Consider the following 72,089-nt stretch of genomic DNA (forward strand, 5'->3'; position numbering starts at 1 on the left):
ATCCACAGCACCACTCCAGTTACTCGCCCATTTTCTATTGTAGCTCCTCTGACAGCTGGAGTGTTAGGCATTGATGCCTTCTTCCATCTCTAGTGATGACCGACACATAGCATGACATGTTGACCAAGTTTTTGAAGCTTAAGCCTCCATTCTTCCATGGTTCTGAGAGAGAGGACACGTATGAGTTCATCCTTGACTGTTATGAAAGGTTGCACAAGCTGGTTATAGTTCACCAGCAAGGGATTGAGTTTATGACTTTCTATCTGCAGGGTGAAGCCAAGCAATGATGGAAGGCCTATGAGGAGTGTCGCTTACCAGTTTTTCCCATTCTTACTTGGGTCCAATTCCATGATCTGTTTTTGGAAAAATATATGCCCCAGACCTTAAGAGATAGCATGAAGGATGAGTTAATGGCCTTAGAACAGGGTGGTATGACTACGGCTGCATATCTGGCCAAGTTTCATGCATTGTCCAAGTATGCTACTCAATTGGTGACTACAAAGGAAGAGAGGATTCGGTTTTTTGTGAAAGGACTGAATCTCGAGTTGCAGGTACTATTTTTCTATATGAACACTTAAGCTAAAAATTTCAACAAAGTGACAGACTTCGTCAAGAAGGTAGAAGAAGTACAACATGATGGGAATGTCAAGATTTTGGCTAAAAGCCCAAAAATACAGGTAACTTCTAGGGATCTTATTCTAGAAGGTCAGGCAGGCCGGCGATTGCAACCCGCCTAACCCAGTTAGCAATGCTCTCTTCTACAGAGAGTTTTTCAGGTACTCCACAGAAAAATCTGGCCAAGGAGCGACAAGGAGCATCTTTTATGCCAAAAATTAGGTCATCCTTTGAGCGCAACTATTTCAATTATGGAGATCCAGGACATATAAAGAGAGAGTGCCTCCACCCTTGCGGGACTAATTTAGTGCCGTAATAGACCAGAGTAGTGGTACCAATGGGTAGAGGTGGTAATGGTAGAAGACATCCACAAGGTGGGCAAGAAGAAAATATGAGAGGTAGTGGAGGCTGAGGTAATGGTAATGCAAGTCCAGGAGCAGCGCAGCCAGGTAGGGAGGTGGCCTATCAAGATGACAGGGCTCATTTTTATGCCTTTTTGGGCAAGATCAAGGTTGAGGCGTCTGATGCGATGATGACAGGTACTATTCTTGTCTATGACCAGATAGTTATTATGTTAGTTGATCTGGGTTCTACTTATTCATATATGCCAATACAGTTTGCCTTGGGTTTTAATGCAGTTTTTGATGTACTTGATGCCTCAATCTATGTTTCTACCCCTATTGGAGAGTTTGTTATAGTCACCTATGTATACTATATATCCTATTATATTAGTGAGTCTCTGAACTTAGGTTGACTTAGTTATTCTAGACATGATTGATTTTGATGTGATCTTAGGCATGAATTGATTTTCTCCCTATTATGATGTGCTTAATTTTAATACTAAAACTGTGACTCTAGAGATACCTAGTAGGAAACAGTTAGAGTGGGAAGGGGTGTACAAGTCTAAGCCAGCTAAGGTCATATCATTTTTTGGGGGGATAGAAAAATGGTGAGGCAGGGTTGTTTGGCATATTTGGCTCATATTTGGGATGTTAATGTCGAGTCTCCTTCTGTTGATTCTATTTAGATGGTGTCTGAGTTTAAAAAAGTATTTCCTACTGACTTTCCTAGTATGCCTCCTGATAAAGATATAGATTTCTGTATTGATTTGGAGTCGGACACTCGTCCAATCTCTATTCTTCACTACCACATGGCTTTGGCGGAGTTGAGAGAGCTTAAACCTCAAATCCAAGAACTTCTTGATAATGTTATCATCTATCCTATAGGATCCCCAGAGGGTTCTATGGTCTTGTCTACTAAGAAAAATGATGGTAGCATGAGTGTATGTATAGACTATCGACAACTGAATAGGGTCACCATTCAAAATAAGTACATGTTGCCTTGCGTAGATGACTTTATTGATCAGTTGCAAGGTGTGTCGATCTTATCAAAAGTTGATCTAAGGTCCGGGTACCATGAATTGAATATTAGACCTGAGGATATGCCCAAAATAGCTTTTAGAACCAGGTATGGCCATTATGAGTTTTTGGTGATGTCGTTTGGGCTAACTAATTCACCTGTAGCCTTTATGAGTTTGATGAATGGGATGTTCAATCCATTCTTAGATTCATCGTGATCATGTTTATAGATGATATTCTGGTGTACTCGAAGAGTAAAAAAGAGTATGCAGACCACCTTCATATTATTCTGGGTGTCCTAGGGAAATAGAAACTATATGCAAAATTCAAGTGTAAATTCTAGCTATCTTTGGTTGCCTTTTTGGATCATAAGGTTTTGAAAGAATGGTAATGGTAGATCCACAAGATTGAAGCGGTCAAGAACTTGAGCCGACCTAGCTCTGTGATCGAAGTCAGGAGTTTTTTGGGACTCGTCAGTTACTATCACTAGTTTGTGAAAAACTGTACTTCCATCGCTACCCATTTAACAAGGATGACTCAGAAGGAGTACCATTTGAGTGGACCGATAAATGTGAAGAGAGTTTCCAAAAGCTCAAGACTCTCTTGACCATGACACGTATCCTGACCCTACCAATTGAAGGTAAAGATTTCATTATTTATTGTGATGCTTCACATTCAGGTTTGAGGGTTTTGTTGATGTATGATAAGAATTTTATAGCTTATGCATCGCGGAAGTTGAAGGTTCACGAGAGAAACTACTTAACTCATGACTTGGAGTTTGCAACGATAGTGTTTTCTCTAAAACTCTAGAGGTATTATCTATATGGTATCAAGTGTGAAGTGCTTACTGATCACCGCAGTCTACAATATGTGTTCACCAAGAAAGATTTGAACCTGAGGAAGCAAAGATGGATGGAGTTTCTCAAGGATTATGATGTCACCATCCAGTATCATCCAGGTAAGGATAATGTAGTAGCAGACGCATTAAGGTGGAGACAGTATGCATGGGCAATCTAGCCTATTTGGGAGCCTGTAAGTGGCTCCTACCTTAGAGAGATTCAAGCCTTGGAGGCTTAATTCATAAGGCTAGGCATCCAGAAAAGGGTGGGGTATTGGCCAGTGTTGATCTAAGGCCGACCTTTATTGAAGAAATTAAGGCCAAGCAGTTTGAGGATGTAAACTTGAATGATATTAGAGAAAAGGTCTTGTTAGGCAAGTCCCAAGATGCAGTCCTTGATGCAGGTGGGGTGCTCAACTTTAGGGGAAGGATTTATGTTCCTCAGGTAGATGGTTTAATTTAGAAATATTGTCTGAATCTCATAGTTTGCGGTTCTCTATTCGTTCTAGAGTGACCAAGATGTATCAAGATTTAAAGCAGTTGTATTGGTGGCCGAGCATGAAGAAATACATAGTCGAATATATGGCTAAGTGCCAGAATTGTCAGTAGATAAAATATGAGCACTAAAGGCATGCAGGATTTCTTCCGAGAATGTCTATTCCTAAATGGAAGTGGGAAAGAATTGTCATAGATTTTATAGTGGTTCTTTCCAAGACCTTGGGAAAATATGATTCTATTTGGGTTGTAATTGATCGGTTGATGAAGTCAGCCCATTTTATTTCGATTAGAGTGGAATACAATGCACAACAGTTGGCAAAAATATATGTGAAAGAGATAATAAGGTTGCACGGGGTGCCTATTTCTATCATCTCTAACAATGGTACACAGTTCACCTCTAAGTTTTAGGGAAGGTTGCATGAGGAGGTAGGCACTCATCTCACCTTCAGCACATCCTTTTATCCACAAACTGATGGGTAGTCAGAGAGGACTATTCAGGTGGTGGAAGATATGTTGAGAGCATATATGATTGACTCTGGAGGACATTGGGATAAATATTTGCCTTTGTGTGAGTTCTCCTATAACAATATCTATCACTCCCAACATTGAGATGACACCATTTGAATCCCTTTATGGGAGGGGATGTAGGTCTCTCATAGGGTGGTTTGAGGTTGGAGATGTAAAGCCCTTGGGGGTTGACTTGGTAAGAGATGCTCAGGATAAGGTAAGGAACATCCAAGCTAAGCTTCTAGCAGCTCAGAGTCATTAAAAAGAGTATGTTGACCGAAAGGTAAGGGACATGACATTTCAAGCTGGTGAGCAAGTGCTTATAAAGGTGTCACCTATAAAGAGAGTAATGAGATTTGGTAAAAAAGACAAGCTCAGTCCCCACTATATTAGACCCTTTGAGATTCTTAGTTGTGTAGGGTCAGTGCTTAGAGGTTGGCTTTATCATCTATCTTGTCTAGGGTCCATCCAGTGTTCCATATGTCTATGCTGATGAATTATCATAAAGATGGAGATTATATCATTAAGTGGGACTCAGTTTTATTAAACAAAGGTCTTCAGTATGAGAAAGAACCAGTGGTAATCCTAGATCGTGATGTCCAAAAGTTAAGGACCAAAGAAATTAAGTCCATGAAAATTCAATGGAAGTATCGACTAGTAGAGGAAGCTACTTGGAAAATCAAAAAGGACATGTGAGACAAGTATCCCCAGCTATTCATCAAAATAGGTATTCCTCTATCTCTGTCTTAGCCCCGTTCTTCCTAGTTGATCACTCGGGGATGAGTAATAGGTAAATTGGTATCTATTGTAATGGAATGTTTCCATCATTATGGATAAGCCAATAAGGAAGGAAACTATCACGCCCCGAGAGGGTACCCTAGACGCGATCGGCACACGAAGACCATTGTTGGTCCCCAAGACATTCTATTGATTGGTTCTAGCTCCAAAGAACATATACATGGAGCGAACCACTTGGTCCAATCACACATCCATTCACTATTAATCAATCAACAAAAAGTTTAAAATAATGAAATAATTTGGCGGGCAATCCAAATCAATGATCTAACTCAAGAAAGAAAGGCCATGGGCCAACAAATCAAACTTCAATCTTTGTCATTAAAATAGTTTGACAAGAATAATTCAAGGAAAGAGAATACTCAATCGACCCATCACTATCTAGTCAATGAAGCCTCTATCACTACTATATAATTGGTGTCAATGACATGTTCATGGCTACCTCAAATCAGAATGAAAAGGACTAAACTCAACGCAAGAATAACATAAGTGGTGTCCTCCGAATGTAGGGGAGGACTCACCAATAAGCTGAGTGTAAATGGATCCTCAATGGTGCGCCTATTGACGATCTCTTAAACCTGTCTCTGCATCATGAAATGATGCAGGTCTAAATGGACGTCAGTACATGGAATGTACGAGTATGTAATATGGCAGAATGAAACATACCTCAGGGAAGAATAACATTGGTTCAAATATCTCAAATCAGAAAATAAGAGAGACTCAATCAAAGTGTCATAAGTCTAAAGTAAGAATACATTTTTAGACAAAGACCAACCATATACCATACAATCCAATTCAATCATGTACAATACAGTTCAATCAAATCATTTATAATTCGATCCCATCCAATCATGTACAATCCGATCCAATCCAATCACATACCATTCTATTCAATCCAATCACATATCATTCTTTTCAACCCAATCACATATCATCTAATCCAATTCAATCCAATCGTACACTATCCAATCACATATCATCCAATCCAATCATATGCAATCAACTCCACCATAAAGTCAAAGGACTCAATAGATATGCAAATTAAATTATGTAATGTTATATAATCCAACTCAAATATCAACAAGCTCAATCAAACCAATCAAATCATGCACAATCCATTCAATTTGGGAGTTTCTCTAACCGACAACAATCCCACCACCTCTAAGTAGGTGATGCATAATGAGCCACGTCGTTGCCACATCCGTCCATACCTTTCCAGGGCATGAACGAATCAACCAATCATGGATTCCATTGATCAGTCAAGTCCTATCATTTCAGAACAATAAAATGGAAAACATTCGACTTTAACGGTTCGATCCCATGGGAAACATTCGACTTTAACGGTCTAATCCCTTCCTACGTTGACGGTGTAGTTTATGGAATTCGAGTATGGACTATACTCTTACCCAATTCGATGCTCGATACTCCTCTCAAGACTCAATATGCACATATCTATCAAGTGAGTAAAATATTCAAAATACTCATTTAGTCTCTTAGGACTTAGTTTCAAATCAACTGATTTAGTCTCATTGGACTCTCTTCAAAACTCAATCCATCTGGTCTCATTGGACCTTCTTTCACAATCAATCTAATTTCAATCATCAAACTCTTCTTTCTAAATTCGATACCATCTCAACTCAATGAATGCAAAAAATATTAGATGCATTTAAAACATAATTTCAACTCCTCAACTCAAACTCAAAATAGATATTTTTATATAAAAATACTCAACTCGTTTATACTCAAAATACTCATATTCAAAAATAATTAAAATACTTTTCAAACTCAACTCATGCTTAAACTCTTTTTAAATCATAGATAAAAATAATTACTCTTTAAACTCAAAATAGTGTATAAATAGTTTATGCAAAAATGTTCACAATTCATTTATTTAAAACCCCTTCTCAAAATATCATTTATTTTCAAAATATTCATAAGACTCTAATCAAATCAAATTATGCAAATCACATATCACATTAGACTCCAATCCATTTCATCACACAACATCCTCAAACATCTACTCAAAATCCTTATTTAATTCTATGTTCAATTTATAGAGACAAAAGGACATTCTAACTCTACCAAGGTTTCGTTCCTTTTTATGCCTTTCACATTCATAACTACCCTAATTCATTCTTTTCATCCCAACCAATGTATACACATAAAACCATCAATCTCAACCTCAAGACAATTATGACAAAAGAAATCTCATCTTGGGTTCATGTAAATGAATACATTAATCCATACTCTCAACAAAACTCAACTCAAGAACACCATCAATACATTTAAATTTATATACAAAGATTCATTTGTAGTCAATAATTTAAATATAACTATTTATTAATTCAAGTCATGAAAATCATCAATCAATTAATAGTAAAAGAAAATCTTTCTATAATTTTGGGGAAAATTCAAGAAAACCTCCATGGGAGGTTCAAGCTTTTCACCATTTTCATCCAACACATCTATGGGGCATATGGAAGAACACAATCCATATTTTAGGTTAGTCTTACATACCTTAGAGTAGATTTTAAAGAAACCTTATTATTGGATCTTCAATGGAAAGCTTGAAACCTTGAGCTTTTGAGGGCAAAGCTTGTTGGAGATGTTTGGGAGAGAAAAGGGGATGAAGATTAGGGTTTTTGGAAGGTGAGGAGACTGAAAAATGATCCCAAACGTTCCAAGGTAGGGTATATATGTTTGGGAAAAATGTCCAAGTTGCCCCTCTTCAAAATCTGGAAAACTGGGCAAAAATTCTACTGGCGCTATAGTGGCGCATCGCGCCACTGCAGCGCCAAGCCAAAATGGGCTTAAAACCCTGCACACCTAATAATGGCGCATCGCGCCAAGGACCAAACTACTGAGGCTGTTTTCTGGCACTATAGTGGCGCCGGGCACCACTGGAGCGCCAAGCCTAAATTTCCTGCAGTTAGAGTCCAGGCCTGAAATTCCTGCAGTACTAGTCTGTAGTAAAAGGGTCATAACTTTTGACTCCGAACTCCAAAAATTACAATCTTAGTGGTGTTGGAAAGAATACCCAAAGACCTTTAAATTGGTAGGTCGTGGGCCACCCAGTTCGTTATATTCAAGGAGATATGGTCGTTGTAAGTTGAACCTTATATGAACTAATTCAGAAACTTAGTCGAGACTAATTCTTTATACTCAACTTGGTGTTAGAGATGTCTTATGACCCTAAACCACAAGTAATACCCTTCAAATACTTAGGAATTAATCATAACTCATATATAAAATTACAAGTCCTTCGATCGAGTCTATGCACACGTGAAGAAATATTCGAGTCTTTGCGAAAACAATTCTGGGGTGTTACATTATCTCCCCCTTGGGATCATTCATCCTCGAATAAAGATTAAGAAAAGCTGGACTCGAGGAATGAATAACAATAGAGACTCATTCAAATCAACCAACCAACCAAATCAAGCAATCTAGACAATTGGCTAGAAAACTGGGAAGGGGTAGAATTTCGGGTAGTGACTTAGAAATTTTGAGTTTAGGCCAGACTTGGACAAAATCTGAGTCAGGTGAGATATAGAATAATTTGGGAATAGATAGGGGTAGAATTGTTATTTTAACTAGTTAATTTGATATCCAAGATGATACGGAGCATGTACGGCTTTACAAAATCGTATTCGGGAGAGTAGAACTCCCAAAATTGAACTTGGTGCGCTGCATAGATGTTAGAACGTCATGGGATAAGGGCGTGTTGCAAAAGGGAGGGACCTTGGGACTCAACACAGAGTTTCTGTTTTTGTTCATCCCACCAGGGTGGGGTTCTAGAGAAGGATGGTCCCGTTGTGGCGGAATAGTCGCAAATAAAATCGGTAAAAAGTCCCAAAACCATTTGTAGTCATCCCATTTTATTCTTAAGAGACGAGAAGCGACCTAAGGTAATTTCTTATATTTTTCCACCATATTTTATGCTCAATATAAGTTAATTACTCCCTTAACTTGTATTTTGATTCTTAGAACTTAGAATCTTGGTTAATCATCATTGGAGGGGAGGTTGGCCTGAAACTAATGGTGGGAAAGCCGTAATTGGGCGTTAGGATCATGGGTTTGGAAAAAGTTAGGGAAATTGTTATAATCCAGATAGAGTAAACCATTTTATTGATTCTTTGCATTATGTGTGGCTATTTTTAGACCAAGAACAAACAGAGAGAATTTGAAAAGGGAAAGCTCCAGCAGTTTAGAGTTCCAAAGGCTGGGTTTCGAGGTAGGTGATGGTTTGTCTTCTCATATATGTTATATGTGCTTGATAATTGCTCCATTGTATGCATATATGTATGTAAATATGGAAAGACTAAATGAGCCATGCGAAATGACTGTTATTGTCTATGGCTTGCAATGAACCTATTCTTGATAGATATGACTGTTGAACTATTCAATGTATTTGTGATTGATTGTATATGACTGAATCGGATATCATATTCTGACACATAACTGGATCAGGTGTCATGTTCCGACACGTAATTAGATCAGATGTCATGTTCTGACACAACCTTGGATTGAGTGTTACTTTCTGACACACTAACAGGTGAATGTAGGTTCCATGAGAGGACCCTTCTTGAATATGTTTTGAGACTAAGACTGTTAACTTGTATATATGTATAGGTACTTTTCATGAAATGGTAATTGGTAAGGTGTTCTATATATGTGTGTGTTATTATGTTGTAGTTAGTTGACCATATCTCATTTACTGGAATAGCCATGTGATCCTACCAGTATACCATTATTTTGTTTACTGATATTGCACTTGTTGCTTCCATGTTGAGTATAGTGCATCTTCAGGCGGTTGTTGAAAGACCTTGCATAGAAGACCATTAATTTCTCAGAGTTCAAGGGTGAACCAGTTCTTTCAGGCTATCATGGGCTCATCTCTATCTTCGTCCTTCCTTCGGGACTCGGACTTTAAAACTTTGTTATTTTTATGACTTCAGGGTTGCATCCCCTTTCTTTAGACTTGTTATTGGAAGGTTTGGTACATTGACTTTCAGGCCTTAGGCGTTAATTTCCGCATATTTTGGGTTGATTGATTAGATTTTTCTGAATTTATGGGAACTCAGCCTTATTTCGTCAATTAAACCTTCTTCCGTAACTTTAAATGCCTTGTCTCTTATAAATATGTTGAATTTTGGCTTCCATCAGAGGGTTAGTGTGGGTGTCAATCACGATGGGTCAGGATCATGATAGAGGAGAGAGGAGAAAGAAAAGATAAATTTATTATAAAATCCTAAATATCTACAAATTATAATTCTTTTTAAACTATAGCTGTATATAAAAAATAATATCACATATTTACCTTCCATTTTAATTTTTTCTTAGTAAAATAAATGAATTACTATTTTTTTCTGAATGTCAAATGTAGAGGGTAAAGTGTAAGTTGACTCGAGTTGATAGTCTTAGGGAAACTTTCAAAAACAAACAAACATTAGGCATTAAGTAGGACTCCTTACCTACAGTTTCACTAATTACAATTCGCATTACACTTTGGTTTGCTATGTATTTATATTTTTTTACAAATTTCAGAGAAAAAATACAAAATCAAACTGATTTATATCAAAATGAATATATATTAGGAGGAGAGGGCGAGTGAGATCGAGAGAGGCAGAAGATTGAGGATAAATACATATCGTATTCATTGTATCACGAAAACAAAAATATAAAATACAAATACAGTTAAATATAAATTTAGTTTTTCGCATATTTCAAATACAATCAATATAAAATAAAAATCTTTTACCTATATTTGATTAGATACAATTATTACATGCAGAGATGATGAATGCATATTGTATTTGCATGAATATAAATATAGTTGATACAAAATACAAGTATTATTTTTTGAATATAATTGATATAAAATATAAATTTCTCACATATATTTAATTGAATACAATTAATACATAATATATTTAAATGCATTTCTTCTTATTGGCAGAGAGAAGAGGGGGGGGGGGCAGTGGGAAAAGAGGCTAGGGAGGGAGGAGAGAAACATTATAGAAAAACATATAGTAATTAATTGTTATTTTTTAAAATTATAATTGTGTTACATATGTTAGACAATTTTAGGATGGAAAACCTTGGAGTAACTGGTAAAGTTGCTGACATGTGACCAGGAGGTCACGGGTTCAAGCCTTGAAAATAGCCTCTGGCAGAAATACAAGATAAGGCTGCGAGCAATAGACCTTTCTGGTCGGGCCCTTTCCCGGACTGCCCTTATTATGTTAGACATTTTTAGGCAGTTCCATAATTTTTTCTATATCTTATAGTGGTCCACACATATGGCCCCCCATCGGATTTTGGTCAGCACGCGTAAAGGACATCCCGCTGCCTTTTCCCACGGTGAAAATTCAAGCAATTCTGTGTCATTTCCATTAGTACTAGTACTAGTATAAAATTATTTTTAAAGTGGTATTAATTAAATAATTATAAATTATCTTATTAAGTGTAAAATAAATATACCTGATAAATATTATTAATATTGATAAATTTCCTTGGAGTAACTGGTAAAGTTGCTGCCATGTGACCAGGAGGTCACGGGTTCAAGCCTTGGAAACAGCCTCTGGCAGAAATGCAAGGTAAGGCTGCGTACAATAGACCCTTGTGGTCGGGCCCTTCCCCGGACCCTGCGCATAGCGGGAGCTTAAGTGCACCGGGCTGCCCTTTTTTTTATTGATAAATTTAAGTGGTATTGATTAAATAATTTTTAAAATTTTGTTCTAAAATAATAATAATATATATATATATATATATGGTAGTAAATTATTTCATTTTTTTCGCAAATCTATGTGAAGAGGTCCATTTCGATGTCCATAATTAAAGTATTTTTATTCATCAAAAATTGATTTTTTACTCAAAATAGTTATAAAATTTACATAAATATTAGCAACATTCAAAATTATAAAGCTATAATTAAAGAATATATGAATTTAAAACTAACAGCCAAAACTAAAGCGGGTCTCATAGTTTCGGAAAAATAGTACACTAACTAAAATATAATAAACTTAAAACATAATTAACATTTTTTGAAAATGCCGTTGTCGGAGCAGGCACGTCCATAGAAATGTGCATGCTTCAGCTTCCAAACTCCCTCTTATATAATAAGAGAATATATAATAAAAAGAAATTTATTTGTATAAAGTAATAAGAATTTTTAATTTACAAAACATATACGAAATGCTCAAGACTTGAATATTTCGCCCAAAATTTTGTGTATAAAAATTGTATGAAATATGTATCTCTCGTCCAAAACTTAGAATTTCGTTAACATTACTCGTGTATGAAAACTGTATAAAATCGATATGAGATATGTATATCTCGCTCAAGACTTAAAATTTAGATTATTTTTTATGTATAAAATTGATATGAAGTATGTATATAAGTGTATAAATTTTATATATAGTTCATATTAGATTTTTGAAAATTTAATCGAACTAAAATAACATTGTATACAACTTTCATAATATTCAGAAAAATTTAATTTAACTATAACAACATACAAAACTTATAATACCATTTGCATACAATTATCATACAACTTAAACACTATTCATAGGTTTTGAAGAGAAAAAGGAGGGAAGAGCCCTTTAATTTGGGTGATCTACGAGAATGACTTACAAGTTGAGTGGTCCTAAATTTTTGATCTTATTTGCTTTATGAATTAAATATAAAGGTCAACAAATTTACTTCTCGACCTGGAAGGTTTATCCATAAAGCAAACAAGAGTCAAAAATCCAAAATCACTCATTTTCAAAATTATTACATGTAATTTCCTGTTTTAGGTTTGGAAAGTAATTTCAAATCCAAATGCATTTTTTTTCTTTTTCGTATAAAGATATTAACGGACTATAAAAAGCTCAGGCCTTTAGTGTTCAAATCAAATAAATCTTCTTAAGATGCCCTAATGGGTTGCTAGGCTAGTTAAAATTTTGGGCTAGTTTTTTGGTCAACAGTTGTAGAAAGTATACAATGACTATATATTATGATATACTCTAAAAGCTAAATATAGATTAGTTATATATTGTGATACACTCAAAAAGTTGAATATAGTTTAACTATATATGAAATATACACTAACTATACATGATGTATATACTGACTATTCAATTCCAACAACTTAAAATCTCCTCTAAACAGTCCCAAAATTTAGATATAAAATCATCTCAATATTTGGAGTCTTTTAATATATAATTTGTTCGAAACGATTCAAGTTTGCTGTACGTCTTATTTCAAAGAAGTAGGAGAAGGAGAAGAGGAAGACCGAACAAGATGCATAACCGTATGGCCCATTTTTTAGGGGGAAAAAAGGGCCGAATGACCATTTTAGATAAATTTAAAATTTGGGGTAAAAGGATGATAAATAAAATTTATGGACTGACATTTTGCATAATTTGTCCTAAAATCTTTTTTTTATTTTTTGCAACTAGAGCCTTAAGCGTCTTTGCATTGACATCTCTCACACAATGTATTTTGGAAAACTTACATAGGATATACTATATTAAAAAATATATATTTATAATTTATAGTAATAATATTTTTTTTACTAGACACTTATAATACATTTTTAATACATATTATCAAGAAGAATTAGTAAAACACATATAATACAAATTTTATTCATGGATAATACATTTATCACACTTTAATATACTTATAACACATTGTATCAATTTCTTACCAAACAAGCACAGTATATTGTAAAACACTTATAATACATTTATATTACATGAATAATCTACTTTTAATACATAACAGATTTATCATAGTATTATTATATATTACTTTAGATGATAATAAATGAAAAATATTATTAAAATCAATAATTATTTATTAAAAATTTCTCACCCAAATAATTTTTTCATGTTTTTTCCTCTCTTTTCTGATTATTTTCATACCAAAATTGAATTAAATTTGCAACTCGCTCTCTGACAAATAGTTTTTCTAACTGGTTAGGCCCTAAACATGTCTAGGCCCAATTTATTTGGGCTCATTATTGGGTCACCAGTTCAGCCCTGTTAAAATTATGGTAATTTTACACAAATTCCATAATGTTAAAAACTAATTACATTTTATCCCTACTATTTTCTAAATTACATAAAAAAAAAATCTTAAAATTTAGAATTTTGGATACATCACTCAATGTCTCGATATATCGCGTTCCGATACATTACTTTTGTTGATACATGACACATTTGTCCCAGTACATTGCTCAACGTCCTGATATATCGCATTCCAATATATTACCCTTTGTTAATATAAGACACACCTGTCCTGATACATCGGATAAGAGTGATGTATCCGAGAATAGGAGAGAACAAAGATTTTATAATTTTTTTTCAAATAATAGGAAATTTTAGAAAATATAATAAAAATAAGTTGTGTATTTAAGTAATTTTTCCTAAAATAAAGTGGAACTTACGGCGTATTTCTTATTTCAATATTCCACTAAGGGCTTTTAAATCATTGCAACTGTATAGAAGGTTTGTTTGCTCCACTTCTAACTAAAACCAATTTGATAACAACTATAGTAAAATATATTCAACCAATAAATTCATCAATTCCATTATATAATATGAAAAATAGTGATTCAACTTAATCTCGATATGTTTCTTTCAAATTGGACATCGAACATGAATCAAATAGGCAGCTTCAAACTCATTTTGGGACTCATCTTTGTTTCAAACAAGTCTAATCTAAGAAACCTTAGTCCAATTCTTATAAAAGAGTGCAATTAATAAGAAAGATTCCATTGAGATCATTCACTAACCATAATGGTCTCACACGATGTTAGCAATATACATATAATATAATACATATCCCCTTTACTATATTATATTGTAGAAAAAAGATACGAAATGTATACGACTGCTTATAATATAGTATAATATAATTAATTTTTTGAATTGGTTTGTTTTTTTTTTTTTTTTTTTTTTTTTTTTTTGGGAACAGACCATACACGAGGCTCCCACCTCTCATGCGCGGCCAGGGGTTGAGCCGCTCACCCCCAAGCTGTATTATACATAAAAATAGAAAGATACACGGAGGGGGGCATAAACCTAACCTCCAATCCTATGGTGGTTCATAAGCCGATATTCCTAATAAGGTCAATCAGCTCATCCCCGATACAAGCACACAAAAAAGGGTCCTAGAAACTATGCACCTAAAGGAGAGGACTCCTCTCGATACAAAGAAACTAGAAAAACATAAATAAGGGAGACTCTCCCTTTACATAGTAAAGGAAAAATCTAAATATAAAAGGAGATAATCTTCATAAAAGCTATATATACAACAAAATTTTAGCGTAAACAAAAATCATCAAAGAACATGGCTAAAATTATAACATGGGGAATCACAAACACTGCAATTGAGTGATCAATCCAAGGATGCAAAACAAAGTAGTAGATCATGGAGGCTTCTTAATCCGTTTGGTCTTCCTCCGCCTAAAGCTAGGTAGGCCGATTCTATCTAGCATGTAGTATCCTCGAATACCACGAGGTAGCTGCTGGAGGGTAGTGTAGTGGCCTGGAATGGTAAGAGTGTGACTGTGCTTGGAGAGAGCATCCGCAGTGAAGTTTGCCTCCCTGTATACATGTTTGCAAGCAAAGAAGGCAAATAATTTGGTAATATCAACAAGGTCATGAGTTACCTGGTGAAGGCTCCACGGAGGTTTCATCTGGTGACTGATCCATTTAGTGAGCAACTCCGAGTCAACTTCTAGGATAACATGATGGAAGCCCTGTTGAATGCACCATCTAAGCCCATAAGTAGCCGCCTCTAGTTCATCTTGATTGTTGGTTCCCTCCCCTAGTGGTATGGCGTAAGCGAAGAGGAAATTACCCATGTGATCTCTTACAATGCCACCCCCCCCCAATAGCCCCCGGATTACCCAACGCACTACCGTCAGTATTTAGCTTAACGAAACCGAGTTGTGGCTTAATCCATGAGACTTGGGTAATCTTCATCTCATGACTACACTTATCTATGTAGGAGATAGTGTGGATCCAGTTCGAAGGCCAATGGATATAGGGGTATGCGATTCTAAGAAGATTAGAGATGTCCTTGAAAACTGCAAATTTCACTCTCGCCAAGCTAGAACTCTTCCCCCCGTATTTGCTCGCGCATCTATTCTTCCACAAATTCCAACATATAAATATTGGGGTGGAGTGAAGGATAAGTTTGTGAGCTTCTGTGCGGTACTTGCGAAGCCACCAGCTCATAATAAGGGGTTTGAGGGGCGTGACTTCATGTCTGATGCCTAGGGAATCTGAGAAGTAACGCCAAATATTCCTAGCAAATTGGCCCGTGCTGAAAATGTGTTCTATGGTGTCCGGACCTGGGCTGTGGCAGCAAGAACATGGAGTGGAAACATGGCCGAATGCAACGATCTTTTCCTCCGTGGGCAGCTTGCCTCTAAAAGCCCTCCACAGCAAAAAAGAGCATTTAAAGGGTATGTTTTTGTGCCAAGTGTAGTGGTCGGAGAGTGTCTTGGTCTTGTGTTTCCTCACAAGCTTCCATGCCGAAGAGCACGTGAAGCTTCCATTGGTATTCAGCTTCCAAATGGCCTGATCCGGTTTGTTTTCTTGCGTCTGTAGTGTGGTAGAAGTTATGAGAGTAATGAGCTGTGGTGGAGCCAACTGATTTAGCATGTTGATGTTCCACTGCCCATCTATAAGAAAATCAGCCACCCTAGCATTGTTCGCTCTTCCCAGCTCATGTCTATAGTTTGCTAATGGTCCGACACCTAGCCAGTCGTCCCACCAGAAACAACACGAACCCGAGTGTAGCCTCCATTGAATGTGAGGTTCGGCAGTGTGTTTGTTGTGCATCATATGTTTCCACACACGCGACTGCCCAGAATGGAATTTTTTGGTGATGGGGTTGGCTCTCTGACAGTATTTGGCTCTAAGGAAATCACCCCACAGCGTCTGTTTAGCTCTAAATATCCACCACTGCTTGAACTGGAGAGATTTGCAGACATCTGTAGTTCTCTTCAACCCAATACCTCCTTCATCATAAGGATAGCACAAATTTTTCCATGAAGACCAATGGTATTTTTTCTTATTATCTTTCCACCCCCAGAAAAAATCAGCGGTAACTCTCTCAATCTGCTTGAGAGTAGTACTAGGAGGAGTAATGGCTGAAAGGAGGTGAATGGGAAGCGACTGAAGTACATATCTCACAAGTGTAGCTCTACCGCCGTAGCTGAGGATTTTGGAATGCCACCCTCTAATTCTATTGACAACCTTAGAAACCATGTTCGTGTAGTACATGACTCTCTGCCTACCAATGTAGAGAGGGCATCCTAAGTAGGTGATGGGACTATGCTTTTGAGTGAAATCTGTAACCTGTTTCACCATATCCACATTGTCTTGGAGCGCATTGGAATGCATCATGAAGTGGCTCTTATTCTTGTTTATAATTTGCCCCGATGTCTGCTCATATAGGGTCAAGGTCTTCATGATAATCTGAAGAGTTTCCCTCCTTCCGGAGGTAAAGATGATAACGTCATCCGCAAAACTCAAATGATTAATCTGTGGGCCTCTTTTCGCCATATGGAAACCCTGGTAGAAGTGGTAGCTATGAAGACTATTCAGCATTCGGGACAGCACCTCCGCTCCTAAAATGAATAAGGCGGGAGAAAGAGGGTCACCCTATTTTAGCCCTCTGGTGGAGTGGAAAAAACCATGTCTAGACCCATTAACGAGAACGGAGTACCAGTTATTAGACATGATTCGCCAAATCATATCAATAAAGGTCTCACCGAAGCCCATTCTTCTCAGTACCAGACAAGTATAGGACCAGGAGACTCTATCATATGCTTTGGCCATGTCTAACTTGATAACCACATTCTCGCCAATAACAGGCTTCCGGATATCGTGGATAATCTCTTGTGCTAGCATGATATTTTCTGAGATGCTTCTTCCTTTTACAAACCCGGACTGATTAGGAGAAATAAGACCGGGGAGAATGGGAGAGAGCCTGAGGCAAATGAGTTTTGATATTATCTTATTAGTAAAGTTACTGAGACTAATGGGTCTATAGTCAGAGAGCGTGTTGGGGTGATCTACCTTTGGGAGCAAGACTAAACATGCATGAGAAAAAAACTTAGGCATAGCATGGCCACAGAAGAAAGAGTTAACCACTACAACATCTCTCCTTTTGATTTTTTTTTAAAATTAATTTCATCACTCTTAGTTACTTCGTATCTAATAGTAAATAAAATTAATGATTATCGACAAAATATATTTCAATATATAAATTAGAAAGAGAAAAAGGTGATATTGTTAAAATTTGAACTTTAATTGTGCAGAAAAAGAAAAATTATTACTCTCTCTATCTCATACTAACTGAATTTTTAGGAGGGTTTTTCGTAGTGCAAACTAAGTGAATTGTTCAAAGTTCAAAATAAATGTTTGAACTTTTTTTCATTCTTATCCTTTATTTATATTTTCTAGGTGATAAGTGTAAGAGAATTAATTGCTCATGATTATACTTTGAATTATTTTTATTTTCAAGAATAGTTTGATAATTACTAAAAGGGTAAGCAGAAAGTAATGTTTAATTTATGTCCTAATATTTTTTCTGAATAAGTGTACATTACCTCACAAATTCAGTTAATTTGAAATATAGGGAGTATTATAGTTGCATTAATAGCATCCAACTATTCCCACCGTTCATTTTTAGTTGTCACGATAAAATTTTGCACAACCCTTAAAAAAATATTAATTATGAGTATTGTTTGGTTAATACATCCCTTATTTATTCTTTAATCATTATCTATTTATGTGTCTCTTAATTCTAGAATAATTAATGCTCAGGATAAAATTAAAAAAATAATAATTTATTTTCTCTTAATTATTTAAATTTATACTTATTTTAAAATAAAATATTTTTAATATAAATGATAACTAAAAACGGAGGAAGGAGGGAGTAATTAAATTAAAATGGGAGCCTATAATATGATAAATTGATAGTGTAATAAAAGTAAGGGGAGAGTCTCGATCACGTGACTTATGTGAAAGAGGAGCCTAAGTGCGGTGAATAAAATGAGAGAGGATGCCCCACGTGCTCTCACGTTGCTGGATGCTTAAGCTAAGTAGCAAAGCAAGAAAGAAAAAGGTCAAAAGAGTGTAAACAAAAAAACAAAGGAAAATGAAAAGATACTTTAATTATATGCCACGTGTCATTGACCACCGTCAGTTATGGCTTTGGATATGAACCAAAGTGAGTCACATGGTGAGCTGACACACTCTTCACCTCTGTCACGTGCCCTTAGGACCCTTACTATAGTCGAATATTTTCGTAGTATATTTTTATTTGTTCACTTTAATTATTTTACGTATTTTATAAAATAATAATTGATTGTATTTGATTATAATATTTATATTAATTGATATTTAATATTAAGTTATTTAAAAAATAAATAATTAATTTTAAGAATAAAATATAAGAATAATTCTTTTTTTAATATTTTACGAGTAAAAAATTTAAATATTATACTATTTATTTATTTATAATAATTTAAAGAGATAAAGTATTCTGAAAATAGCAAACATGCACACTCTGCTGTGTATCTCCTTGGTGACCTACAAGTTAAGCAACATCCAGGTACCTTCCCCTTTTTAGTCACTCTTTACTCTTTTTTTTTTTTTTGGGAAAAAATAATAATTCAAACACTAAAGCACTACTATTAGATTTAGTTATGAATCTTTCCCTTCAATGTATATTATTGTCAATTTGACTTCATAATTCAATACTTTATTTTCTTAGTAGTAATATTATTGAACAGGCATCAACTATATTGATGATAGTGAGAAAAAGTGATAAGTTAGTTATCCTTGTTCCAGGCAATAAATTGAATAACCTATGAAAGCATTAACACCTTATCCTCTCTCTTACATACATCTTGGGATCAACACTATTGTCTAATTGTAAAAAACTTCATGTTGGTACCATCACCAAGTGTACTCTCTATTAAAAACATCACCTATAAACCGAATGGTATTAGTGAATTGAGTTTAAATGTAATAGTAGTTGTTTTGGAATTAACTTATATATGTATTAAATTTTGTGTAAGTAATATTAAGTTTGATAATATATTTTTTTTATGTATAAAATTTAGCACATCTAAAATATGATGTTTGATTTGTAATTTTAAAAATCGCATAACTAATACATGTATAAGTTATAAAAAAATATTGTATTATTTTATACATAATAGAGTATGTAATCATTAATAAATAAATAACTAAATCGTGCATAACCAAATACCAATTCTTACATATATAAAATAATGCATAAAATTTCTATTGATCACTGCTTTTAAGTAGTCTATTTGATATGTATCTTATTTAATCTCAGAATATTTTATTCACTATTATTATATATAATAAAATAATATCTTAAAATATCTCAATCATAATATGTAGTACTTTTTTTTAAATTTAGTTTTAGTTAATGTCTATGTCTTTTAACTTTGGGTGCACACAAGTATGTATTTAAATTTGTATAAAGTTGAACAAGTAGTAACATACATATTACGTGACATGATATATGTAGGACGTCACATAGAATGTCGTGTAGGACATAAATTGTCACGTAGGAAACCAAGTAAGACATATGTGTCTATTTATTCAACTTTTTATAAATTTAATTAAACTATTTGTGCACATTCAAACTTAAAAAACATAAATAATAAATAAAACTAAATTAAAAAATATAATTATATGCTATACTTATCTCAATTAGTAAAATATTTTATCTGTTTCATCCCACTAACCAAATAGTAAAAACCATGACCCGTCATCACAAATCAACCATATACGGGTTCCATCCCATAAGAGTCCACTTCTGAAATTGATCATGAGGGTAATTACTAACCCACTTTGTACAACAATTATAACTGCACGTACCAACACCTGCAAAATCAAGTACATTTTGTTTCTCAAGCAATGTCTAAATTACAAAGAAAAATGTCAAAAAAGTAAAATAAAATAAATTAAAGCAGGAGTAATCTCGGAAATGAGTAATGAAAATATTTCCTTCGTTTAAAAAAATGATCTATTTTGACTTGACACATAATTTTAAAAAATAAATAAATAACTTATAATTCTAAATTAAAATTATGTCAGATGTATCAAATTACTCTTTAATCTTGTGGCCTTGAAAATATTACGCGAAAAGTTGAAATTAAAGTATTACAAAAAAAAATGAATCATTATTTTATAAACATACTAAAAAAAAATAGATAATTCTACGGAGGAGTATATCAATTTGGGTAGTTAAACTGTTAACTGAGAGAATAGGTAATTAGTACATTAATTAAACAGACAAATGAGAGTTAAAATTCAACTCCAAAGGAACCGATCTAGCAGGTTTGTCGCTGCAACTCGTGCCACTAGTGTCCAAAGCTTTACAGACCGATTCCTCCGCCATTTAATTTTTTAAATTTATATCATAGGGATTCGTGTATAAAAATATAATTAGTTTTCAGTTTTTTTCTAAAATATCTCTGAAAATATCCTTTATTTTATTTCAATCCCCTAATTAAATCATTTCTATTTTGGTTCTGCCCCTAACTAGTTTTATCATCTTGTTCAGACTCTTCCACTAAACAGCACGACGATTACAGCTAGGCTTAATGAAAATCAAAGGCAACTCAATATAATCACTGACCAAAATAATAAATTTAATAATACATATCATATATATTTTAAATAAAATTTGTATATATTTATTTTTTCAAAATTTACTCTCTTAATTTTTTCTTATATGCAAAAGTATAAAGTTACTTTTTAAAAATTAATTTATTCAAATATTTCTCTTCAGACAAATAAAAATAATTATTTAGAAAAAGTTAAATTTAAAACATACTCCATATAAAATCGGCATGCATAGGGAAAAAAAAAGAGAACAAATGTATATGGACAAGAAAAAAAAAATCAAAAATCAACAGGGTAGTTATAATATGTACTAATTAATGAGAGATAAAAATTCAACATTATTTGCTCACTCGTTAAATAACCCAAACTAAACTCTAGAAAATTGACATTTTAATTATGATAATTATAAAAATATATATTAAATAGAGTTAATATCATTTTAAGTCTTTTTAATTTTCCTTTATAGTGAAATATGAATCATTAAATCTTTTTTTTTCATATTATCAAGTTTTTATTTTAATATCTCAAGTTATAATTAAATTTCAATTCTTCAGCAAAAGTTTTTTTTATAATCACTAGAAAAATACTATTTTATGTATTACAAAGTTAAAATTTAATATTTAGAAAAGTTCATTATTTTATTATATAGTAATGACATTAGGAATGCATAAACTTCTCCTTGTTTGTTGTAAAATTTAAGTGTAGAGTTAAATGTCAGTAAAACTTTGTTTGATATTTTAGAACTTTGAATTAAACTACTTAAAACTTTCTATCCACCCATGAAAATTTTGAGAGCAAGAATTAAGGTATTATATTATAACAAATGGCTAACATTTCATTAATTTGAAAAAAGTTTTTTTCAAATTATATAATAAGATATTGACTTTTGAAATATAAAGCTATAAATTATAAACAGATATGAATGACTAGTTCTATATTTTGAAACCTAAAAGAAAGATATTCGTTGTTGTACCCGTGATCCACCAATGATGAAAATAAATTGTCCAAAATTTTCCAATGTGAAGATCTTCTTTACAATAGTGTTTTTCCATTTTGTATTTATATATTTTTTTCCAAACATTGAATATCAAACATTTTTTTTTCCAAATCTTTGTCCAATTAAGAGAAGATTCATTACATGTTCTAATTAACCAAAATAGTTGTGGCAAATATGTATAAATATTAAATAATATAATTATGTTAAGAAATTTAATGTAAATGTATATAAATATTAAATTTAAAACTCAATTATAATCACTTTAAATTATTAATTTATAAATTTTTTTAAAAAAATTAAAATCCTAATCTCCGCTTCAAAATTGGACTAATTTGCATGTTAATGATTATAAGATTGATCACGTATACCCCATATCCCATGAGACATCTTCGTACAAGAGAAACGGATTTGGTGGTGAAGGAGCAAAAGCTGACCTAGTTGTTAAGTAAAGACCATGGCCACACTCTCATTTTCATTATTCATTTTCACACAATACTATATGCCCTCACGTGTGGTCCACCAATGGAACATGATCCAACACTCCATCCCTTAAATATTACTCTTACCGTTTTAATTTGTGTGGTTGATTTTGTGACACTAAGTTTAAAAAGAGTTTTATATTTTATAATTTTAATTTAAAGAAATATAGAAATCAAAATGTCAATTAATTTTACAAGTTTTTATTTGTTAGGTAGATAATAATAAGATAAATAAATTAAAACGGATCAAATAATTATTTAATTAATATCACTCAAAAGGACTATAATGTAAATTCACTACCAAATTTACCGTCTTTTTTTTCCCTTCTATTTGGTATAAAGACACTTTAAAAATTGTTATTCAATGTAAAGAAATTACCAAATACCTACATTTTTTTAAAGCCATAATTTTCCCTGATCAACATCCAAAATTTCAGCTGTTTGCTTGTCCCCTTCAAACGCAAATAAACCCCCCTCTCATTTCTCTTCTTCTTCCACCTCTCTCTCCTCCAAAACTTCACTTCTCACAACTATCTTTTCTCTCCAAATATTTCCCTCTCACACCAAAAACACACACTCCTTTCACACATTACTCCTTTATCTCTTTTTGAATAAGTTCTAATGGAAACACCTGAATTCTTCCAAGCAAGTTACTATAACACCGAATTCACCTCTGAAAAGCACCTTTCCGATGCCAAAAATGGTGAGCATTTCGTAGTTGATGACCTTTTGGACTTGCCTAACGATGACGGAATGGTCACGGATGGCACGTTGGACCTTACGGTCACCGGAAATTCCACGGATTGTTCCATTGTCGTTAATTCATGCAACTCCTCATTGTCCGGAAGCAATCACCACCCACAATTACTTGGCTGTCGGAATTTCCCCGACGGACACTTGTCCAGTGAATTCGCCGTTCCGGTAACTACAATTTTCATGCACCTATAAAAATAAATTCATAATTTCTTAACGTGCATTTATTTTTAGTTTTAATTTGTCATTTCCTTGTAAATAAAAGCGGTGAGAAAAAGTAGTCACTATACAGGGAACTTTAATGCTTTAATTTTGAGGAATTTTGTTTAATAGCTTTTGTTTTCTTCTAGAAAAGAGAAATATTTACTTTTCTTGTTTGATTGCTGAATACAAAGATAAAGAAAATTCACCCTACAATTTTGTTTCCACTAAAATTAACTTAACGTGAAAAATAATTATTTTAATATTTCTTGTATTTGCAATTCGAATTGGTGTCGATTGTCCCGAAATTATGAGACCACTAGTTCAAGAGGCCATATATAATTCGAACCATTACAACAAGAATAACAACATATTCAGTGTAATACGCAGACCTTATCCCTATTTAGGGGATAGAAAAATTATTTTCGATCAAATTATTATTATTTTTTTTGAAAAATATATGTTACTAATCAAATTGTTGTTTTTTCAAAAACAGTACGAAGATATGGCTGAGCTGGAATGGCTATCAAATTTTGTGGAAGAATCATTCTCAAGTAACGAGTTGCATAAAATGCAGATGGTGCAAGGAATGAGGACTCGAACTGATTCTGAGATTCACCAATTCATTCCTGACCCGAACCGAGCATCCGCAACATCTAGCACAATCTTCAAGACAGAAATACCCGTCCCAGCCAAAGCACGTAGCAAGCGGTCGCGAATGGCTCCAGGAAACTGGGCCTCTCGCTTGCTAGTCGTGTCTCCCAACACTATGACCCCGGTTTCCTCGATGGACACGACATCAATGCAAGACATGTCATCGTCATCAGAGTCCGGGATGATAATCTCGAGCTCTGGGAAGAAGACGGTGAAGTCTTCTTCTACTTCGAAAAAGAAAGAGAGTACTATCCATCATGTATCAAGTAACAATATGGGTAGCAATAGTGAAGGAAGGAAGTGTCTTCATTGTGCTACCGATAAGACACCGCAATGGAGGACAGGACCATTGGGTCCAAAAACACTTTGCAATGCTTGTGGTGTAAGGTACAAGTCTGGACGACTCGTCCCTGAATATCGACCTGCTGCTAGCCCGACTTTTATGCTCACTAAACACTCCAATTCTCACCGAAAAGTGCTTGAGATTCGGAGACAAAAGGAAGTAACTCAGGTTGAACACCAACACCAACACCAATTCCTTCCTCAGAACATGATGTTCGATGTATCCAATGCCGATGATTACTTGATTCATCAACATATTGGGCCAGATTTTCGGCAGTTAATCTAGTGATCATCAATGGTACCGGTGTAGGGCTTTGCTTTCTCATATTGAGTTTTGAATTTTCTAATTTTTTTTTTACTAGGACTAGATTCCTAACTTATCGAATTTTGTAGCTTTGTCATAGAAATGAAAAGACAAAATTAAAGGAAAGGAAAGGTGAGAGACTAAAAGTGAAAAAAAGAATGAGCAATACAAGTAGAAGGTGTAGGGTCTAGTGTCCTAAGTTCATGTTCCTTTTGCCAAAAACTTGGCAATTTTTCCTGATATACAAACCTGCTTTAGATCTCTGGTTATTATACATTTTTCTCTTATTTTTGTTCTAGTTTAATTTATAATGCCTAATATAATTCTTCATTGCTTTATTTTCTATTAGGTAATTAGGCAACAAGTAAAATGAGGGGGGGGGGGGGGGGAAATAAAAAGAAACATATATAGTTATGAATTATGATCTTAACTTGCACAGTTGCATGGGAAATGACTTCTAAAATGCATGGTCTGTTAAGTGCAAAAAAACGTCAAATTGTAGGTTTTGAACTTTCTGTTCTCCGTATATATTTAGTTAATTCAACTAGAATTTATTTGGTTTTTCATTGTAATTACAGTTGTTGCAAAAGTAATTTCTTTTTTTTTGCGAATCGTTTGGTAAGTGAAGGTAATATATAATCATATAATCCTATCTGTTTTAACGAGTCAAGTGAGGTTAGATACTCATAATTGATTTAGTAAACGTATTGCATTTTATCCTAATTTAAATGCAATACATTAGGAGTGTGTTCAGTAGGAAGGAAAATGTTTTGTTGGAGAAAATGATGTTTTAGAAATATATTTTGGAAACTAAGTGATTTTCTTACTTATTTTATGTTTTGGTTAGTAAGAAAAAATGTTGTTCCAAGAGCATTTATGTATAATTCAGACAAATACTCAGACCCCTTTCTCAACCTCGATCGGGGATTTGACTCCCGACCACAATTTGGGACCTAACTCTTGATTCTAACCCCGACCTGAGACCCGATTTCTAAACCTGATCCTGAGACTCAACTCTCGACCCTAATTCGGGACTTGATCTTGACCAGACACAATGATCTGACTCTCGACCTCAACCTAGGTCCCGAATCTCAACCGCACCTGAGATCTGATTCTTGACCGTAATCCTGACCTAAGACCTGATTTTCGACCCTGACCCGAGCCTCCACTCATGATCCCAACACCGATCTTGATTCCGAGACTCGACTCTCAATCCCAATATTAACCCGAGACCTAACTCTCGATCTCGATTCCTACACAGGACCAACTCGACTCTAGACCCCAAACCGGGACCCAACCTCAACCCCAACAAGTAGTGAGGTTGAAAGAGAGTTGTGAAAAATATTTTTCTTACTTTATGTAGGTCAGTCATTTAATTTTTTCTATTATAAATTGAAAGAAAATAAGTTTATTTTAAAAAATATTTTTCAAAATATTTAAGCGAACTAAACATGAGAAAATTAAAAAATATTTTGTTTTCCTCATACCAATTAGTCAATTACACCCTAAAAGAGTTCGTTTTTTTCTTTCATTGGGATGGTAAAAACATGAATTTCAGCAAAGAGGAAGTAGAATTAAGAAGTTGGTGTAGTAGTAAGTATTAGAAATCCAAGACATGAATGTGATGAATGAAGTTCACAGAGAATGTTAGAGGAAAAGCACATCCCAAGTTCATATATATATCAATGTTATAATTTAACCCATATATAGATTGGAGGTTCATCCTCTTTTTTCATATCGTTATCTGTTCCACTACTGCTTTGCTTTTTCATCAGAAAATCCGTTTAACATATCTTTTCTGCACAGAATTCAATACTCACTCCATCCCCAACCTCAGCCCAAGAGACATGAGTAGTTAAATTAAAGAAGTTTGGAAAAAAAATAATACTATACGTAATAAAATAATTAGGCGGACGTGCCTACTTTCATGCACACCATGTGAAATTCTTTAATTAACTGTTTCTTAAATAAGTAAATGATAAAAACGAGAGAAAGAAGCCTGATTATCCCCAAGGACCTAGCACCACGTTGTGACGAGACAAGGTAATGTTGAGATAAGTTTTGGGAATTCAGCCACTGTGAATGAGTCCGACATATTTATGTTACCATTACATAACTGAAGTAAATATTCAATTAATGGAACTTGCTTCCCAGGGTTTAGCTATAAAAGACACTCATTTTACTTATGTCACGATCCGGAATCGGGTGTGATGACACTCGCCTAACCCATCAAGACGAGTCAGCCTAAGAGTCTAGACAATTCAAAGTATTCGGATATAAAAGCGGAAATGTAAAGTCTAACATGATATAAATAAGGATAAGCGGAAAATAGATTCTAAACTACCGAAGACTTGGTGTCACATGTACAAGTCACTATTTCAACAGAAATAAAAAAGATACAAGTATATATGTCTCAGTTTTCAAGTAGAACAAAACATAATTAAAGTAATGGACGACGAGAGTCTGCCGAAGAGGACAAACTGCTACCTCTCAAGCATCTAGAACCTCGGCCTAATCAAGGAAGTACTAAGTGCGGGAGGTGACAGACTCAGATCCTATATAAATATAGAAGCCAGGGGTGAGCACCAACAATACGGTACTCAGCAAAATAGAAACTAAACCCTAAATAAAGCAATGCGGAACACGAGCACTCTTGACAACCCAACCACAATCCTCCACAACTACACACCTGTACTTAGACAACCTAATCTATACAGTTTATATAACAATTGCACTAGAATACTAGACAGTCCACAAATAGAAAGTACAAATACTATCTCACCACTATACTCAGGCAAATACAGAAAATCTCAAATCATAATCAATCATACGAAGAAATGGATGCAAATGCAATGTCAAATATTGTGATGCATGTCTGTTCTATGATACATATCCACTGATCACCTCAGATCGAAATCCATGAGGGCCTCACATAGACCATGTATCCGCTGGAAATAGCTTTGGCTAATATCTGCCCGAAGAGACCTCGTCCATAACATTCGTCGGAAGAGACCTCGACCGTCGGAAGAAACCTCGGGGTTCATTTGTTGGTAGCTTGGAGGATTAAAAGCATGACTCTTGCTTTCCAATTGGCTGTTTTTGCAAAAATTCGATCAAAAGAAAAGTATCATTTCTCTTTCTGCTTTTTGATTTTATATTTTCCCCCTTGTTAGATTAAAAGTTTTGAGCGTGAGCTAACACTCATATAGTGGCAAGGACCCGCAACTCTCGAAGTGGCCATCGACCGAAGGAGGTGTTGACTCTGCTGTCGGGCTTTCAAATCACCTCAATCAGTAGAAACCTTGGCCCCAATATCCAGTACCTCACTCATATCATTTATCAGCTATCACATATATAATATATGCACAAATAATGAGTAAAACGGGATAAATATTCACATAAGATACCATATAATTCACAATCACACAATAGACCAATGTCCCGTAGTTCACAACACTTAGACAATTAACCCTATCCAAATTTCCACTATCACCCTTCAACTCATATAATTCAATCAAATCTAATGACACAACACGCCCTAATCCCCTCACATAGGAAAATACAAGGATCAACATACTTAACAAAGGTTAGAATTCTACTTGCCTTAGCCAAAAAATCACGAACAATTCAAAATTACTGCCTTTTCTCTTCAACGATACTCCAAATCACTACAATCTAAGGAAATATAGACTCACAATTATATTTTGAATCTATTGACACTAAAATCAAGAAATTTGGGTGAAAAGGATAAAAATGGTCAAAAATCTCATATAGAAAATTAAACTTAGAATCTGGTTATTTTTAGATGAAAATGTTCCTCAAGTAATCAGGAACCTACTGGTGAAATCCATTTAAAAAATGGGGTTAAAATGAGTTGAAAATTCTTAGAAAATCAAATTTACATTCTTGAAGAACCCCAATTCCTCCAACTCAAAATCATCAATTTCATATCTAAAAATCCAAATAAGTAATGGGTAATCAAGAAACTAGGTTAGAATAGTTTATCCAATGTTTTTTCCGTAAGAAACCTCTTCCAAATCGCCTCTCCAAAGCTTGGAAACACAATAATGGCTTAAACCCCGACTAAACACTATTCAGGCCACATTTGTTCTCCGCAAGCGCGGACCACTTACTCCACAAATGCGTAGATAGCGGAGACATCTCTCCGCAAATATGGGTCACCGTCCGCGAACGCGGAGAAGGAATTTAGTACACTCCGCGAATGTGGCCTTTCCTCCACGAATGCGGATAAGGAACTCATTAAGGTCCGCAAACATGGAGAATGAAATATCAGGCACCAGATAGCAGATTTTTGGCAAGTCTCAAAGTCACAGAATAGACCCTCAGGATTGTTCGAAATCCCGTGCACACAAATCATATATGCAATCCTACTAAATTTGGTGTTCCAGACTCAATAGAATCATCAGAATTTGAATTCGAGGTCTCTTTGACCCAAATTCCTATAAGTCGCAACTAAACTAGTTTTGGCACTTGAAATACCCAAAATACCCTCAGAACCTCTATCAATTATAACAAAGCCATTTCTAGCGTTAGAATCATCTTCTGAAACTATTAGAAATCTAATCCGAGCACCCGAACCTCAAATGTTGACCAAAGTCAAACTTGCATCAAATTTTAACTCAATTTTCAACTCCGGACCTAAAATCCCCGTTTTAACTCCAAATTTGATTCCGACAACTTTCCTAGACTGATTTCCGCATTTTGGAGCTGATGGAATCGACAGAATTCCATTTTGAGTCTCGAAAATCTGAATGACTCTGAAACTCAACTTTTGACAACTAAGCCTTTAGAACCCACTTCTCAAGCAAAATCTCGACTTTTCACAAGATTTTAAAAATCTAACTTTCAAACCCAAACAAAAGTTACTCAGAGAAACTAACGGGAGGGGTAAAATGATAATTTTATCAAAAATACCAAAAATGACCTTTAGAGTCATTACAACTTGTAGGATATCAAATTATCATTTATGTACGAAGCAATATACTACTCTCGTGTATTCTTAAGCTCTTGAGTTCTAAAATTAATCATGCTAAATCATTTTTGTTGAGTGTTAACTTTCTAGCAATGGGAGAGTGATTGAGAGAAAATTGAAGAAGATGAATAAAACAATAGAAAGTGAAATTAACCGACTTTTTTATTGATGCACATTGAAGTCCTATTTATACACAACTGATCTATCATTAATCAGTATTAATTAAACTAACTCTAACATTCTAAAAAACTCTAACCGACTAACAAACTTTAACTAATCAGTGTAGAGTAGCTAATTAAATATACATAGTCTAACTAACTATATAGTGTAACTGACTATGCACAGTGCTTATTTCAATACTCTCCCTCAAATTGGGTGGTGGAATATGTCCAGCATTCCCAACTTGTACAGCATATCACTGTGTAGCTGCTTACCTAACACCTTGGTGAAAATATTTGTCATCTGCTCCTTACTTACTATATATTCAGTTCTGATCATGCCTTCTTGCAGTCTTTTCCTAATGAAATAACAGTCTATTTCTATATGTTTTTTGCGTTCATGATACATTGGATTAGAAACTATCTGCGTTGCTGCCTTATTATCACAGTGCAAGTCCATAGGTAACTCAACTTCAGCTCCACGTTCTTGTAATAATTGCTACAGACAGACTAACTCTGCAACAGTGGTTGCCATATGTAACACCCCCTAAAAACGTTATATATAGTGTTTCAATTCTCGATGAAAATGATATTGCTTATGTATTTTGGAGATAACTTTTCATATAATGGTCCAAATTAGGTAATTCAAATTTCTAAATCCCCCCAACATCATTACCTACAACTTTTATGATTCGTAAGCTAAGTAGGTCAAATAAATTAATCTTTGCGAGACCTGATGTTGTGACGAAATAGAGTAATTGTAGAAAAAAATACATATCTCACTATAGGATGCTCCAAATCAGTTGATTTATAAACGATATGAAAGAAGACTTCTAGACCTACAATTCATATGAAGACATCAAATCCTAATTAGGAAGTTATCTTGTTCAAACATAGCTCCAAAAAAGGGTATTTCATAAAAAGAAGATTCATCTCACCAACCATAGAAGATCTAGATCCATTTGACATCACCATGACATCAATAGTCCTCTATTTGACATCACCCATGGCATCACAATCCTTTATTAAATTTTTAATTTTTTTTATAATTATTTTAATTACTGTTAGGTCCTTTCTTCACACCTATAAATACCCACCTTATTTCATACTTTTGTTCATCAAGCTTTCTCAAGCAACTCTTCTCTCTATACACTTCTTTATTCATTCTCAAAATTCTTAGTACTGTAGAAATACTATTTCAGTGATTCATATACTTCGGATAGTACACAAAATGCTCCAGCGAGGAGAAAATGCTAGGATTCAAGAGTGTTCATTAAGTCCTTCGATTCTGAGTAACGCTTCGGATTTCAGGTATGTAAGGCTTCAATGAGAATATTACTCCCACTCTCATGCCTAAAGTATTTTGATTATATAATAAATTATGTTTATTTTCTTTAAGATTTACTCTAAGGTATGTGGGTGTTTATCCATGGGTTCTTCTACCTATGTAGTCTAAAACTCTTTCAACTAAATCTCTTGATTTCAAGTAAGATTTTCTTATGGGTAATTCTTATTTCTACTTAATATCATGAATCATTATTAAACTAATGATTATTGGTCTATTTTGATGCAAAATGATTTCATATGTATGAATTGATGGTTTGCAAGTATTTTCTCTATGTATCTCTTTAAAGGTGCTTGAAATTCATGATGGATTATTTAAAACATGATTTTTAATGATGAATTTCAAAGTATTTATACATAATTTCATTTACATACATGTTTGAAATTTGAAGTAATTTAAATTCACCTAATTTTACTATATTTTCAATGAAATTTAACTTAAAAGCTTTGACTCTAAATAAATATTTATGAAAGTAATATCTATGATAAAAAAAGAGTCATATAAAATAAAAGAATGATGAAATGCTATGAATGATGGATTCTTTATGCTATAAGGACAATTCTTGCATATTTGAACCACTAAAGATTTTAATGAGCTATTCCATCGAATGTGATGTTTGAATTCTCAAGCTATATGATATGACTATTTTAAAGTATTAAACTATTCTGTGGGATTGACTTAGCACCGAATGAGGCATTGAGGTGGGATTCAGTAAGAAAATTCTAGTAGCAATCTTTTGTCTCATTAACTATGTGCCAACATAGGAGCCCTTCTAGGCTTAGGCTAATGGATCCACAAATAGCCCTTAAAGTTAAAGTTAAAGAAATGAATGAAGTTGACGGAGTTCTACCCGGCAAATAGCCTCCCTGGCCAAATGTAGAGGATTATGTTGGATTTCATGTAATAGTTCGCATGATCTTAAATGTCGGTTATGGTCATCTTCTCACAAAATGAATGTTTAAAGAATATCTATATAATTGATTATGCAGGCATTGCATTATGTTTCATATTACATAAATGTTTTAATGTTTTCTCAATGTTCATGCATGCCTACATACTTAGTACATTCAAAGTACTAATGTATACTCTTTTGCCTACATGATATCACCATGTACGAACTAATGCTCCTCATCGTTCTCCTCCATGTGGCTAGTTGAGATTTCATTTGAAAACTACTTTTGGTAAGTTCTCATATTCCGGAAACAATACTCCTTTATCTTTCTAGCTTATGATATTTTGAGATCTTTAGACACTTACTATAACATTTCTTTCTATTATGATTGAGGGTGAGCTAGAGACTTATCTTAGCCCCGTTGAATCTTAAAGTTAGAGATATTGTTGGACATATATAAGTTGAAGATTTACTATTATAATTTCTTCTTATTTATTTATTGTCATTACCTATGAAAGACTAAAAAAATGCTAAGAGGCTTGTTTGAGGTACTTTTAGGTTTCTCATTCGCCATATCACATCTAGGCCCTAAGCTTGGGTTGTGACACCATACTCCTATATTTAGCTTTTGCTGAACTTATGGAAACTGTACTTTGTTTTTTTGACTTCCATGAAACCAAAAAATTCCCAAATTTTATCCCGAAGCCTGTTACAGACTTTATGGACAGCATGCATGATGCCCAATGAGCATCACAAAAGGCATTGACCTTTCCTGATTTTCTGCTACTCATTAATAGTACAGACCAAGTTGTTTCTTAATGTATCTTACTATATGTATTGTTGTATCATAGTGAGACTTCTTAGAAGCATGCATAAATTGACTTAGATGTTGGATAAAATAATAAATGTTTGGTCTTGTCATGTCTAAATACAAGAGTCTTCCAATCAACCTTTGATATATTCTCTTATCCTCAAATTTAGCATCACCTGTGATATTGAATTGATTATCATACTCTCTACTTGTAAGCTTCTGGTTTTGCTCAAGTGGTGTTGTGGATGTTTTCCCTCCAGCTAAGCCACATTCTAATATAAACTCTAGGGCATATTTCCTCTGATTCATCAATATTCCTTTCTTGGATCTTGCAAACACAATTCCAAGAAAGTATTTCCACTCTCCTAGGTCTTTCATTTTGAAATTGTGATGCAAAATATCCTTAGCTTGCTTCGTCAATGCTTCACTATTTCCAGTGATTAAAAGATCATCTACATACACAAGTATGATCACAATACCACCAGTAGTGTCTCTTTTGGTGAATAATGAGTAGCCTAATTTGCTTTGAGTAAAGCCTGCATGTGTGAGAGCAGTGGTTAGTTTTAAATTCCATTGTCTACTGGCTTGTTTCAAGCCATATAAAGATTTGAGTAGTCTACAAATCTTAGTCTCGCCCTGACTACCAAATCCAGGTGGTAGTTTCATGTAAACCTTCTCTAATAAATCTCCTTGAAGAAAAGTATTATATACATCCATCTAAAAAATAGGCCAACAGAATTAAGCAGCCAAAGCAAAAACACACATGACAGTCACCATTTTAACCACAGGAGAAAATGTATCATGGTAGTCCAAACCCTCCTATTGAGTAAATCCTTTTTCCACAAGTCTGGCCTTGTACCTTTCAACACTACCATCAGCCTTGTACTTAACTTTGTATATCCATTTACACCCAATGGGAGTCTTATCTGAGGGTAAATCAACAACTTTCTAGGTAAGATTTTCACTGAGTGCCTTGATCTACTGGTCTATAGATTGGATCCAATCATTATTCTGAGAGACTTGTCAAAAGAATATGGCTCAAGTATAGTGGAGGAGAAAGTGAAAAGATAGGATTGATAAAAAGGGGTAAGGTGTGCATAAGTCAAAGATGTGGATATAGGATGAGGTGTTTTGGAAGTAGAAACATAGCCAGTATGCCATATGGGAGGTCTAGTATACGTGGTAGATTTTCTTTGTGGAATAACAGGAATAGGTTGATTAAAAAAAGAAGAAGAGGAGGGAAGAGATGGATCAGGAGGAGGAAAAAGAAGGTGAAAGATTAGTGGGTGAAGATATAGAAGTGCATGAAGGTGGTGGAAAAATATTCTTAGTAGGATGAGGAAAAAACAGGTGGTGCAATAGGAAAAGAAGAAGTATGGGATGGAGGAAGAGAGTCTAAGAAAGTATGTCTAGGATGTGTTAAAGGAAATATAGTTTCTCTAAATGTAACATCTCTGCTTACAAAGAAGGTGCAAGTGGAAATATTGTACAACTTATACCTTTTTTGAGTATTAGAGTAACCCATGAAAATAGAAGGAATGGCCTTAGGAGCAAGTTTGTTAGTGAGGGAGGTGTTGGTAGCATAACATAGACAATCAAACACACTAAGAGGACTGAGGTCGGGAGGATGTTTATGAAAGAGTTCATAAGGAGATTTGCCCTCCAATACTGAAGAGGGTAGACTATTGATAAGAAATGTAGCTGTAAGGACACATTTACCCCAAAACTTTAAGGGAACATGGGCCTAAAATCTAAGAGCCCTTGCCATTTCAAGGAGATGCACATGCTTTCTTTCAGCAATGCCATTTTACTGAGGTGTATGTACACGGGTACTCTAATGAATGATCCCAAGTGAAGAAAAAAGATTGTGACATTGAGAGTTGAAAAATTCAAGAACATTATCTGATCTAACTATTTTAACAACAGTTGAAAATTGAGTTTTAACAAGGATAAAGCAAGCTGAGATAAAATTGACAACTTCACTTTTATATCTCATAAAAAAATCATGTCATTCTTGAATAGTCATCAACAATGGTAAGAAAGAATCCATGACCATTGTAAGTACATTGTTTATAAGATCTCCATACATCCATGTGTAAAATTTCAAAGGGAATTACAGTTTTCTTGACACTAGCTGAAAAAGGTAGTCTAGTTTGTCTTGCAAGGAGATAAAAAGGACACGAATGAAAAACTTTATTCTGTAAATGTAGCAAAGACTGTAATGAACCAATCTTTTGAATAACGAAAATAGGAGCATGACCAAGTCTGATATGCCAAATAGAAAAATCTGTCTGATGTGATGAACTTGATGAAGAGACTGATGAATGGAATGCAGTGGCAAATGATGGCTTCTTGGTAGATAGGAATATGTAGAGACCTCCTTGTTCTTTACCAACCCCCTCACCTTGCCATTGCAAAGGTCTTGAGTTTGGAAATGGATAAGAGGTTATAAGCAAAGTCAGGAATATAAAGAACATTTTTTATGTCATTGGTATCAAAGAGTGAAATGGAGCCAGTATGAGTAATAGCAGTAGTTTGGCCATTTGTAAAATGTACATTGCTAGAATTGAGAGGAACAGGAGTTGGATTTTGTAATATTTCCAAGTTAGACACCATATGATCAGTGGCACCAGTGTCCACAATCCAATGAGGTGTATCATTACTTGCAAGAAAAAAAACATCAAGTGTTTTGTAGGTAGAGGAAAAGTTATGATGTATACATGTCATATTAGCAATAGCTTCCTGAGGTGCAGTCTCCTTATCTATCATTTTCATCAAATAATTGTACTGATCAGGAGTAAAGGTTGGTACAAGTTGAAAAAAGGGGATATCAGAATCATTGATATTGGCTTTTCTTACTTCAAATTCCTCTGCATGGTTCACATGATTGACTTGAGGTCTTCTATTTCTCCTAAAATTTTGTGACATGTAATTGCCATAAGATTTTCCCTTGTTGCTTCTATCATCAATACCTTTTTTCTTTATAAAATTATAGTGTGAAAGATATCCAATCATCCTATAACAATAGTCTCTTGTGAGGTTTCTCAAATGACAATGATCACAGTATAAACCTGTGTTATTTGTGCTTTGCTTGAATTTATTGTTCTGAACTGAAGCTAAGGCAGTCGGATCAGTAAGCTCTAATTTTTGTAAAGGTAACACAAATTTGATATTGCATTGGATTGGATTCTCTGACTTTCATCCTGCATGATCATGTTATATGCTTGATTCAAGCTTGATCCTTGCATTGTCATGAGAATTTGACTCCTTGACTGAGTAAAGTTACCATTGAGTCCCATTAGAAATGAATGAGCTTCTGTCTCTGCATGTGTTCAACATACACCCTGTACTTGTCACACTCATAAGTTGGTAGAGGAATTAATGATGCATATTCATCCCAGAGATTTCTCAATTTTGAATAGTACTCAGACATAGTGAATGCTCATTGACTCGTAGTGCTGATTTATCGATGGATTTGATATATCCTAGTTAGATTTATTTTGTCAAATCTCTCCTTTAAATCCTTCCATACGCTATGTGCATTATATGAAAACATCAATCCATTTGTCAATTCCTTCGAAATTGAATTAGTAATCTATGACAACACAAAAGTATTACATCTCTCCCACTCATGTTCTAGATCTCCTTCGTAATATTCCTTACAATATTGTTCATCAATGAAGTCAATTTTATTCTTTGCTAATAGTGCTACTATCATAGAATTACTCCATCCAGTATAATTTTCAATTTTAGTAAGTTGTTGAGAGATTAAAATGCTACTTGGGGTGTCAGAAGGATGCAAATACAGGGGATTTCTAGGATGAATATTTGTGAATTAGTCGATTTGATCTCGAACTAGTATTTGTCGTTCCTGGCTCGAGGTTTCTGATGTATCAGTTGTACGATCCATTTCCTAATCTTCTCCGGTGAACTGATTTGTTTTCTCTTGAACTTTTCTAGTAAATTGAGGTCGACACTCTACTATTTTTAAGTTTTTTAAATTTTGCAGAAGTAAAAAATGATCTCAAGATGTTCTCTCCTCCAGCTAGGTTTCCATTGGTGCCTAAATCTTTGATACCATGTTGAGTGTTAGCTTTCTATTCATGGGAGAGTGATTGAGAGAAAATTGAAGAAGATGAATGAAACAGTAGAAAGTGAAATTAACCGACTTGTTTATTGATGAAGATTGAAGTCCTATTTATACACAATTGATCTATCACTAATCAGTGTTAATTAAACTAACTCTAACATTCTAACAAACTCTAACCTACTAACAAACTTTAACTAATCAGTGTAGAGTAGCTAACTAACTATACACAGTCTAACTAACTATATAGTGTAACTAACTATGGACAGTGCTTATTTAAATAATGTTAATAAGATCAAGCTCTGCCTGGTGACGCTATCAACTATCAACCCTGGACCTCAAGCAAATTCTAGTATTTTACTTTATAACTTTTGTTCAATTTCATACATATCATTTCATTTTTCTTGTTCATGTTGATTAAACAAGTTATAGTACACAAAGCACGTATTTTTGACATCTCAATATGTGTCCTTGAATTACGTCTATAAATTTAATTGTACCATTTTAAGGATAAATAATTTGGCTTCCATTATAGGGATAGCACAATTGTGGTATAGTTTTGACCTACTAATTCACTACCACCACTAAAAACTGGGTCAAAATTGAGGGTCAAAATCAATAGAAAATTGTTCCTTTAAGAAAAATCGATATCAAATTGACAGACAGTGCATCATCAATTTTTATTCGTTGCTTTTCTGAAATTGATGGACAAGGTTGATTGTGCAATGAACATGATCGGTTAAAATCGAGGGACAACCGATCTTGTTCATCAAGTTTTTTCAATTTTAATAAATCGCTAGGCAGGATCGATTTTTCAAAAATTTACACTAAAAATTTAGCTACTTAGAATAGAACCCAGGTATTTTTATGAATTTGGATAATTCTACCACTCAACCACACATGCTCTTTGATGGCATATTTTTATCATTTTTATTTATACTATTCAACTGCAATTTTGAACTTCAAACACCGACCTTGTTGATTGAATTTTATTAAAAAAATAAAAAACAATTAAAGGACTGAGTCGATTTTATTTTTTAAAAAATAATTAAAAATATTATATTTTTTTAACAAAAAAATCGAACGACATCCGTCGATTTTATAATTAAAAAGTTTTAAAAAATAAAATCGACGATCATGATCTTTTTTTTCTTAATATTTTAGACCCACCCTGTCCGTCGATTTTCTGTTTGTGGTTTCTTTATTATTATTATTATTTTTAGTAGTACATTAACTTCCTTTGTTCTCTATGTTGCAACAAAAATCATCAACTATAGTTCCTAATGAGAGGAACGTTGTCACGGCCCAAGTTAGGCCCTAGGCATGACACGTCGATTAGAATCTCAAGGGATTCCAATCAAGCCTCTTAGCATATATCACATACATAAGGTAAGTGAGAAATAAGAACTAAAAATATGAAAGCGAAATATAAGTCCCAATATGAATATCATGATAAAAAAGGAACCGACTAAAACTCCGAATAATGGGATAATATAGACATAGCCAAAATCTAACATGCCTCTACTAGTCTAGACGGGGCATAAGACAAGTTCCTGGCTCACCAACATAAGGGATAAAATTCATAAGAACATGAATGAAATCATAAATATCGCGTCCTCGAAACATGAGGACTCATCAACAAGTATGTAGTAACTCAAGATCTAGCCACGAGCGGAAGGATAACCGTCAGACCCTATATTATGAGACAATGTAGGAAAAAAGTATGCGTTAGTACATGAAATGCACTAAGTATGTAAGAAATATGCAATGCATGACATAAAACATGATGTGTAATGACCAAGCTTAAAACATATTTAAAATCCTTTTAAAAGCATCATAAGACATGGTCAATGTAAAACTCATAAGTAAGAATGTAAAGTAGTCATGTCATGAACTATTGTGGGAGAGACCGTCAACTGACATATAATGATGTGAGCTATAATATGGAGTTCGATTTATTTCCCCCATCGAAAAGGTCACAATATATCTTGCCAGGATATAAAGGCATTATAATCATGAGAACTGGGTACTCGCCTCTAATTCCTAAATTGGGTACTCGCCTCTAGTCTTTGAGATTGGGTACTTGCCTCTAATCTCTTTTAAACCTACATAGTACGTAGTTTTGAGACATGGGTCATCGCCACTAGTCTACTCGGTACTAAGCACAGCTCCCAACATAATACATAAATCATAGTTCTTAAATACATTAGGAAATAAAATAATCAATACCAATTCACATCGTAAAATAGTCATAAGAATAACTCGTTAAAATCATGATCATAACATAATTCATATAGACACTTGCCTTTTCTAAGCATCTCAATCATGACTTCTTCATATTGTCAGAAAACCTTTCATAATTCATTCATACTTGAAACCAAAAATCATCATCATCATATGCCATTCATAAATCCTTTATCAATCCATGATCATAATTTCATAAATTCATACTTGAAAATAATATTACACATGGGTCCATGTAAAATTATTTGAAAACATGCAATTAAACTTGAATCATGCGTAATTGGATCATTAACATTGATATAAATCATAATTGAATTGACACAATACAAATTTCATCAAAACTTAGGGTTAGAAGATAATTCATAGAAAGAGGATTTAGAAAACCCCTGGGACTCCACTGATGAAAAGGATCCATGGATGAATTTCCACATACCTTGATCAATTAAAATCCTAAATTCTCTTTGAATTAGAAGATCCTTGGAACCTTTGCTTGAGGGAGAAGATGGACTTGAGAGAAGAATTCTAGAGAAATGATCTTATTTAAGGTGAATAAGAGTGAATGGGGAATTTAGGAGGGTTAGAAATTAATTATAGTAGGAATTAATCCCCCAAAATATCCAAGTGCATAATTAATATAATAAAAAAAGACCAAAATGCCCCTTGAAAATTTACTGAATGGGTCACTGGACGACCACCTTATACGGTCCATGAAATACACCACGGACCGTAGAGTAGTCCGTAGAAATGAGGGTTCAAGCTTGGGGAAAAGGAAAACTTGACGGGTGGGGTTTACGAGTTGTCGAACGCATGACGAGCTGTGAAGGCCTCGTGAAGTTGACTCATCTCAAGATTACGAGGATTGAGTTTTATGGACTACTTTATGGTCCGTGAACAAGTCTATGGGTTGTAGACCCGATCGTGGACTTCACCTATCCTTTCCTCTTTTCTTGGTCACTTTCACGAGAGACCTTGACGGACCATGGTTCCTTTTCTGGTCCGTGAAAGAGTTTGTGAACTCTCTCCTCCTTTCCAATTTCCAATGGCTCTTCTATAGTTGAATCTACGGTCCATAGAATCTTGTATGGATCGTAAGACCTTCCGTATAAGGCTACTTGTCCAAATTCCTCTTAGGTAGGTTTCTACGGTTGTTTTCCATGTACCATAAACCATTGTACGGTTCGTGAAAGACCTCCGTGGAACCCAAAAGGCTCATTTTCTGAGATTTTTCATTCCAACTCTATACTTGACTTTTCAACTTCTACTATCTTACAAACGTGCTATCCGTCGATAACAAAATTCAATGTTGACTTATCTCTAACATTCGAGGAAAGACTCATGCTAACAATTTAAGTGAAAATCAGTTGATTAGTTACAAATATTGGAATGAAAATGAAGACATGAACCTCACTCATAGAGGTGGACACGACTAATAAACTGCAAGGAACTAGACCCCTAATGACTTGTCCGAGGATGGAAATAATGGTAATGATAAGACTCGGGGTAATGGCTCGAATCTGGTGAAATCAATAAAAATCTCAATGTCATAACAAAAGGAGATGATGTCATATCTTTCATGTCATGACTAGATGAAGACCCAATTCAAATAGAAAATGACATGATTCCTCAATAATAATAATTCAAGAACTCTAGTACCATTAGCTATTGTCGTTTTGCCTCAAGGAACATGGGTCAAATCCCAAAAAGCCTTGAGGATTGAATTTAGATAAATAGCCGTGATGATGAAAATCCTAGAATAAAAAGTGTTCAAACGAATTTTTTCGAGGATGAGTTTCTAAAGCATGTTAAAGAAATTCACTCATGAATGGACCAGATACAAGGTGCACCCTCAATCCTTAGAGGCCCAAACTCTAAAAAACTTATATAGTTTTAATACAAATCCAATGCAACACCAATGTTAATTTCAAAAAGATACAAGATACTGGACATCCTCAAATATGAAGGAACCCGACCCCAGGGGCAGATAACAGTTAACACCATAGTTGTTAAGGAGAATGACCTAACACCATGTGAGAGCGAGTCGATCTAATAAAGAAATTTGGCCAAACACTAACAAAAAGACCCTTGACATAGTATTTTTATTACCCAAATATTTTATTAATTATTTTTTTATGCTTACAGATTGAATTCAACTGATGATGCCTTATCTTGAGTTTCTGCATTGAAGGCCCTCACTGTGGCTATCACAAAAATAGATTTTTTTTTAACAAATTCAAGCAATTAAATAAACTAGTGGCTATTTTCTACCACTCTAATAATAATTGAATGATAATCCTGATTGCCTGCCTCACTTCACCTTTTAGGGAGGCATACTTCTCTTTAGTAAGCATATGATTATCCCCTGAATTTGGAACTAAAATGTTGCTCTTAAAATAATTTTATTCTTCTAAAAATTGAAGGTCATGCTGTTATTGAAAAGTCTCTTTACCAGCTTTCCTTCAATTTGTTTTGGTTGGGTATGCGAAAGGACATCAAGTAGTTCGTCTCAAATTTTGACGGATGCCAATAAATAAAGAATACATGTTTAAAATTTTGTTGGACTTTTCCTTCCATTTTGTATACCTGTTGTAATTTTGAGGATATTTCTAAGGATTTCATTATTAGTCTCCCACCTTTTATTGGATGCATAGTCATTCTAGTAATATTGGACAAATCATCAAAATTTCTATTTCATTACCTTGCCCCTCCCCCCCCCCAAACTCACTAATCATAGGGTTTCAGAAGTGTTTGTCCATGAATACATGCATCATACCAACATAACTCTAAGATTACTCCCTTTGAGGTTGTTTAGGTCGCCCTCTCCCAATATTATATCAATACATCATGGATGGCACGTCTAATACAGATAAGTTTGAGTTCCTTTGTCATCGATATGAAATACAGGCCTTCTTGTAGTCTAATTTGCACATTGTTCGTATGAAGCAAATTTTTGAAAAGGAGTGCAAAATGCAAACTTTCAGGTTGGAGATTAAGTGTGTTCAATTATACTCCTATATATAGCTCTTTTTTCTCCTTCAGATCCATATCAAACTCAATTAAAGGTTTTTTGTGCCATTTAAGGTGCTCCATCACGCAGTGAGGTTGCTTACCCACTAGACCTTCCATTTTTCAAAATACACCTTGTCTTCCTCATTTCTGCAGAAGAGTTTATAGATCTCTGATCAATAAATTACTCCCATTGATATTATTGATCAAGACTCTTCTTTGATGTTCATATATGAAGAAATTTTGGAGAACTGCATTATCACCGGGGGCGTGGGGAGCGGGGAGGGGAGGACATCAGATCACCCAGTTCTTGATCAAATGACATGACTCCTACTGAGGCCACTTGGGAGGATCTTTTGGCGCAATCCTTCACTTTCCCAACTTAAACCTTGAGGACAAGGTTTGTCTTCTTGGGGAGGTAATGTAAGAAACCTGTAGGACCACTCAGGTACCATTGAGGCACAACAATAGGGACAAACAATCCCTAAAATTCCTGATGAGTATGCGATCCAAATTAAGACCAAGAAAGGACCACTACCCCTGCCAAATACTGTTATAGATATTGCATCAGCTACTAAGAAACATCTAGATCAAGACCTTTATATATAAACTATGCAGGAGCTCAAGAATAGGGTATGGGAGAACTTGTGCAGCATGGATGAAATGGAGGCTTGCCTCTGGAGTCTTGTGTGATAAAAATGTACCACCTAAACTTAAAGGTAAGTTCTACAGAGTGGTGGTTAGACCGGCGTTGTTATATGTAGTGGAGTGTTGGCCAATCAAGAACTAGCATGTTTAGAAGGTGCATGTTGCGGAGATGATAATGCTAAGATGGATGAGTGGACACACTAGGAGTGATGGGATTAGGAATGAGGTTATCCGGGAGAAAGTGAGAGTGGCCTCTGTAGCAGACAAGATGAGAGAAGCGAGACTGAGATGATTTGGACATTGCAGAGAAGGGGTGTTGATGCACCAATTAGGAGGTGTGAGTGGTTGGAATTGAGGGTTATGCGGAGGGGTAGGGGTAGACCAAAAAAGTATTGGATAGAGGTGAATAGACAGGATATGGCGCTACTCTATATCAACGAGGATATGAACGCTAGTAGGAATAGAAGGCTAGTAGGGTTGGCATGATGTCTTTTTGTGACGATTTAGGATTGGTCGTAGATCTAGGCGTGCCAATATGGTTGTGTTGTTATTGCCTCTCGATCATCACATTAATTTACTAGCGTTATTGTTATTGTCTTGTACAATTTGCATCGCTTTTCATTTTTTCCATTATGATATATATTTTGTTTTTTCCTCTCTTATTTGGGGCTAATACTTTTGAGCCGAGAGTGTTTTGGAAATAACCTCTCTATGTCCATGAGATAGTGGTAAGGTCTGCGTACATTCTATCCTCCCCAAACCCCACTTGTGGGATTTCACTAGATATGTTGTTGTTGTTCTTATCTTTTGTTTTGTATTCCTTAAGTCAATAATTGATATCTTGTAATTCCTCCCTTATCAGTTGAATATAATCTTGAATCAGTCCTAATTATGAGAAAATTTGAGATAATTTTTCGATATTTGCATTCTTGAAGAACAAGTCTCTTTTTATTGCACCATTTTCTTCCTCTTTCTTGTTATTTAAATTTAATTCTTAGCTTCAACTAGAGCTTTCAAAATGGGCTGACCCAACCCAACTCAACCCAATCCTAAAAGGTTAGCGAGTTAAATGGGTTAGGACGGGCTAGCCCTTTTAAATAAAAGACCTATAAAATAGCAGCCCAACTCAGCCCTAAGCGGGCTACGGGTTGGGACAGGTTGACCCTTCAATCAAAAGATAGACAATATTGACCTCTTAAAAAGACTATCGAACATTGATGAACACAACGTCAATACATCAAAAATTCGCATGTTCATGAATTGCACATACTATAGTGAAATACTTACAAAACAACAAAATAGGCAAGATACAACAGTTAATATTCATAAGATTTATCAGAACAACATACATTACATAATCATTTTTTTCATATATTAGACAAGAAAGAAGAAATGAAAAATTAGGCATAAACACAAAAGTAAAAGAGGTTAAAAATTAATAGTTATAATAACTTTAATTGTCTAGTTGCTGAAGATTTGCAAAACAAAACATCAACTAATATATATATATATATATATATATATATATAATAATAATAAATATTTTTAAAATTCACGATCCACGGGCTGGTCTCTAAGGCTGGCGGGTTGAGCCTATGAGCCAGGCTAAAAAGTCTCAATCTTAAATGGGCTGAAAAATTTTAGCCCAACCCCACTTAATTTAAGGGTTGGATTGGGCTGGACCCGCCCATTTTGATAACTCTAGCTCCAACCCCACCCACTCAATGTTGTCTAGTGCTACAAGATCAGAAGGAGAAGTGTTATAAGTTTTGAATGAAATTCCCGATAAACAAACCCCCACCCCTCCAAAAAATTTGAACTTTGAAAAAAATTAATGAAAGTGAACTTAGTACTTCGAATACATGAAATTTGGGAATTCATTTATTATTTAAGTAATTTTTCTTGGAGAGAGAGAGAAAGGAGGTGTTTACTCCCTCCATTTTAAAATAAGTGGTGTTTCATATTATCAAGAACGCATTAATGATGTTCTTCCAATTTTACTCATATTTAAATAAAGAGATCAGTTTTACATAATCAAGAAACTATTGAAGAATTACATTTTTTCAATGTATTTATAAGCGTTAGTTGTAAGAATATATTTTACTTTCTAGGAATAAGTAGTTTTTAAGGGGGTGTCCAAATTAAAAACACCACTTATTTTAAAATAGATCTAGGGATCTATTGGATCAAAAATGATCTTTCGCGGCAAGTAATTAACAACAATAGCTTAATTACTGTCAAATATATTTTTTAGTGGCAATTACTAGTGACAGTTATATTTTAGCACTCTTTGTAAATGCCTGTAAAGCCTATAAAGATATTAAATCCATGACAATTTAGTAATTATAACATTTTTTTTATTAATATACATATTTATTACTGTTAAAATTTATTTTTATTATAGTGAGCTATTAATATTGTATGTGCGATCCTAGGCCTCGCTGATCCATAGGAATCAAACCTTATATTATTAACTAAAGTACTAATTTACCAAGTATTTTTCCACCAATTTCCTTGTGGTTTAATAATAATTTAAGTATAATTACTTGAAATAAATTGCCTGCCAAACCACAGTAATCCACGTGGTGTTTGGTGCTTCTTTACACTGTTTCTCATTATGGTGTCAAAAATTTAATTAAATTATGTCAAATACAAATAAAATAATTGCTGCAGGAATTGTTACAGCAGCAGTGGTATAGCAATTGATTCTCATTGCTTAAGAATATTTGCAGCTGTGAATCAACTAATCAAATTAAACAACTAATTTCACTTTTTTTTCTTTGTAAAATGTAATTTTAATCAGTAGTCACATGCCTCTCTAGTACCTCTTCCTGCACTTTTTTATTATTTTTATTCTTTCTATTCAATTAAATTCTCTTTTACATTTTGTTAATTAGTGCTGCATTTGATACTAGTCTAAGGCTATTAGCTATACCATTAGTTCGAAGCGGAATTTGAATTTGAAATATGAATTTTGAATTAATTTTTTTTTTAGGTTATTGAATTTTAAGTTAATTATTTATGCATATTACATGATTTTTTATTTGAAAATAACGTAAAAAGTATTATAAATTACAATAATTGACAACTTAAAATATTTAAAAGACATATAAAATTTGGTTAACTCTCAAAATTCTATCAACGCCACATATATTGAGACAAAAGGAGAACATATATTATCTAAAATTATGTAAAAAATAATGTAAATCACAATAATTTAACATAAAAATATTTACATAAAAGAAAATTTAATAGATTCTCCAAATTTAATTTGTGTCACATAAATTGAAATAAAATGAGCAATATATCTAGTTTAACCAAAAGATAGAGAAAGGAAAATTGGAAGGTGGTTAGTTATTAATTGGATTGAAACAAGAGATATTTCCTCCATTTCTATTTACTTGTCAAATATTTTCTAATTTGATTGAAAGGCATAATCTACAAGTAGGGACATGCATGAACCTATATATGGTTATTGTAGTATTGTACTTTCACTAACAAATGAACACATATTATTCAAAGTATTTCAATTATTACTTCGTATTCAAGCTCTCTAAATTTGCTCCCTCTCTTTCTCCTATATCCCTAGGTCCTTGTTTAACTTTTATATATATATATATATATATATATATATATATATATATATACATATATATTAATTATTTCTTTAGCTGAATTTAATTTATTATAGGATAGGCTCTTTGGATTGATTGTCTTAAAGGCGATGAATTTTAACTCACATATTTTGAATCTCGACGGTCTTTAAATTTTTCTTATCAATTTAGATCTTGTTCTTGGTTCTATCAGCTATATATTTAGTCTTTCTTTGGTTTCTTTAGTACAAAAAAAATCAAATTACACGATCTTTGTATGTATGCGCTAACAGCTATATCTTTCGCACGAAAGACTAGTCTAGTTTTGGGAACTATATACCTCTCGATATCATATATATTTTCAAATGTCAATTGTTATTACCTCCGATTTCAACTAGTAGTTATTTTGACAAGCTAAATTAGATGTTGTAGAAAAATAGGATTATTACTTCTTATTAATTAACTTGATTCATTGCTACTGTCAATTAGTGGAGTGCTAGTAAAAAGTAAGATATTTAAGGAAGAGATAAGAAGTATAGTAGTTAATTACATTAAACTAAATTAAATAATTTTATGAGGTAGGAAATCCTTTGTTCATTTTTAATTTTCCACTATTAACTTTACATTCTTTTTTAAAATATAATAAATAAAATATATATTTTATTATAACATTCATATTAATTGATGTATTCTAATTTCAATACGGAAAATAACTTGGGAATGACCAATTAATATTAAGGATAATTGGGGGGGGGGGGGGATATTTTTCTTTTGATATGCTTAAGTGCACAAGTAAAAATTATAGTGGCAAATACTAAGTAAACAAAAAGAATATTATTTAATAATAATTAAATGATAAAATTTAATAAATCAATATATATTATGCATCTATTATTAATTTTGTGTAAAAATTAATTTTATTTCCATTAATCAACTATCCAGGAATACCCAAATTAAATCAATTGATTAATGTATAAGCACGTGTGCCGGGCAAAGCTAATGGGATACCTCGACAATACCAGCAAATTAAGATACTGAAAAATGGTTCACTTAATTAGAGTAAGAGCAACAATCACGTAATGACATTATTTAGGTAAATCTTCAACGTTAAATACTCTCTCCATTCACTTTTACTTATTCAATATTATAAAAATAAAGTTTCATTTTGAATTGTCATATATTAGAAAAAAGATAATTATTATTTTTTGTATTCTACACTCAATATTAATTGCTATTTATTTTCCAAATTATTTTTTAAAATCTAAAATTATGCAACATTTAATACCAGTATTATGAGTTTAAATACTCATATTAATTAAAAAAATATATTTTACCACTACAATTGATATGACCTTTTGAATGTAAACAATTCTCAATACTAGCTATTTCTATACTCTATGTGTATTGCATTGATACGAACAAAGGACAAAATAGTAAAAATAATCAATCTATTAATAATTCCTTAATCATCATGTAAAATAGAAAATGCCTATCTAATTTGAGATGGAAGGAGTACAACGATACTAGGGATATTTTATTTAAATATTTAAGAGTGAGTAATATCTTAAAATTATTCATGACTTAAATTTAAGGGTAACAACAACACTCTGAAACTACTCCCTGTTCATCTTTATTTGTGCACTATATTAAAAATAGATATCCAATAATACTTGTTCAATTTATGAAATCAAGAGATAATTTATCTTTATTATTAATTAATAGTCATTTTTCTATTACATTTTTCAAGACATTGTATTTATTATATTCAAAGGGTGATATGGTAAAATTATTATTCTATTTATAGTTTCCTAAGAATTGTGCAAAGTCAATAGTGAACAAGTATTGTTGGACGGAAGGAGTAATAAATTACTCTCTCTGTCCCATTTTAATTGTCAAGTACAGTAAAAGTAGTTATCTCAAATTAGTTGTCAATTTAAACAATCAAGAAATAATTAGTCATTTTTTTCAAACTCTACCCTTAGTAATTAAGTCATTTTAAAATGTGAAAAAAACTATTAGTACAACTCTACTCTATTATTACAGTTTTCAAAAAAGTCATTTTAAAGTTACAAGACTACTTCTTGTTAAACTTTTGGTATTTCTTATCTATCATTCAATACATAACACATCATTCAATGATATTTAATGCATAAATTTACTAATCCATTATTAGAGAATAATTTTCATAATAATTGAAGAATATTTATAGCAGGGTTATATTAGTCAAATTGCACCGCTTATTAATTTTTCTTAAAAGTTATGCAAGATCTTATTATTATTAAAATAGAACGGAGAAATTTTTTATTATTTTTTGGGTGTATTTATTTATTTATATTTAAATTTTTTCATAAAAATTCTGATTTCGCGCAACCAGCTCAACCATGGGTTTGTATAGATATATGGGCTCCCATGCATGGGGAATATTTCAGCATTGAATGAAGAGGATTTTGTCTTTGTTTCAGACTTTCAGTACAACAATCTCGTCTGTGGACAATGACTTGGCTCCTGCTTTTTTAATTATGCTAAGTTAGTGCTAAAGCACAACTTTTACAAATTATCCACCATTCTCCCTTTTTATATGACCACAAAAAAAGATCATTAAGGAATGGACGTTTTCTTAGTTCTTGCTCAGGAAAATATTTTTCATGAAAGATGTTTTGGGTTGTATTCTACCCTGGCTAGCAACACAACAATACATTTTGACTGCAACCATTTTTTTTTCATTTTTAAATAACTAAAATGACATGCCCTTTACTTATAATTACATATCTTGTCAAGTTATAATGTAACCACCTTTTGTTTTCACTAGTAAAGTTTATTTTGTTGCCTTTTTTATATATTTATTTCTTTATATTTTGATACCCCTTCATGAAATTCTGCCTCAGTCACTTCCTACAGTAAAAACTGCTAATGAAGTGAATCGGTAAGGGGTTCAAAGTGCAAAGCTATGAAGACAGCTCAGGGTCAAAACATAGCTTTGATCATGATCCATTCAAATCTAGACCAATTTCTAAAAACTAATTTTTTTCACCAGCCACTTTATGCAGATATATACCTATATATGGGTTGTTGTATAGGAATACCTATCCTCTCCTTTGAATTATCAATTAATGATAGCTTAGTGATTCAAATGGTATGTCATAATTATTAAGGAAAAATACTAGCGCAAAGTCAAGCCGCATCGAAGATGTCTCAACATTAAAAATCTACATCCATAACATTCATTTATGATGTCAAAAGATGTGTATCGTGATAATGACTTTCATCATACCAAACACACTTTATTATTAGGAAACTGCCAAAAAAAGGGGGAATATTCCAGTGTATGGTGAAACCATCAAGGCAGCACCAAGAACCGATTCATTTCACTTTGCTTCCTAGATAAGATGTGTTTACATGATTTCACAACAATGCATTGTGGCACACCATAAAGATGGTAGGGCAAACCAAATTATAAATGAGTACAGGACACTAAAAAGGGGCCTAATTTTTACTCTTTTCTCCCCCACTCCCCACACCCCTTTCTTCCCTAACAAAATGGAATAAAGGTTGGGGGGGGGGGGGGGGGGGATTTGAAGAAGAAAACTCCAGGATGCAAGAGTGACAATTGATCATGGAGACAAGATGGCAGTGGGCAAAGAGCCTTTAAAAAGGATAGGAGACATGGAGACACAAATATCATCAACCATCCCACCCCCTCACATGCACTTCACGCTTTCACAACTACTAAACAAATATACTATCATTCAGCAATTCAGCTTCTTCAACAAAGTATTTAGGCCTTTCCATCTGGCTAAAACTTTCACCAATGATCAAAGAAATTTAGCTGAAAAGTAGAGTTGTTGTAAAGAATACCTGATATCTCTCGCGGGGTTGGGAAAAAATATAATATAAAGACCCTGAAGACATTCCATCGCAAACAACGCAACAAAATGGATTAAGAAAAGAAGAGATGCGCTCATGGTAACACTGCTTTAACGACGTCAGCTTGAGCAGTATGGCATGAGTACAAACATTATTACTTCAAAATTGTTTCTAAATGAATCGAGGGACAATATCTTACAAAATAGCAATAAAAAATTAGGGCAATTGAGGCAAAAGTCAGAAGTTGCATGCTGCCAATATCATACATGATTAAGAACAGAGGTTGCAGAAAATTATAGAAGGATAAGAAGTTGTGATAGCTAGTAAACAACCCTCTTCTTCCTTGAGCAATAGTCGTCTCTTATCGAGGCACTGAGAGTCCCAACTCTGGTAAAAGAGAACATCATGAGTCAGCAATATCTATTAAACTCGATAAGTAAAAATAACATCAAATTAATCATAACAACCCAATCAAGCAGCACTTTGATGTTTATTATCCAACCAAGTTATCATTTCATGGACTATATTGTTTTGCTTTTTATGCCCCATTACAAATACTTAGAGATTTGACATGTGTAAGACATAAATGACAACTATATGACTGAGCACCTACTTGAAGTAACCATAGCACTTGATTTATTGGGCACACATCAACTTGAAAGCTGATTAGCCACCATGTTTGGTATGCTAAGTAGAAGCAAAATGATATTACTTTTGAAGCATGGCGAGGATGACATGGTTAATGGGATAAATGAGAAAATTTATTTCAACTTCCAAAAGTTGCACTGACATGGTTAACAGCTTAACATAGTGATCCTCATTGACCATAACTATGTCATAAAGAATGATACGAGATATCAGGAAAATTTGATGCCAACAAGCATCTGACTTGAGGCCATAACCAAGCACAGCAGAATAGGAGACAATGGTAACCATGGTTGTCATGCTATTCCATGAGACATTTTTAGATTCTATAGTCAAAGATCATATCAAATGCCTTGTAGGCCCCAAAAGAAAAGAATCATTAGGATATGCATAACTTTTTTGAGAAGGATGATACGCATAAATTTATAATGACATTTTCATGTTTATCCATGAATAAATAGCATATGAAGTAGGCCAGAACATTACAAAAATAACACACATTACACGTGCAATCTAAATTGCTTGTAGTCTTCACTTTCGGTGCCGCACCGATGCAGTGTTATCAAAGGCGAAAAGTGCAAAAAAGCTTTAAGGTCCGTTGGGCCTTTAAGCGTCAATAAAGCGTAGGCTTTAATAAAAAAAGTGCAAAGGGAGAGAGTGTGTGTGTGTGTGTATATATATATATATGAATGAAAAAATATATGAAAAAGGAAATTGAAAAAAATATTATGATAAGTGAAATATCAATTATTGAGTGTCACCTCTTCAAAAAAGCCTCATTGGCAAGGAAAAGTCTTAGAACCTTGATGACAACACCGAAGCACATAAAGCGAGGCGAATCGCTCAACACGCTTTGAGCCTCGCTTTAGGACTTAAGCGCGCCTTTAACAACACAGCACCCGTGTCGAGAGGACGTGGGTGTGGGCGTGGGTGTGGTGTGGGATCCTTATTGGATTTGGTCAATTGATTTTGGGTACTCCGACCAAAATCAATGGAGAAATTTGGGACAAATACGATGATTTTTGTAACCAAAACAAAAGCTAAGGTGAAATTGAAGAAAATGGAATAACTTATAAATAGAAATTTTTATGTCAGTCTATTCCCTTTTATCTCCTTCAGGGATTCTCCACTTGATCAATATTTTCTCCTCAGAATATCATGCAAGTTTTTCACATATTTTCATAATTTGGACATATAACTCTATTTTTCGATATATGAATTATTTTTGGCTGAATCCCTGACCCATATCCGTACCCCTAAATATTAAAATTTCGATCATGAAGGATCCAAACTCTTGATCCGCACCCATATCGGACACCTCCACCCGAATCTGAGCAACTTAGCGTGCAATATAATGACCATAGTTCAAATCACTTAATATTGTATCCCAAAGAGCCACATAAAGTAATCCTTTGAGTAGTCATAGCACAATGGCCATGCAAAGCAGAAACCTCAAGGAATATAGGCACTCAAAAGTCTTCAGCCATAGCAAGATAGGTAGCCTCTTTTCTTAAGGAGCAAGATAGGTAGCCATTAGATCAACTAAGACTCAAGATACATTAATAGTTGGGCCTAGCATGTTAATTAAAAAAGTATCCAATTGGATATGATTTAAATAAGTTAAAATTACCTAACAACAAAAATGAAAAGCAAGAGAGCATCTAAGGTAGCAGCAGCCTTAATGACAAAGTAGAAAAAACTTCACCGAGAAAGGTTTTCGTGAGGTGAACTCAAACAAGTGAATATTGACTTCATACTTGGAGAAAGACTTGAACAATTCTTACTACATAGTGTCTAGCATAGCTCAACCAAGACAAAAATGGGGAACAAATATTAAATCTACAGAACTCATGCCCAGCATGCTTTGCAAATATGCTAATATCCTTTAATTGCTTAAGGGGTAATTTGGTTTAAGTTTAGAAGATATAATCCCCACAAAAAAATCAGCATAAATTTATACAATGTTTGGTTGAGATTTAATGAGATTAATCTCCACATAAAAATCAGCATTAACTAATACAATGTTTTGTTGCTCTTTTTTGTTTTCCTCATAAATAGTACATGCATAAGATATGTGGAAATCTATTTATTATATAAACCAGGAGAGAAGGTGGAATAAGATAGTAATAGTAATACATGAATTAAAAATGCTATGATAATAAAATTGACCCTCAAAATTTATTTTGTTTAAGTAACAAATATTTTAAATTATACATTACATATTAGTATGTAATAAATGCCTCTCTACCTCCTCGAGGTAGTGGTAAGGTCTGCGTACACTCTACCCTCCCCAGACCCCACTTAGTGAGATTCATTGGGCATGTTGTTGTTGTTGTTGTTGTTGTTGTATTAGTATGTAATAAATCAAACTAAACATTAAACAAGAAATAATCCTGCAACACTATTCCTTACATTACAATATCTACATTATTAATCCTTGCATAACTTATCTTCAAACCAAACAACCCCTTACGTTATTGTAAGCTCGACGTTTCTAGGACCCTTCTTTACAAATCTAAGGACTTCTAAAATTTCCTTAAAAGTTCTTTTTTTAGAATAGTAATAATAATTTATAAGTCGAGGGTCTATCAAAAACAGTTTCTCTACCCTGCAAAGGTAGGGGTAAGATTTACATACACCCCATCCTCCTCATGCCCCACTTGTGAAACCATACTAAGTATGTTGTGGTTGGTGGTGGTGGTAACAATAGTCTATAAGAACACATGTTGATAATAGAGAAATTCATGAGGACCTGTGGGTACACGTTCAAGACTTGATAGACAATGGGCACACCTCTCTACCAGGTTACTCTTTGTGGCGTGATTCAAACATCTAACATGTGCCTAGCTCTTCATCACGTGTTGTGCTCTTTCCACTAGACCAAAGCCCTAAGCACCACCCCCACCCCCACCCACATACATATTTGTATTTGATAATGGAGAAATTCCCAAGCACCTGTGAGCACACGACGTTCGGAACTCGATAGACAATGGGCACACCTCTCTACCAGGCTACTGTCTGCGGCATGATTCAAACCTCTAACATGTGCCGAACTTACTCATCACGAGTTGTGGTCTTTCCACTAGACCAAAGACCTAATCACCCCACCCACCCACCCTCCCACCCCCAACACATACATATACCTCTCACACTTCAAATCAATTTATTTCCTCACTCCTGCACTTCTTACACTACAAAAAAATGTACTTATTCCTTTTCCAAACATCCAACTGAAATTTTTAGGGAAACTTCTTCAATTGAACTTATTTTATGTTGTTTGATGTGAATGATAAACCAAAACATTAAAAATTAATCCTTTTTGTTCATGAGCTTATGTTATTAATTTGATGCATTGTGCATATATGAGCACAAAGGTGCGTTAATTCATTATCATTTTTTCACTTTGTTTTCCTCACGTTTGTTCTCTTTTCTTTGTAAGTTTAAGAGACCTAATTCTTTTTCTTTTCAAAATAATTGATATGTTTTTCAAAAATATTATTGTTACACAAAAATATCATTGTTTGTCTGTAAATCTATATGTCTGTAAATCTATGCAAAAAGAACACATTTAGTTAACATTGATGTGATTTTCCAAAATCATGTATCCTAGTGATTTGTAACTCACGTGCAACGCACGCGCCGAAAACTAGTATTAAATAATTTGGAGATCTCTTATTGACCATACTTTTTGAGAAGTGGAACGAGGAAATAAATTACTCTAGCTCATCATCCGGAGGCGAGTTGAGCTCCTTGCACACTAGTTATTATTAATAGGCCTTGATTAATATACTGAAGGAGATGGGTATTAGTGAGAAATGGATCAACAACAACTATCCTAGTGTAATCACACAAGTGGGGTGTAAGGAGGGTAGTTGTACGTAGACCTTACTTCTACCTCGTAGAGATAAAGAGGTTTTCGATAGATCCTCACCTTAAAATAAAGCATATCTAAGCAGTTAGGAAATGAAATGCAGAAACGAGAGCAGTAGCAACAAAGAAATAAAGTGAAATGAAGAGCAGTATACAATATACAAAGGAATGAACAGTAATGACAACAAAATAATGCGATAATCGAAGCGCACATACACCACCACATGTGATAACCGAAATTGAATAACAAGAAATTAAAAGGATAGTGTTAATACCACTAGTAAGAAAGAAGGTCCAAGTACGACTACCAAGCTTATCCCATAGGAAAGAAAGAGAATGCTCAATTACCAACTATCCTTCTACCTAATTTGCAACCTCAAACCCTCCTATCTATGATCATGCCCATGGTAAGCTCAAGATGTGTCATGTCCTGCCTAATCATCTCCCCCAAATACTTCTTTAGCATGTCTCTACCTCTCATGATGCCTACTATTGTCGACCTCTTACACCTCCTCACTAGGGCATCTACATTTCTCCTCTTTACATGCCCAAATCATTTAAACCTCGCTTCCCTCAGCTTGTCCACCATGGAAGTCACTCATACCTTAACTCAAATATCTTCATTCCTAATCTTATCTCTCTTAGTATGCCCACACATCCACCTCAACATCTTTATATGTGCAACCTTCATCTTCTGAACATATAAGTTCTTACCTAGCCAACACTTCGTCATATACAATATGATTGGTCTAACCACCACACTGTAGATGTAGATCATACTTTTAAGTCTTGGCTGCACCTTTCTATCACATAAGACTCCGGAGGCGAGACTTCATTTCACCCATCCCACACTAATACAATATGTGATGTCATCATCGATCTCCCCATTATTTTAATTAAGGACCCCATATACTATGGTGAAAAATGAATCAAATAGACTATTTTTGCATCTCTTTCGCCAGATTCTTAGTTATAATCAATGGCTCCCTAGAAGGATTTTTATTTCCGATACATACAGAGTTCAAGGGCACGTGGGCCCAATATCTCCTCTTTTGTTTCTACCATGAAGGACCTGAGCAAGAAGCAAAGCAAATGGAATAGATAAAAAGGTTTATGCCAGATAAGGGGAGAACAAACTCTCCATAGGTTCCACGCATCATGTATATAAATGACACAGAAATACTTCATGATGCTGACAGTGTAAATTAATGTATTTAAGGGTGATCTTATTGATATTGGCACTCATCTAGTCTACATTGACCCAACTAAGAGCCACATATTCCCTGTTCATGCCGTTATAAGCAGTGAATAACCTAGTTGAGGCTCTAGGCTGCTGTGTTGGATGCCTCAAAACACTTATTTAGGTCTTCCCCATGAGCAGAGAACAAGGCAACGGAAATCTGGCAAGGGATACTGTAGCTATGTGAAAATAATGTTTTCTAATTGGAAGATACAGTAGTTCTCCCTTGGAGACAGGATAGTTCTTATTAATAGTGTCCTGAATACTTTTCCTACATATACATCTTCATTTCCCATCCTTGCTAAAGTGGATAACTACAAGAGACCGATTAAAATAAGAAAGGACTTTTAATAGAGAAGAAACAAGGAGAAGGGAGACATCCATCTAGTTAACTAGCTATAAACAAAAGGAATCTTTTTCTAAGCATTGTTCCACTCTAATTCAACCATTTATTTCAAGATAGGAATTAATAGAATACCAATTAATACGCTGAAGAAAAAGATTATAACAGAAGATGTCATTGAACTAAGGGATTCAAAGCGAGAACCTGACTCAAGGGTGAGTATCCACACTTAGTTGCTGCTTGGCTAGACCCGTGAAGGAACAATTCACTCCTTCAAGATGAAATTTCTAGTTAATACTTTTCTACTGGAGGACAGAATCTACTTACAACAGACTGAATTTAACTTGGAAAAGGAAGGAAATAAGCAAGGATTTCTTTTTAATGAGGTGTTTGATCTTGAATGCATAGTGTAGCCCTCGCTCAAGTTCTCTGACATCGACCGGCTGGAAGAAGAGTGTGGGATTAGAGGCAATAGAATTAGTGTTCTTGTGTCAACCTCTGATGTGGCGAACTTGTTGAAAGCAGATTGGATTTTTACAGATAGGGGGGAGGGGAAGAAGAATTGGAAGATAAGAACCTCCAGATACATATTAAAACAACTTTCTCCAAATAGCTTTGGAGATATAATCAGGGTAAGAGCCATTGTAACAAAAGATGATTGAGGAAAAACATGGGAAAGATAAGTCACGAAGTACCTGCGCAGTATCCTCCACCGATGGAAGCTGTGTGAGGAAACATGTTAGGGGGCTACAGGACAAGTTTACTGCAAAACGCTTGTAGAAAAGCGGGCAAAGCAGGAAACCTTTCTTTTGAAGTGATTGATGGATAAGAGTGTCTCACAAAAGGAGCAATACCTGATCTGCTTGGTTTTCTCAGAACATTGATGCCGCTGTGGATCAATGTAGAATGCCAATTTGGGGGATATAAGTTTTAGAAGGATTTGCAATGATTGATGAATAGGATTTATACGAAGAATCTCTCAACTCTTACCATAGCTAATAGAATTGATATTCTTGCTTGGATCCCAAGAAAGATTGAAAATGTAATGTGAGTTCATGTTACATACATATACTGAATGCCACTAATCGGCAGGAAAAGTGGCATTGGAAGATATTGTGGAAGTATAAATCTCCTTACATGATGGCATGTTTTTCTTGGATGGTTAATTATGAACCAATAAAAAAAAATCATAAGAAGAGAGAGGCCTCTGTATTACGGATGCGAAAGGGAAGTTAGAAAGGTCAATTAATTGTTTTTGCACTGCCTAGTCATCTATCATCTGCAGCATCTGTTCTTGAATACTTTTAGAATAAGGTAAGCTATGCCATGAACAATCAAGGAACTCCTGTTAGACAGGGAAAGAACTGGTGAAGGTTTTTGTGAAACAATCACAACTTGTATATGGGAGGGATCATTGGAACACAGGAGCTTAAGATATTCTGAGAGAAAAGTGAAGAACATTCACAAACTAAAGTTCAATTGTCTTTCTATCTTGGCCTTTTGGTTAAGAAAAAGAATATAAATAAAATAGATGGTCTCTTAGACTTTCTCAGTTCCCTCAAAAGTTAGCGTAATCAAGAAACTGAGTTTTTGTCGTACCACCATTTGCAAATTCAACACAAGCTTAATGCCATTAAATTAATAAAATTTTGGCTTACCTATCTAAAAGATTTTCTCAAAGTCAAGTGACTAGGTAACAATCAGAATGTAATGATGGCATGACTGGTAATTGGATTTATTCTGTTACTAGGGTCAAGGATCTTGAATATTCTCAGATGTTGTGCTACTAGTTGGTGTCTTCTACTTGGAGTTAGATTGTCGTACAACTTGTCCAATATTGCCTACGTAAATTTTCTTTCAAGAAGATTGATTTATGATCAGGGTCCGTAGTGCTTACTTTACTCACAAGTGAAGAAGATGATGAAACACAGTAGTGAAGAGCTGTCCAAATGAGGCAGTCCTTCAAAAGTTTGAATGACCAACTTAGACTAGCTAGAGCTACCAGTACCATAGAAGGACTTATCTATTGCAAACAATGTGATAGATATGCTAATGCATAAACTCGATGTATATGGTTCTAATTATCTTATGTCCCTGCAACTGCAGCCTCTCTATCCAAGAATACACAAGACAGATTAAAAAGGAGTGAAAGACGAGGATTAAATATCCGCAATGTCAACTCAAAGATGTAAAAGTCAATTCAATTTCTATCCACCTATACAATATTATATCCTCCAGCAGCTCTCTGGTACAGTTTTAAATCCCTGACAGATGTTGGTATAACCCATGAGATGTTTCCAGTGGCCAAAATTCCAACATCCATGACATCTAAGCATATAGCAATATAATTTACTTAATTTTTATTGAAGTCTCATGATCCCATATATTACTAGCGATCAATTGAGATCACTTACAATTACTAATTGTCAACTGATTTCCTTGGCTATAATGTGAACTTGGACAAAGAAGACTTCAGCAAGAGGGCATCGTTCGTAACATGTACATCACATCCTATCAGTATATATAACTACTGTCTTGCGTCAACCAGACAACCTAAAACACTAACCACTGTCTTTACGTCAACCGATACTTAATATATCAGACACCACCCATAATGAAAAGAAAATTATATGTAAAGATTCAGCCGCCAAGGTAAAATCTTGATACTAAGTTAACAAAAAGAAAAAGCAAATAGATACATAAACATGACCAAAAAGTGGTTTTGCTTACAGATACAGTTTCTAAAATATCAAACTCCTGGGTTGGCACTGCAGAGCATACCCTGAGACAACGACCTGGAGCCCTTGGAATCAATACCAAGGCAAGATGTGAGTCGAGCTGAAGAGACAGCAGTATGGAGCGGCAGCAAAGATTGAAGACAACCCATCTGAGGCAATGGCCTGAAACATCAAAATCAATTATCAAAATTGAATCTTTATTCAAGAATTTCAATACACTGGAGAGTGGGGACTTGCCTTGAGAGTGTTGGAAATGGGCGAGGAAGGTGAAAAGAGGAAGTGGGTATGCTTGATTGTTTGTTCATTGTGGATTTGACGAGGTTAATTGCTGGTCTTGAGAATGCACGACAGCGAGAAGCCATTGCAGATGGAAGCACAATAGTGGTGTTAGGGTTCGGAAATACACAAATGGGGGTTTTGGTGAGGTTTTACAACAAGTTGTTTGTACCATATGCTGTAAATATTGTCCACTTCTCTTCTTTCAAGCTCTGTTGAAAATGCAAAAATTAAGAGAATTCTTTGCAGTTTGCCCTGTTTTCATAAAGTTGTTATTAATTTTTATTTACACACTCTAACTAGAACTATAATTTATTTCAATTGAACATTTGAATACATGGTAAAATATTTTTATTAGATATTTTTTACTCTAATTTTGAAAAAAAAATGTATGTGTGTTCTTAAATGCTTTTACGTAAATAAATTAACTATATAAAACATGTCACATTTTTTAATTGTATTCATCAGCCTCAATTGAAATAAACTTGAGGTTTTACTCTTTATTAAGGCATTGTATAATTAAGGAAGGTGACTAATGCGTATAATTAAGGAATTAAGTGATTAACTTTATCGTATATGTAATGATCCTGAAGGTCATTTTTGACATTTTCGATAAAATTATCGTTTTACCCCTCTCGTTAGTTTTTTCGAGTCACATTTAATGGGTCTAAAAGTTAATTTTTGAAAAGTTTGTGAAAAGTTGAGGTTTTGCTTGAGAAATAGTTTTAAAGGCTTATGTTGTCAAATTTTGAGTTTAGGAGTCATTTGGAATTTCGAGTCTCGAAATGGAATTCCGTCAACTCCAACAGTTTTGAAATGTGGGAATTGGTTTAGTAGAGTTATCGGAATCAGATTTGGAGTTAAAACGTAGAATTTAGATCCGAAGTTGGAAATTGAGTTAAAATTTTATCCAAATTTGACTTTAGTCAACATTTGAGGTTTGGGTACTCGGATTGGATTTATGATGGTTCCAATAGTTACGGGAGGTGATTCTAATGCTAGAAATGGTTCGTTATAAATTTTAGAGGTCCCGAGGGTATTTTGGGTGTTTCAAGTGCCAAAACTAGTTTAGTTGCGACTTATCGGATTTCGAATCAAAGAGGCCACGAATTTGAATTTTGATGATTTCATTAAGTCCGGAACGTCAATTTAGTAGGGTTACATAAATGGTTTCTGTATACGGGGTTCCGAATGAATTCCGAGGGTCTATTCCGTGACTTTGAGACTTGCCAAAAATCTGTTATCCGGTGCTTGGGAACTCTTCTCCATGTTCGTGATGCCTTCTCCCCATTCGCAGAGGGTAATGCTTTCCTTTTCTGCGTTCGCTGAGGAAGGTCTGGGTTCGAATAGTCTGATGAGTTCCTTCTCCGCGTTCGCGAAGGAAAGGCCACGTTTGCGGAGTGATGTCTCAGTTGCTCCGCGTTTGCGGAGTAAGTCATCTGCATTTGCGGAGAACAAAATCTGCTTGAATAGTGATTATTCGGGATTTCGCTATTTTTATCATTTCAAAGCTCGGTTTAGACGATTTTCAAAAGGGTTTTTCGTGGAAAACTATTGGGTAAGTCATTTTCAACTTATATCTTTGATTTCCATTAATCAATTCTTGATTTTAACTTCAAACTTTGGATTCCAAATTGGAGATTTTGGGATTTTTGCCTAATTTGAAATTCTATCAAACGTTGTGTTTGTGAACTCATTTTAACCCCATTTTAATACTAATTTTCACCATTAGATTCCTTATTACTAGGAGAATGTTTTATCTAAAAATAATCAGATTCCGAGTTTGATTTTCAATATGGGATTTTTGACCATTTTACAATTTTCACCGTAATTGCTTGATTTTAGTATCAATAGCTTCGACATGTGATTGTAAGTCTATATTTGATTAGATTATGATGATTTGGAGTATTGTCGAAGGGGAAAAGCAGTGATTTCGGATTGTTTGTGACTTTTGGCTAAGGCAAGTGAAATTTTAACATTTGTTAAGTATGTTGAACCTTGTATTTTCCTATGTGAGAGGATTAGGATGTATTGGGTCATTAGATTGAATTGAATAATATGAGTTGAAGTGTGATAGTGGAAATTTGGATAAGTTGATTGTCTAAGTATTGTGAACTATGGGACATTGATATATTGTGTGATTGTGGATTATATGGCATCTTATATGAATATTTATCCTGTTTCACTCATTACTTGTGTATGTATTATATTTGTGATGGCGGAGGAATGATATGAGTGAGGTACTGGATATTGGGATTGAGGTTTTCTACTGGTCGAGGTGATATGCTGAGGTTTCTTCCGGCGATCGAGGTCTCTTTCGGTGGATATTATGGTCGAGGTCTCTTCGAGCAGATACATAGTCTATGTGAGGCCCCCATGAATTCTGGTTTGAGGTGATTAACGGATATGTATCATAGGAAAGACTTGCATCACGATATTTGACATTGCTTTTGCATCTATTTCATCTTATGATTGATTGTGATTTGAGATCTCCTGTGTTTGCTTGAGTATAGCGGTGAGAACGAATTTGTACTTTCTATTTGTGGACTATCTAGTATTCTAGTATAATTGTGATATAAACTGTATAGATTGGGCTGTCTAAGTGTGCAGGTGTGTAGTTGTGGAGGATTGTGGTTGGAATGTTAGGAGTACCTGTGTTCGCATTACTTTACTTAGGGTTTAGTTTTCATTTTGGTGAGCACCATGTCGTTGGTGCTCACCCCTTGCTTCTACATTGATGTAGGATCTGAGCTCGCCACCTCTTGCTCTTAGTACTTCTTTGATTGGGCCGAGCTTCTGGACGCATGAGAGGTAGCAACTTGTCTTCTTCGGCGGACTCTCGCCGCCAACTTACTTTATGCTTTGTTCTACTTGAGGACTGAGACATATAGACTTGTATATTTTTCTTTTTTGTTGAAATAGAGGCTTGTATATGTGACACCAAGTCTTGGTTGGTTTAGAATCTATTATCCGCTTATTCTTATCTATATCATATTAGACTTTGCATTTTCACTTTCATTTTTGCTTATTTTGAATTGTTCTGACTCTTAAGCTGACTCGTCTTGATGGGTTAGGCGAGTGTCATCACAACCAATCTAGTAGAGCCTTGAGGATCGGTGCGGAGATTCCATTACTTATCTTCGAGGGACTATGAAGGTTGTTAAGAAATCCTTTTTTTACTTCTTTCTGTTTTGTCGTACGTGGGTTCTTGTAAAAGTGCTAAGTTATCGCGTGTTCTTTTGGCAGATGGCTAGCACTCGAGCATCAGCTTCTACTGGATGAGGAGAGCCAGCCCCTGAGATTGTTACTGAGACCCCATCTCGGGGTAGAGGTAAAGGTAGCCAGAGGTCGAGGAGCGGCACCAGCCAAGGATCATGACAGGGTCATTTCCCATAAGCCGGCGATAGAGGCCAGAGGAGAGCGGGTTCCTCCTGAGTATGTGACAGCACCATTACTACAGGACACTTTATTGAGGGTTTTGGGCGTGCTTGAGACTATGGCATAGAATGGCAGTGCGGCGAGCACACTTGGTACATCACAGACTCGAGTGAGGGTTTAGTTTCCAGGCCAGCAAAAGGCTCCTAAGGTTCAGGGACAGGCGGAACAACCGCTAGTAGTCCCTATAGATGAGGTTCCTCCAGCACCAGTAGTTGAGGTTTAGGACGCACCAGTAGTTGTATTGACTGCGGATGAGTAGCTTCGTCATGAGAAGTTTAGGAAGATGGACCCACCTCAGTTCCAAGGTGGGAAGACCAAGGATATATATATATAAGTTCTTAACCACTTGCAGGGAGTTGCTTGAGACAATTGGGTTGGATGAGTCCCATGGTGTTCGATATGTTACTCTCTAGCTTCGTGGGGCAGCTAGAGAGTGGTGGAGGACATATTTTGGATATTTACCAGTTGGGTCTCATCTAGTGACTTGGAGGGCATTCACCAGTGCTTTTTATGATCATTTCGTCCCTTAGAGTGTGAAGGAGGAGAGTCGCCTTAGGTTTGAGAGCCTGAGGTAGGATGGGATATCCGTTTCTGAGTATGAGGTTCACTTTTGTCAACTAGCCAGACATGCCACAGCTATCATCCCCGAGGAGACCGAGAGGGTTTACCATTTTGTGAGTGGTTTGACTTATTAAATCATGCAGTCAGTATTCTGGGTATCTAGAGATAACACTTCTTTTCAGTCGGTGGTTAGTGCTGCCAAGGAGGCAGAGTTGATGGAGAAGAAGGTGTTTGAGGACCTCATCTAAAGGTAGAGGTTCTTACAGAGGAGGTGGTTCCTTTTAGCGTAAAAGGCCAGTTCATGCCTCTATGCCAGCATTTGAAGGGGGACAGGGTTATCGTGGTTCATATAGTTCGGGTCAGAGTTCATCCTGGTCACAACAGAGGCCTATGGGCGGAGATGGTTATAGTATCCCTCTTATTTCTTTGCATCAGTTGTCTGTTCTGAGATCTTGTTTTGGGTGTGGATCTCCGAACCATATGGTTTGATAGTTCCCCGTGTAAACTCATTTTGGTCCACACCGTACTTACACAGCAGCACCAGTTAGGGGTCTGACGCCACCAGTGAAAGGTTCAACCCCACCGACTTGTGGTTATCGTAAGGGTCAGATCGATAGAGGTGATCGTACCAGATGTAGGGGCTGGTGATGCCCTGGCACAATAGGGTGGTAGAGGAGTTGCCTATACAGATGGTGGACGGGGAGCTCATTGTTATGCTTTCCAGGTAGACTTGAGGCTGACGCCTCTGATGTAGTCATCACTGGTATTATTCTTGTTTATCATCGCCCTGCATATATGTTATTTGATCCTAGCTCCAATTATTTGTATGTGCTAGCATATTTCTCTTCTGGTTTGACTTCTATGTGATCGTATGCCCGTGTCCGTGCATGTTTCTACCCCAGTAGGAGAGCCCTTAGTAGTGGATCAGGTGTACTGATCCTATCTTATGTCTTCGGTGAGTTATGAGATGTAGGTAGACATAATTATCCTTGATATGGTAGACTTCGACGTCATTTTAGGTATAGATTGGCTATCTCTGTATCATGTCATTCTTAATTATTATGCCAAGATGGTGACATTAGCTATGCCTGGTAGGCCACAGTTAGAGTGGAAGGGTTCGAGTGGTTCCTATCCTAGTAGGGTTATTTCTTGTATTCGGGCCCATCGATTGATCAATAGGGGTTGTTTGGCATATTTGGCATTTATTCGTGATACTGATGTTGAGCCGCCTTCTATGGAGTCTATTCCTGTGGTTTGAGAGTTTATGGATATATTTCCTACCGATCTTCCAAGGTTCCACCTGACAGGGATATTGACTTTACTATTGACCTTGAGCTGGGCACCAAGCCCATTTATATTTCTCCTTATCGTATGGCTCCAACTAAGTTGAAGGAGCTAAAGGAGCAGTTTCAGGATCTGTTGAGTAAGGGGTTTATTCGCCCTATCGGGACTGCAGTAAAGGGTGAAAGAGCAAAAGAAGCTAACTCGATTGAAGAATCTTTTCGAGGAGTGACCCCAAGTAGAAGTTAAAGAACAAAGAAGGAATTTGTCCTTTTGCCTTGGGGTGCCCTAGTGTTATTTGTGAAGAAGAAGGATGGGTTTATGAGGATGTATATCGAAACAAGGAGGCTTACTACTCAGCTGATAGATCAGGTGAGCATATAGACAGTTGAACAAGGTGACTGTCAAAAACAAGTGTCATCTTTCCATATCAATGATTTGATTGATCATCTTTAAGGAGCAGGGTTATTCTCTAAGATCGATTTGAGATCCAGATATCATCGGTTGAGGATTTAGCCGTTAGATATTCCTAAGACAGCCTTACAGACTAGATATGGACACTATGAGTTTCTTGTTTTGTCTTTTGGACTGACTAAGGCCCCAACAACATTTATGGAGTTAATGAATGGGGTGTTTCGTCCGTATCTGGATTCATTTGTGATTTTCTTCATTGATGATATCTTGGTTTACTCCAAGATTGAGACAGATCATGTGCAATACTTAAGGATTTTGTTCGAGAGGCTTAGAGAGGAGAAACTTTATGCCAAGTTCTCCAAGTGTGAGTTTTGGTTGAGTTCGGTGGCGTTCTTAAGGCTTGTGGTGTACAAAGAGGGCATTAGAGTCGATCCAGCTAAGATCGAGGAGGTTTGAGGATGGACTAGGCCTACCTCAGCTATAGAGACTCGCAGTTTTGTGGATTAGGCAGGGTACTATCGTCGTTTTGCTCAGGGCTTCTCTACGATAACAACTCTATTGACCAGGCTCACTCAGAAGAATGTGGTATTTCATTGGTTGGATGAGTATGAGGAGATCTTCCAAAAGCTCAAGGTATTATTGACTACTGCGCCTGTGTTGACCTTGCTTGAGGAGGGTGTTGACCTCACCGTGTATTGTGATGCATCGAGAGTGGGCTTAGGTAGAGTGTTGATGCAAAAGGGGAAGGTGATTTCCTATGTTTCAAGGCAATTGAAGGCTCATGAAAGGAACTATCCCACCCATGATTAAGAGTTGGCGGAGGTTATCTTTGTTTTGAAATTATGGCGTCATTATTTGTATGGGGTTCATTATGAGATATCCACTGATCACCGGAGTCTGCAATACATCTTCAGCCAATGGGACTTAAATTTGAGGCAAAGGAGATGGGTTGAGCTTCTAAAGGATTATGATTTGGCTATTCTATATCACCCTAGGAAGGCCAATGTGGTGGCCGATTCATTGAGTAAGAAGACTTCTAGCATGGGAAGTCTTGCAACTATTCGAGATGAGAAACGACCCTTGGCTAGAGATGTTTAGAGATTGGCCAAGGGGTTAGTGAGATTGCAGCTTTCTGATGAGGGCCGAATGCTTGCTTTTATAGAGGCTCGCTCTTCATTGATGGATCAGATCTGAGAGAGACAGTTTGAGGATGAGAAGTCGTGACTCATTTGAGATAAGGTGACGAGAGGTGAAGCTAAGAAAGCAGTGCTTGATTCTGAAGGTATTTTGAAGATTAGGAGTCGCATTTGTGTGCCCAAGGTGGGTGAGTTGGTCAGATTGATACTTCAGAAGGCCTATTACACTCGAAATTCTATCCATCCGGGGGCAGCGAAGATATACCATGACTTGAGTCAGCATTATTGGTGGTGTGGTATGAAGAAGGACATCACCGAGTTTGTGTCTAAGTATTTGACATGCCAATAGGTTAAGTGTGAGCACCAGAAACCCAGCGGTGAGTTTCAGAGGATGCGCATTCCTATTTGGAAGTGGGAGAGGATCACGATGGATTTCATGGTGGGGTTTCCCACTACCATGGGAGGTTTTGATTCCATTTGGGTTGTGATCGACCGATTGACCAAATCAGCTCATTTCATTTCGGTTAAGGTTAGTTTCTCGACGGATAGATTGGCCTAGCTCTATATCAGTCAAATTGTTAGACTCCATAGAGTTCCTATTTCCATCATATCGAATTGGGGCTCATTGTTCATATCTCACTTCTGGGAGGTCGTGCAGCATGGATTGGGTACCCGATTGGATCTAAGTACCACATTCCACCCTCAAACGGACAGACAGTCTGAGAGGACTATTCAGGTACTTGAAGATATGCTACGGGCATGTGTGATTGATTTTGGTGCTCGGTGGGCTCAGCACTTGCCCCTGGCGGAGTTCGCTTACAATAATAGTTACCATTCCACCATCTAGATGGCTCCTTTTGAGGCCTTGTATGGCCGAAGATATAGATCGCCTATTGGCTGATTTGATTTTGTGGTGGTGGATAGCCTAGAAACTGATTTGCTTTGAGATGCTATAGAGCGGATTTGGCTTATTCAGGAGCTAGGCTGACAGGTGGGTTAGACCTTTGGTGTTCATGGTTGATTACTAGGTATGGTTGAGGGTCTCTCCCTTGAAGGGTATCATGAGATTCGAGAAGAAGGTCAAGCTCAACCCTAGGTTTATTGGCCCATTTGAGATCTTAGATCGAGTAGGAGAGGTGGGCTACATACTTGCCTTGCCACCTAGTTTATCCTCTGTACATCTAATAGTTTATGTCTCGATGCTACGACGCTACATTCAAGATGAGTCTCATGTGATTTTCCATGATTCAGTTGAGTTGAGCCCAGATTTGACATATGATGAGGAGCCTGTGGCTATTTTGGACAGGAAGGTCAGGAAATTAAGGACTAAGGAGATAGCTTCGATGAAGGTCCAGTGGAGGCATTGGTACGTAGGTGAGGCTACTTGGGAGTTAGAGTCAGACATGCAGCCCGTTAGCCCCATCTTTTTGAGACTCCGGGTATGTCCCTTGCTTTATGTTCAAAGACGAACATGGTTTTTATTAGTGGTGATGTAATGATTTTGAAGGTCATTTTTGACATTTTTGATAAAATTATCATTTCCCCCCTCTCATTAGTTTTTTTTGAGTCACATTTGGTTGGGTCTAAAAGTTAGCTTATGAAAATCCTGTGAAAAGTTAAGATTTTGCTTGAGAAATTAGTTTTAAAGGCTTAAGTTGTCAAATTTTGAATTTTGGAATCATTTGGAGTTAAGAGTCTCGAAATGGAATTCCGTCGACTCTATCAGTTCCGAAATGTGGAAATTGATCTAGGAGAGTTGTCAGAATCAAATTTGGAGTTAAAACGTAGAATTTAGATCCGAAGTTGGAAATTGAGTTAAAGTATGATCCAAATTTGACTTTGGTTAACATTTGGGGTTCAGGTGATTGGATTGTATTGATGATGGTTCCAATGGTTACGGGAGGTGATTCTAATGTTAGAAATGGTCCATTATAAATTTTAGAGGTCCTGAGGGTATTTTGGGTGTTTCAAGTGCCGAAACTAGTTTTGTTACGACTTATTGGATTTCGAATCAAGGAGGCCTCAAATTTGAATTCCGATGATTTCATTGACCCGGGAATGTCGAATTTAGTAGGGCTGCATATATGGTTTGAGTATACGAAATTCTGAACAAATCCCTAGGGTCTATTCCGTGACTTTAAGACTTGCCAAAAATCTGCTATCTGGTGCCTGGGAACTTTTCTCCACGTTCGCGGAGTCTGATGAGTTCCTTCTCCGCGCTCGCAGAGGAAAGGTCGCGTTTGTAGAGTAAGTCATCCGCGTTCGCGGAGAACAAATTCTGCCTGAATAGTGTTTATTCAGGATTTCATCATTTTTATCATTTCAAAGCTCGGTTTAGGCAAATTTTCAAAGGGATTTTTCGTGGAAAACTATTGGTTAAGTCATTTTCAACTTATATCTTTGATTTTCACTAATTAATTATTGATTTTAACTTCAAAATTTGGATTTTGAATTGGAGATTTTGGGGGTTTGCGTAATCCGAAATTCTATCAAAAGTTGGGTTTGTGAACTCATTTTAACCCCATTTTTGAATTAGTTTTCACCATTAGATTCCTTATTACTTGGAAAATATTTTCAATTAAAAATAATCAAATTTCGAGTTTGATTTTCGATATGGTATTTTTGACTATTTTACCCTTTTCACCCGAATTGCTTGATTTTAGTGTCAATAGCTTCAAAATGTGATTGTAAGTCTATATTTGATTAGATTATGGTAATTTGAAGTATCATCGGAGGGTAAAAGCGGTGATTTTTGATTGTTCATGACTTTCTAAGGCAAGTGGAATTCTAACATTTGTTAAGTATGTTGAATCTTGTATTTTTCTATGTGAGAGGATTAGGATGTGTTGGGTCATTAGATTTAATTGAATTATATGAGTTGAAGTGTGATAGTAAAAATTTGGATAGGTTAATTGTCTAAGTGTTGTGCGCTGCGGGACATTGATCTATTGTGTGATTGTGGATTATATGACATCTTATGTGAATATTTATCCTTGTTTCACTCATTACTTGTGCAGGTATTATATTTGTGATGGTGGAGGAATGATATGGGTTAGGTATTGAATATTGGGATCGAGGTTTCTACCGGTCGAGGTGATTTGCTGAGGTTTCTTCGAGCGACCGAGGTCTTTTCTAGCCAATATTATGGCCGAGGTCTCTTTCGGCGGATATTATGGCCGAGGTCTCTTCGAGCAGATACATAGTCTATGTGAGGCCCCCATGGATTCTGGTTTGAGGTGATTAATGGATATGTATCATAGGAAAGACTTGCATCACGATATTTGACATTGCATTTGCATCTATTTCATCTTGTGATTGATTGTGATTTGAGATCTCCTGTGTTTGCTTGAGTATAGCGGTGAGAATGTATTTGTACTTTCTATTTGTGGATTATCTAGTATTCTGGTATAATTGTGATATAAACTGTATAGATTGGGCTGTCTAAGTGTGCAGGTGTGTAGTTGTGGAGGAGTGTGGTTGGAATGTTAGGAGTACCTGTGTTCGCATTGCTTTACTTAGGGTTTAGTTTCCATTTTGGTGAGTACCGTGTCGTTGGTCCTCACCCTTTGCTTCTACATTGATGTAGGATCTAAGCCTGGCACGTCCTGCTCTTAGTACTTATTTGATCGGGCCAAGCTTCTGGACGAGTGAGAGGTATAACTTGTCTTCTTCGGTAGACTCTCGCCGCCCACTTACTTTATGCTTTGTCCTACTTGAGGACTGAGACATATAGACTAGTGTATTTTTCTTTTCTGTTGAAATATTGGCTTGTATATGTGACACCAAGTCTTGGGTAGTTTACAATCTATTATCCGCTTATTCTTATCTATACCATATTAGACTTTATATTTTCGCTTTCATTTTTGCTTATTTTGAATTGTTCAGACTCTTAGGCTGACTCGTCTTGATGGGTTAGGCGAGTGTCATCACACCCGATTCTGGGTTGTGGTAGTATATCTATATGCACAATTGAAAAAGATCATGTTGACACCAAAATTAACGTTTTCAGACTTCTTGATTGTTAAAGAGCACAAATAATAATCTTTTACGCATTTTTTTCAGTTTTAAAATTTTTGTTTTAATAATTATCCTTATTTTAGGATTTTCATGACTTTATTCTCATTTTTTCCCTTGTAATAATTTGTGGATAAGCATTCTTAGTTTCTTAAATAATAGGATTCTTATCCATATTGACACCCAATTTTGATATTCTACAACATAAATTAATAATCGAGTTTCTTCAATTTTAAAATATTTTTTTTATCTTTTTTATATTTTTTTGAACGATATGTACATTTTTATATAATTACTTGTATAATTATTACCTTTTATGAACATTCGAAAATAATTTCATAAAGATTTTATTTTTAATTAATTATTTCTTAAATTAGTAGCTTTGATTTTTTGAATTAATTAGTTTTAATTAGGTTAATTAATTTATTTTTTTAAAATTAAGAAGCTTGATAATTAATTAATGTTAAGTCATTTTATTTTTATTTTAGTCGAGTTTCCTAATTAAATTTTACTTGGCTGAAATTCTATGGCCATTTACGTGGCAACATATTCAACATTACAACACATACTACACCCAAACCCATTTTATATTTAAATATAGAAATACTCCCTATACCACTCCTACACATATTCATTAACCAACCCATGCTACTTTAATTCACTAATTATATATTCCTACAACCAATTCCAAATTTTTACCTCAATTCTCCACTACATCCATACAATAACACATGGCAACAATCATTTCACCCCAACTTTCAATCTAACCCTACAACATTACATATACAATAGCAAATCAAATATACAAGTCTACCGCCCTTTCCATTATTTAACAACACAACAATCCACTAATATTTGTCTACTAATATTTACACCACTACAATACTCCCACTAATATTTGTCTACTAATATTTACACAACTACAATACTCACACTAATATTTGTCTACTAATATTAATAACACAGCAGCCCACTAATCACACATTTTTTTTTACATAATTTCACCTTCATTCAGTCTACTACTGTCATTACTAATAAAAAAAAGAAGCAAAAGCACCAAGCAAAGGCCGATCATTGTAGCATCTTTTCTCTTCAATTTGTGCCTTTTTATTATTATTTTTTTATTCATAACTCACGCCATCATTCAAGAACATTTTTTCAAAAAACTCTCTCTTTCTTCTCCAATAGACATACTTTTCTCTTTGCCATCATTCAAGCACATTTTTTCAAAAACCAATCTCTCTTTCTTCTCCAAAAATACCAACAGCTTCACCACATACCGCTACCACCACCACCATAACAGCTCCACCAACAGCTTCGAAAAACAGAGAAGTTGACAGCCACCGAACGAGCTCCACACCGACAACCTCTCTGCGTGGGTTTGTTCATCTTATTTTTGCTTTTGCTTTTATCAATTTTTGTTATTTTGCTAATTTACATATGAGCTCATTAATTGGTTATAGATCTAAATAAAT

General features: G+C 35.0%; 2 protein-coding genes across 3 annotated transcripts; one reads left to right on the top strand and one right to left on the bottom strand.

Moving 5' to 3' along the window:
* Positions 1–23,197: 23,197 nt before the first annotated feature.
* LOC129888356 (GATA transcription factor 12) lies at positions 23,198–25,279 on the top strand. The gene is made up of 2 exons (XM_055963346.1): positions 23,198–23,687; positions 24,217–25,279. Exons 1-2 carry the CDS (start codon positions 23,388–23,390, stop codon positions 25,000–25,002), a joined length of 1,086 nt encoding a protein of 361 aa, XP_055819321.1. The 5' UTR covers positions 23,198–23,387; the 3' UTR covers positions 25,003–25,279.
* A 25,428-nt stretch (positions 25,280–50,707) lies between these two features.
* LOC129889299 (protein NONRESPONDING TO OXYLIPINS 2, mitochondrial) lies at positions 50,708–59,969 on the bottom strand. Of its 2 annotated transcripts, XM_055964548.1 has the most exons (3): positions 59,732–59,969; positions 59,538–59,656; positions 50,708–51,045 (listed from the first exon to the last, which is right to left on the bottom strand). In XM_055964548.1, exons 1-3 carry the CDS (start codon positions 59,854–59,856, stop codon positions 51,020–51,022), a joined length of 270 nt encoding a protein of 89 aa, XP_055820523.1. In that variant the 5' UTR covers positions 59,857–59,969; the 3' UTR covers positions 50,708–51,019. The 2 variants fall into 2 exon arrangements, with proteins under 2 accessions (XP_055820523.1, XP_055820521.1); XM_055964546.1 differs by lacking the exon at positions 50,708–51,045 and having other exon boundaries at positions 59,488–59,656.
* Positions 59,970–72,089: the final 12,120 nt, after the last annotated feature.

This window comes from Solanum dulcamara, chromosome 5, assembly GCF_947179165.1.
Source record: "Solanum dulcamara chromosome 5, daSolDulc1.2, whole genome shotgun sequence".
In the NCBI taxonomy this organism is placed as follows: domain Eukaryota; kingdom Viridiplantae; phylum Streptophyta; class Magnoliopsida; order Solanales; family Solanaceae; genus Solanum; species Solanum dulcamara.

Coding starts and splice junctions, on each gene's coding strand:
- LOC129889299 (XM_055964546.1), bottom strand. CDS start 59,856: ATGGCTTCTCGCTGTCGTGCATTCTCAAGACCAGCAATTAACCTCGTC. Junction 59,657..59,731: donor CCATTTCCAACACTCTCAAG/GCAAGTCCCCAC, acceptor TTGATGTTTCAG/GCCATTGCCTCAGATGGGTT.
- LOC129888356 (XM_055963346.1), top strand. CDS start 23,388: ATGGAAACACCTGAATTCTTCCAAGCAAGTTACTATAACACCGAATTC. Junction 23,688..24,216: donor CCAGTGAATTCGCCGTTCCG/GTAACTACAATT, acceptor TTTCAAAAACAG/TACGAAGATATGGCTGAGCT.